We start from the raw sequence: 72,089 nt of genomic DNA, 5'->3' as shown, positions 1-72,089 counted from the left end.
TACAGTCCCCAACAACAGTGCCAAAAACTTATTGTGAGAATTATGTACTACGCAAGTTCACGTAATCATAACAAGTAATAAAGTGATAAGTCAAGTATCGTTCCCACGAAGACTGTTGTTAACTACCAAAAATTAATCTTTAATTCTAATTGATTCGACAAATAATGAATTCAGAATTTATAAAGTTAAAGGAATAAAATTGTAACATCTTGGATAGCCAAGATCATTACACTGTGTATTTTAAATAGTGCAAGACTTGCTAATCAAGTCATTTGGACATAAACGTGTCACTAAAGTCAACTAACGTGTTAGGCTTAAAAGATTTTGATCATAAAATAGTTGACTTTCATTAAAAATAAGACTTGGTACATGGGAACCCAAAAAAATAATGTTTATAAGGCAATCACAACCTTTAAAAGTAAATACAACTGAAGCCAGCCTAAGTGGCAAATACAATTTTGGCTCTAGTTCCTGTCAATCTATCGGCCATGGTGGTCGAGCAACTGCCAATGTACACACCGCCCCCAAAGCTCTTCAACTCATGGCTGGTCCAACTTTCCTTTTCCCTTACCTGCACCACATAGCATCTGTGAGCCAAGGCTCGGCATGAAAACTTAATTCACATACACAAACACTAAACATTATACATATAGTAAATTTAGGTCGATCAAGTCAATAATAACAGAACATAAGCAACAAGCTAGGAAATAATAAACAGATAGTTAAGTGTCATTGCCCTTAGGCCGAGCTCTCTTGTTATTTAGCAGACCCCTGCTCGCTTAGGCAGAGCTGCATTCCACACGCTTAACATCAGCCTTGGCTCCCTTAGGTCAGACTCTCAAATCAAATATAACAGATAGATAGATTGCGAAACACGCAATCGAAAGCAGCATGAACAAACATGCCTATCCACATATCCTCAGACACAGATAAATTCACAATCTCACATATATTGATTTACAGGGGGGTCTCAACCCCATTCACAACCCGGGTGTAGTTTTCTTACCTAGAGTTCCGAGCTGAAGATGTAGAACAGTCCCAAGCATGATCCTCAATCTCGAGCCTTAACGGTAACCCTAGTCACAAAGCAATGATGGGTAACTATTAAAACCTAAACCAATTAAAATCTTTAGCATACTAGCCTTCAGGACCTCGGATTCCACTAAACCGGATAGTAGAATCCTTCCCGAGCACTTAGGGTTGGGTTCACGAGTTTAAAAACCCTATTTGGCTGATATTTTTTATTTAAGCCATGACCCTCCTCAAGTTGGAGAGCAATCTTTGGCAAAACTCTGGACACGCGCCGCGCCGCGGCCTATCCAACGACGTGGCGCTAAGGCGATTCAGCGAATCCCCTTAGGCCTCAAGGTTCATGCGGGCCGCAGCGCCCAAGAACTACGCCGTGGTGCGACCTCGCGAACCCAGAAACTCAACGCTTTCCCTATGATTTCCACGAGCCAATACCCCTAAAATCAATTCCCAAAGTTCAACCAAGCTAAGAATTAAGTCCCAATCTCATAACAACACAACATAACCAACATATAACCATTAATAACTAAGCTAAAACCTCAGCATAACTTAAAATCCCAATCCTTGACTACAAAACTCTAGAACACATTAAAACCAAATAAAACCCAATTAAAACTAGATTCAAAGCTTACCTCAATTGATAATCACAACCTCTGAGCTGGACCTCAACCAAACCCAGCCACAAGCTTCAATTCAATGCAAGCTCCTCCAAAATTCAGTGATTTTGCACAAGGCAAGGGAGAGAAAAGAAAGAAAATGTGAGGGAGAGGAGTGTGAGCTGCTGAGTGTTTCCTTAGTTCCTTCTGTAAGCTTCTAGTCTAACTTACTCCAACGGCCAGGAAAAGATCCCAATGCCCCTAACCCAAGTGAATACTATTTAGTGCCTCCAAGGGCATCACAATCATTTTCCCTGTTTCCCGCTAATTCCTCGAGTAGTCTTACAAACTCCCAATCAAGCCCAACATACCCAACTAATCACCAAATAATTTCTCGTTAACCAATAAATCCCAAATACGCACTAAGTCCCTGAAATACCCCTAGGCTCACCCCGAGCTGGGTATTGGACCATGTTGTGACTATTCCGCTAATCTGCTCACCAAGATCTCCTCGAGCCAATACTACATATATATCCACGTAATAATGTGGTCTCAATCGTTTAACACATATAATCACATTTATGCCCTCATCATGCCAAAATTACAAATGTTGACCCTCGATTTGGCCACCGACACGGAGTCAGAAATACGATAAAGAAATAAGAAGGCAATCAAGAATGGAATCAAATGGTAAAGAAATGACACAAATGATTTATAGTGGTTCAGCCCCAACTATGTGGTAACAACCTACATCCACTTAGTGTTATTATTGATGTTGAATCCTAATGTCGTGATCAACGAACTAGGGTTCTTGAGTCTCACAAGTCTGAGGAGAATTACAACTTTTCGGTGGATAATCACACTTATGCTCTTTCTATGAGTATATACATTCAAGGTTCAAAAAGTCCCTTCCTTGAGCCCTCTCATGCATATTTATAGGCTCAAGGGGGTTACATGGGCCAATGGGCCTTAATTCTCCTTAATATCAGCGTATTAAGGAAATAAAAGGAATATAATAAATATAGTTATTACAAGATTAAATATCTTTAAAGGAAATAAACCGAAGCATGCGAATAGACTGGTCGCATCTAATCACGAGATCTGATGATGCAAGGAACACCTGGTCGATTGTCGAACAACATTCCTTCATTTTGACGCTGCCACGTGCCAATCACGTGTAATAAATTCTTGTCACGTCATCATGAGCCATTTTTTTGGTAAACATTTGCCCCCCAAGTTTATTTTACTGCGACCAGCATAAAGTAAACTTAGGAATCTGACCTTTTGCGTACCCCACCAAATCTGTCAGAACCGCCCATGCCTTTTCGAAAAAGGTGACCAATCATGTCTTTTCAGTTTCCAAAAAATTGTCTGGCGGCTATTGCGTTTCCCCATGCGTTGAAAAAAGTAATTCCATGATTACCTCTTTTACAGTGCTACGATCAATATAAATAATCCCTCAGGATCATTTTTCACTTTTTACTTTTCACTTTCTCTTCAAGAACACTGAAGAACAAGGCGTAGAAAACTTAGAAACCTCAGACGAACTCGACGATCCACGGAGTTTCTGCCTAGCCAACCAACTTAGTGTCTCAGAAACTTGCTTCAATCTTTATCCAAGTAAGTTTATCGACCTTTTTAGTCGTTGAAATGCCATACAATATCTATTTTATATCTTGAGTTCTTGAATGTTCTTGAAAGAAACTGTTTTGGGGTAAATGGGCATACTGATTTGCACTAAGCTTGGTAGGAAAATAACATTTTCCTGGGATGAAGAAATAGTTTGGTAGTTAGGATTATAACTTTAGGGCATGAAATCGAAGTAAAAATTCGATTTCTAAGCTTGTAGAAAAAATTGGGTTTTTCCCGGCCTTTCTGATTCGAAAAGTTTTTCCTGAAAAACTTTTCACTTCTGCTTTTTAATCCATTTTCCAAACTATTCGCTTGAAATATAGTGTTTTTTGTCAGAATGTTGCTGGTCGTATAAAAGCTTAACTTTTATACACAAGCAACGTTATTCCAACTTTTAAACATATTGATCCTTCTGGCCATTAGATTCTCATCTCTCCTTTTCTGTTCGCAGATTTTCATGAAAGATCCATGGGGAGGTGAGAGGCCAATTGACGACGATCTGCTGGCCCAACTGCTCAAGGATGAAGAACAACCATCACGGCTAATTCTGGAGATCCCTTTTTCTCGAAACACCCTAAATAATCCTTCAAACCCACCTCAAAACATGGGTCGAGTAAAGTCTACAGCCCAGAAAAAGAAATCATCCAACCCTCCTTCAAATCAGCCTGCTCCTCGGGTTGAAATTCCTTCGACCAGTGGTCGAGATGAGAATACTCCTGATCCAGAAATCCAAAATCAAGCCCAACTTTGAAACGTCATTCGACCAGCCGTTGAATGGTACGTTGCTCCTCCTAGCCGAATCACGGTTAGGATGATAGCCAATTATATCAGGAAGTACGGACTTCTTGGGGTAACCTTAGTCCAACCCACCAGAGACCAACGAGAAAACTTGCCTGGAGGCACCTTCAGCGCCTGGTCGAGGTATCATATTGAGGCAGGAGCAATCCTGCCTCTTCATCCTTTCTTCCAAGAAGTGGCCAATTATTTTGGGGTCGCTCCTTTCCAAATAACCTTAAATGGGTATAGAATGCTCTCCGCACTCTATATCCTTTACAGTCATAAAAAGTGGCATGTTCCCACGCCACACGAGGTTAACTACCTGCTCGACCTCAAATCCAACCCCAATAAAGAAAATACGGGGTTTTTTCATTTTTGCCACCAGGAAACGACCCGCATCTTTCTGAGTGAGACCACCTTCATCTCCAATGTGGGGAAGTACCACCTGGAGTACTTTTTGACTACCGACATGGTCGCCAATAACCTAGCCTTCACCCGAGGAGGTAATATCTTCGTTCTCCCGGATGTTTATTTTCCTTGTATTTTATTCGCATTCCCCTTAAAGAATTAGCATATTTCAGGTCCATGGCTGCGACCGACTCCTACTCCAGAAATGGAGGTCCGAGCAGCACTCTTGGCTAGCATGGCTGACGTAGAAAAGAACGTCAAACAACTGGTCACTGAAGCCAACCTAAAACTGGTCGGGCTTCTGGCACCTCACCAGGACGTTAGGGAGTCAACGGCGGGGAGTGCCACCGGCGAGGAAATTCCCAAGCAGCACCCAAATGTGTTGCAACCTCAAAGGAGGAGACCAACTGGAGTGACAATCAGGGAACCCTCCAGCACCCCGCGAGCGGCTGCTCCCCCTGCCCCTTCGGGAAAGGGAAAAAAGAAAGCTTATGAATCCCTGACCTATCAACGAGTCCTCGAATGAGAACGGTACTGATCTTTTGCTCTTAGATAGTTTGCCAATTCCATGTCACTTATTTGACGGGGACGACAACTTTAAGTATACTCCAAACTTAGATTCAGATTTCTTCCAAGCAGTAAGCGAGGGTAGCAGTAGTTCAGTAAGTAATGTAGCAACCAATAATTATAGCTCGGGTATTTTACTTACAATTGCCTTTGTTTCCTTCTTTGACATAGCACACTCACTTTATTTACACTTTCTAACTGTTCGTGTATTTTCCTTCATGCAGACATGCCATCCGAAGAGATGTTCGATCACTACAGTGCGCCTGATGCTCCTGTGAGCAAGAAGAAGGCGAGCAGGCGGCATCGCGGGGAGTGCAGCAAAGAGCCTCTGGCCAAGAAAACCCGTACTAAGGACCCCCCCAGCAGTTGGTCCTTCAAAAAATACAACACCACCTCCATCTCCTCTCGAGCAGCAAACTCCATCTGCACCAGTCAAGTCGACCCCTTCTACAGCGGCTCTTGTCGATCAGACACAACCAGCAGCCCTTGTTCAAATAGGGGATGACATATTGAGTCATGCTCTAAGATCGGCCAAGGACAGGATGACAAGGATCCTGAGGCACGAGCGCAACCGAGAAGCTATGGCTGGGACAGAGTCGATGGATATCGACCAGATCTTGAACCACTCTCTAAACAAGCTTGCCAGTGTAAGTTGTCTCTTCCTATTGAGGCGATCTTTTTATATATTATAGTCATTTTAACTTTTGTTCTGATCGCAGGCAATGCTGACCGTGATTGCCAGCTGACTCCGCTCGGGGGTCATCACTGAGCAATCCAAGTCGTCAGAGCAATGGCACACTGAGGAGCTTAAGGCTGCTGAAGCAAAATATGTAGAGCAGCTTGAGGTGGCTCAGAAAGCAAATGCGACATTACTCAAGGATAAAAATCAACTGGCTGAGGAGATGAAGGAAAAGCAGGCTGCTCTGGGCAAAGCTCTCGAGGTGAAGGAGAAGTACAAAGAGTCTCATCTTATCAACTTTCGTGAAGCCAAAAAGCTCAAGGCAGACCTGATCGAGAGCAGACAAGAGGCTAAAAAGTTGGAGGTTTGGATCAATGATCTCGAAAAAGCCAACGCCAGCAATCTGGAGAGGTACAAGGGTGCTACGCCCAAGTGTTTCTATGATTTCTAGAAACACAACCAAGGGGCCGATTTCAGCTATCTTCCTGAGCGCATGAAGCAAACTGAAATAGCCCAGTGCGTTGCTCGCTTGGGGGAGGAAGAAAGAGCGAAGATCCCAACCTCGCCCGAAATCTCTTTGGCCACTGGCATCGAAGGCGTGGACAATGAAGCTGAAGTTGCAGCCGACCAGGAAAATCCACAAGACCCTCCTGCCTCCTGATTATAATGTTTTCACTTATTTTGTTTTTTATTATTTCTCTGTACTTTAAAACAATTATTTTTATCGCTGCATGGGCAGCTTTTACTTTTAATCAAACAATTACATTCGAGCATTAACTGCTCGCGGTGTAAAAGGTTTCCTTTTTGATATTATAATACTTGCATTTTATTATAACATCTGTTCGCATGACCAAACTTAGCATAGTACTTTGGTTAGATTTAACAAAATACAAAATTTTGAAAAATACTCTATGTACCGTAGCATGCTTTCACTTATTTTTCTCATGTGTTTACATACCTTTCGATATGCTTTGTCTACTAGATGCCTTATATGCCCCCCAAGTGATTGAGGAGCTTTAGGTCCTCGGTCACTTGCCTTGACCGAAACCTGTTCCAACATTTCTGCTCGAAATAAAGACTTGTAAAAATGACAATACAGCAAAATAACACACCTAATGAGCAAATACTTGTAATAGATACAATAGTTGGCAAGAATGACTGGCTGCGCACAGTCCCTTTTATTTCTCGTAATAAATGGACAAAACATGTATGTACGAGTAATCAACAAAATGATCTTACACTTATAAGCGATCAGTCACATAAAATGACCAACCCTTTTTCATAACTTGTAAAAAGTAAAATTAATACAAACCAATTCTTTAAGAAGAATTGTTTATTGATAGTACTTTCGCAGGTGTTCTCCATTCTAATAGCGAGGAATGAGATCTCCATTTAAGCGAGCAAGTTTGTAAGTGCCTGGATGGAGGACTTCTTCAATTTGGTACAGTCCTTCCCAATTAGGTCCAAGTACTCCAACAGCCTGGTTGCGGGTATTGAGGAAAACCCTTCGAAGTACCAGATCTCCGACATTGAATTTCCTTTCGTGTACTATAGACTTAAAATACCGGGCGACCTTTTGCTGATAAGCAGCTACTCGGAGTTGGGCTTGCTCTCTCTTTTCATCGACTAAATCAAGAGATTCCATCAATAGCTGGCTATTAGAGCCTTGATCGTACGTTATTCTTCGATGCGACGGCGGATCTAACTCAACAGGCAGCATAGCCTCATATCCATAAGCTAAGGAAAACAGGGTATGGCCTGTTGTTGTTCGATGGAAAGTTCTGTACGACCAAAGGACTTCAGGCAATTGCTCTGACCATGCCTCCTTTGCTTCCTCAAGTATTTTCTTCAGAGTATCCTTTAGCATTTTATTAGCTGCTTCGACTTGTCTGTTTGCTTGAGGATGAGCAACTGAAGAAAAGCTCTTGATAATTCCATGCTGCCCGCAAAAATCTGTGAACAGATCACTATCAAAATGGGTGCCGTTTTCTAAGACAACTTTTCTTGGCAATCCATAGCAACACACGATGTTTTTTACTACGAAATCCAGCATTTTCTTGGTCGTTATGGTTGCAAGTGGCTCAGCTTCGACCCATTTAGTGAAGTAATCGACGGCTACTACGGCGTACTTGATGCCGCCCTTTCCTGTGGGCAGAGATCCGATTAGATCTATACCCCAGACTGCGAACGGCCATGGACTTTGCATCTGTTTTAGCTCATTAGGGGCTGCTCGTGGAATTTTGGAGAACCTTTGGCATTTGTCACACCTCCGCACAAATTCCATCGAGCCATCATTCATTGTTGGCCAGAAGTATCCTTGCCTTATGATCTTTTTTGATAAACTCTGCCCCCCAACATGGTCCCAACAAAAGCCTTCATGGACCTCTCTCATCAATTCTTTAGCTTTCTCTTTCAAAATACACCTAAGGAGTGGCATTGAGTATCCCCTTCGGTACAAGATTCCATCAACCAGGATATACCTAGCATCCTGCTGCTGAAGGGTCCTGGCTTTGTTTTTGCCCATCGACAACAGGCCTTGCGTCAGGTGCCATCCATGTGTCCGCCGCTTGAATCACCAAAGAGGCCCCTTCTTCTTGGATGCTCGGCGTAGATAGTCGTTCAACTAGCACTATGTTTAGGGTGTCAGCATCCTTAGCACTTGCCAGCTTGGCCAAAGCATCAGCGTTTGAATTTTGGTCGCGAGGTACTTGCTAGAGAGTGTACTTATCAAACTGTGCCAACAGATCCTTCGCTTTATTACACTAAGCGACCATTTTTAAACCTCAGTCCTGGTACTCTCCAATGATTTGGTTGACCACCAACTGAGAGTCACTGTAGATTTTAAGTGACTTTATGTGCATGCTTCTGGCTAACCGTAATCTTGCGAGCAGTGCTTCATACTCAGCTTCGTTGTTAGAAGCAGTGAAGTCAAATCTGATTGCGCAGTGAAATAGATGCCCCTCGAGCGTTATCAAAATCACTCCAGCTCCAGCGTGATGCTCATTAGAAAAGCCTTCTGTGAACAACTTCCATGAGGGAGTTTGGTTTTGAGGCTCAGGCGCTTCTGGCTGCTCGCTATCTAGAAGCCCAGTGAGTTCCGCGACTAAGTCTGCCAAGGCTTGTCCTTTTATCGCTGCTCATGGCGAGTAAGAGATATTAAACTGCCCAAGTTCGACCGCCCATTTCAACAATCTGCCTGGGCCTTCTGGCTTCTGTAGAACTTGCCGTAGAGGTTGGTCGGTCAAAAATGTGATTGGGTGAGCTTGGAAGTAGGTCCGCAGCTTCCTGGAGGCTAAGATCAAGCAATAGGCTAATTTTTCAATAGGTGGATACTGTAGCTCCACTCCTATTAGCCTCTTGCTTACATAATAAATAGCCTTCTACACGCCTTCTTCTTCTCTTACTAGGACAGCACTAGCAGCATATTCTGTGATCGCCGAGTAAATGAACAAAGTTTCTTTATCAACTGGGTTTGATAGAATCGGTGGCTGCGACATGTGAGTCTTTAAGGCTTAAAAAGCTTGTTCGTACTCCTCCGCCCATTCGAATTTCTTGTTGCCTCTGAGTAGATTAAAAATGGGACACACTTGTCCGTAGATTTGGAAATAAATCTATTGAGAGCAGCGATTCTTCCTATCAAGCTTTGAACATCTTTGATTTTTGCTGGCGATTTCATATTGACCAGGGCTTTGATCTTCTCAATATTGGCCTTAATTCCTCGCGAGTTTACTATAAATCCCAAGAACTTCCCTGATCCAACTCTGAAAGAGCACTTGAGGGGATTCAACTTCATCTGATATTTGTTCAAGACGTTGAAGCATTCTTGCAAGTCCCCTATATGCCCTTCTGCCTTTTTTGACTTAACCAGCATGTCATCGACATATACTTCCATGTTTGTGCCGATCAACTCCTTAAACATGTGGTTGACCAGTAGCTGGTAAGTCGCACTAGTGTTTTTCAAACTGAAGGGCATTACTTTGTAATAGTAAAGCCCTGTATCGGTCCGAAAGCTAGTGTGATCCTCATCAGGTGGATGCATACTGATCTGATTGTACCCGTAGTATGCATCCATGAATGAGAGAATCCCGTGCCCCGCAGTGGCATCGACCAGCTGGTCGATTCTAGGGAGTGGGAAACAATCTTTAGGGCAGGCTTTATTAAGGTCTGTGAAATCCACGCATGTTCGCCACTTGCCATTCGGCTTGGGAATGAGCACGGGATTAGAGACCCATGATGGATAAAATGCTACCCTGATGAATCCATTCTCCTTCAGCTTCTCGACTTCTTCCTTTAGAGCCTTTGATCTATCTTTGTCGAGCAGCCTCCTTTTCTATTGTACTCGTGGAAAAATCTTGTCTACATTCAGGACATGGCTAATAACCGCAGGGTTTATTCCAACCATGTCTTTATGCGACCAGGGAAAGACTTCCTAGTTTTTTCTCAAAAATTCCACCAGTTCTTGCTTCGTTGTTGTCTCTAAGTTTTTACCGACTTTCACAACCCTGGTCGGATCTTCCTCATCGAGTTGGACCTCCTCGAGGTCCTCGATGGGTCCTATCTCTTCATCAAAATCCCCAAAGCGAGGATCTAAATCTCTGTCCTCACTTTGGGCAACGCCCTATTTGGTGACATCATCTTATTGGGCTTGTACATCAATAGTCATTTGCAACTCTTTTCCGGCAACTTCCCTCGATACACCTTTCTTCGCCTTAGATATCGAGTCATTGTAGCACTCCCTTGCTTCCCACTGATTTCCCAACACGCATCATATCCCTACGTCGGTTGGGAATTTCATGGAAAGGTGCCATATCGAGGTAACGGCTCACAGGTCGACCAAAATTGGCCTCCCAATTACAGCATTATATGCTGAAGGACAATAAACTATTATGAAAGTAGTGAGTAATGTCCTGTTTGCAGGTGCAGTTCCTACTATAACTGGGAGCCTAATCGACCCAGTTGGGGCGAGCCCTTCGCCAGAAAAACCATAAATGGTTTGGTTGCATGGCTCCAGGTCCTTGATGGACAACTTCATTCTTTCCAGTGAAGACTTGTACAAGATGTTGACTGAACTTCCTGTGTCAACCAACACCCTCTTAACCATCATGTTGGTGATTTGAACGTCAACGACCAGTGGATCGGAGTGTGGGAATCGTGCGTGATGGGCATCGTCTTCAAAGAAGGTTATCAATTCCTCCTCTATTCAAGCCTTTTTTGGTGCTCGATCCTCCACACTCATCATCTCGATGTCCTGTTCGTGGCGTAAGGTCCAAGCGTATCGTTCCCTTGCCTTCCCATTGTCCCCTGCAAGATGTGGGCCGCTACAGATGATGAGTAATGTACCTGCCACAGGAGTTGGTTGTAAAGGTGGCGAATGTTGGCGTGTAGGCGCCTGCTCATTGCCACCTTGAGCCTCTCGCTGAGACCCTCCTGCGGCTCGCACATATCTCCTTAGATGTCCCTGCCTAATCAGGAACTCAATTTTGTCCTTCAACTGGTTGCACTCATTGGTGTCATGTTCGTAGTCGTTGTGAAAACGACGGAATTTTGCTGTATCTCTCTTGGAGATATCCTTCCTTATAGGTGCAGGTCGCTTATAAGGAACATTAGAGTTGGTCGCCTCGTAGACCTCTGCTCGAATTTCGACAAGGGTCGTATAGTTGGTGAATCTTGGCTCATATATGTTGCCTTTGGGGTGTTTATTCTCACATGCTGACGGCTCATTGCCAGCCTTTTTTCCACCATTTCTGCCATTTTTGTTCCCGTTGCCCTTGTCGTTTCAATTGGATTAATCTGACCCGTTGGCAGCCTTGGCGGGTTCTTCCTTTGGTCCCTTATCTTTCGTAGGTGATTTCCCCTCATTGGAAATCGCATCCTCGAGCTTGATGTATCGATCAGCTCGATCCAAAAACTCCTGGGTACTCTTTACCCCGTTCTTTCTTAGGCTGTTCCAGAGGGGAGAATGGTGTCTAACCCCGGCAGTTAGGGCCATCATCTTTCCCTCGTCGCCCACTGTTTTGGCTCCAGGTGCTGCCCACATAAAACGCTGGACATACTCCTTTAAGGGCTCTCCCTCCTTTTGGCGTATCTCGACCAGCTGGTTGGCCTTAGTGGGGTGTACGCGACCCGCATAAAATTGTCCATAAAATTCCTTCACGAACATCTCCCAGGATACTATAATAGTAGAAGGGAATTTAAAGAACCACTCCTGGGCGGTGTTAGATAGTGTAACGGGGAAGATCCTACAACGAGCATCGTCCGACACCTTCTGAATATCCATTTGTATCTCAAAGTTTTTGACGTGAGATACTGGGTATCCGTACCCATCAAAGTTTGGCAGTACTGGCATTTTGAACTTGATGGGAGTTTCTGCCACAGCAATTCTCTGCACAAACGGAGTGCCTCTCCTCCGGTCGTACTCTATGTGGGATGTTCGACTCCCGACCAGCTGCTGTACTGCCTGGTTCAAAGCATCAATTTGTGCCTGAACCGCGTCTCGGATCGCTGAGGCGACCGGTGATGGAGGAGCGTATTCATCATGCCTCTCACGACGGTCGTTGATCACATCCCTCAAATCATCATCCCCATGCCTCTGCTCGCTAACCCCTAACCGATCAAAGACGTTATTTTGTCGGGGTTGCCCCCCAGCGTTATGGCTCGCCGGCCTATTTTCTGTAGGTGGGGGGTTTCCACCTCTTTCTTCATTCCCCCAACCAGCATTCCCCCTGCCAGAATCGGCCTCATTATACTCATGGTCATCTCTAAACTGTGGTTGACTATGGCGCGATCGGCTGTTCACATTGTTTCTTCCTTGGGCTGGCATCTCTCGAGCGTCAGGAGGAGGCCTGCGCTGGTCGTTGGGTCCCTGTGCATTATTATGTTGTGGGGGGACCTTGACCGCAGAGCCTGACTCATTGTGCCTTCTGTTGGAAGAAGGATGCTGCCCCCTGCTCGATGGATTTGGCTCTTCGTCCCCTGGGCGTCTAGGGCTGCGGGGCGGCTGCCCGGCCTTATTCTGCCTCTGGCGCTAGGGATTTCCACGACCAGCCTGAGAGGGTGGCTATTGATCAGGATCCTGAATTGGGACATCCTCCTGAGCCACATGTGGCTGCTCTAGCCTTTGAGGGCTTGCTGGCTGGAGTGGAGGACTTGGATTGGGAGCCTGCTGTGGTGGCGCACTCGGTGGCTGATCCAGTTGAGAGGCTGGTGCAGCCTGTCCTTGAGCTAATTGAATGGCTACTTCAAGAGCGGTCGTGGCATCCCTCTGCCGACGGTCCATGTCCGCCTACCGCTCATTCAGCTCCTAGCACTGACGCTCAATCTCCCTTTGCTGTAGCGCCAAGGTCTCTACTGCATTCTCTTGATTGGCCCTCAGATTGGCCAACTCATCCTACAACACCCCCAGTGTTGCCCTCAGCGTTTCCAAATCCAACTCCTCCTCCTCTTCAAACTCTAAATGTGGTTCATTCTCAGCCACATTTGGAGGAGGAGGTTGAGATGATGCAGCGCCAGCGGCCTTTCTGGCTCTCTTGGATGTCTTTGCCATTTGATTTTCTTAAAGGTTTTTTATCAAACTCTCAATGAAAGCACCAGAATGTTGACCCTCGATTTGGCCAATGACACAGAGTCAGAAATACGACAAAGAAATAAGAAGGAAATCAAGAATGGAATCAAATGGTAAAGAAATGACACAAATGATTTATAATGGTTCGGCCCCAACTATGTGGTAACAACCTATGTCCACTTAGTGTTATTATTGATGTTGAATCCTAATGTCGTGATCAAAGAACTAGGGTTCTTGAGTCTCACAAGCCTTAGGAGAATTACAACTTTTTGGTGGATAATCACACTTACGCTCTTTCTATGAGTATATACATTCAAGGTTCAAAAAGTCCCTTCCTTGAGCCCTCTCATGCATATTTATAGGCTCAAGGGGGTTACATGGGCCAATGGGACTTAATTCTCCTTAATATCAGCGTATTAAGGCAATAAAATGAATATAATAAGTATAGTTATTACAAGATTAAATATCTTTAAAGGAAATAAACTGAAGCATGCGACCAGACTGGTCGCATCTAATCACGAGATCTGATGATGCAAGGAACACCTGGTCGATTGCCAAACAGCATTCCTTCATTTTGACGCTGCCACGTGCCAATCACGTGTAATAAATTCTTGTCACATCATCAGGAGCCATTTTTGGGTAAACAACAAATATGCCCTATTCAACAAGAATGGGCCCACATGCATATTTAATACTCATAAACATGCATATATATATTCATATTATCATATAAATCATGTATGTCACGCAGTCACACATTTAATCAATTAATTTCACACATATCCAATTAGGCCCTCCAGGCACACTAATCAAGGTACTAAGTTTTATTAGCATTTTTTGGACGTTACAAAAATAATAAAATAGAACAGTAGAGAACTCATTACTAAATATTAATTCAATGGAAAAAGAATTAGGGTTATTAACTTCATCAACTATCCACCTATGATTCTCTAATATGAATTTAAGAATTCCTAACACTATTGTGATAGCGGATTATAATGGTAAATTATATTCTTACTAGAACATATAACTCTCTACAATAAGCAAATTTCCAACATCTCTATGGTAAATTAACATATCGCGGGCATTATGCACGTAATCCTTAAACTACACAAATCATACAGGTACTCTCGTCCAATATAAATCTATGATTATTTGACTATAACATATTTATTTTGCACTTCTCAGATCTCAGGTTAAAATCATTTAAATCATGTAAATGGTGATTAAGCATTCACAAGCATTAAACACAAGACAAATAATTCACAATATCATAGGGAATTCATAAAAACTTCATTAGATAATCATAAGGTTTCAAGAATAATCCATTAACACCCTAAATAAGGAATTAGTTCATGAAAAATAATACAAATAGAAGAAAGAGAGAGGAGAGAGATCTAAAATAGTCTAAAGTAGTCTTTTTACGGTGATATGGTTGTGAAAATAATTTTCTAGATGTTTCCCTTGTTATTTGATAATGCTCCAAAATATCTTTATTTGAATTTCAAAACTCGTAACTCTAGCTTGCGTAATCTTGTAGCTCAAATATCACTGAGTAAACTTCCGAATTTGACTTTTTTTACGAAAAAAGATTTTGTGAGGCTTTGAATAAGCTTTCCAACGCCACAAAGAACATATAAATCGAATAAGTGAGGTAGGAGATATGGTCAAAATACTGAAACTGTCTCAAATTCAAAATATCTCAAAAAATTTCCAACAATTTAAGTTTGAATTCTCCTTTATCTTCTCCAATCAATTCAAATAAATATCTTCTATTGTTTTTCTCTTTATTTAAGATAATATTTCAAATAAATTTTGATATATTTCTCAAATATCTATTTAACAAATGACAACCTGAAAAATACCACAACCATACATAAAAAGAACTAACAATTTAAAAAATAATAAAAAACTAAGACTAAAAAGTAACATAATTCTATCCTATCAGACATCTTGGTTCTTGCGAAGAAACCTTACCAGAGCTTCTTCCTAATCTTTGTTTTTCTTTCTGGGTTGGCTTCATTGAGGATGGTTTCTTCAATTTCCTCCATGGGCTCAATTTCCCTATCGTCTCCAACCATGGGATCAGTTAGTTGGACTCCTGCTCCTCGAGGATAGCCTGGACCTCCATCTCCGTTGGAGAAGGCTTCTCGAGAGTTGCTACATCAATCACCATCATTGGGTGTTTGAGCGACACATTGTAGCATTGGCGGGCCTCTTTCTGGTCCCAGCGGACTGTGCCAATTCCCGACTCCATGGGGAACTTCATGCACAAGTGTCTAATGGAGGTGGCTGCCCCAAACTCCACCAAGGTCAAACGACCCAAAATGGCGTTATAGGCGGAGGAGCAATCCACCACCATGAAAGTGCAATATTTTAAGGCCTGTCGAGGCACTTCTCCAAGTGTCATTTGTAGCTTGATCTGTCTCATCGGGATCAAACCTTCACCCGAGAACCTATAAAGTGTTGAGGTGCACGGGGATAGATCACTTGTCGTCAGCCTAATATTCTCGAAGGTTGCCTTCAACAAGATGTTCACTGAACTCCTGTTATCCACCAGGATCCTTGCCACCATCTTGTTGGAAATCTTGCTTGTAACGCTCTACTTCCTTAGAGCCATTACTATGTGAGTTTAAAACGTGCAACTAACTCGCTAATCGAGGTTTTAGGTTAAAAGTGTGGCTAAACTGTAATAAAAGTCATATAATTTGAAAATGTAGCCATTCATTGAAATTACAAAGCGTTATACATTTGGGATCCCCAAAATACTGTGTAGAAATATTTACAACCCAAAAATAAGATTTAGGTCGACTAACGACAAAATTTAGATTAATACATAACATCTCCCAAAAATACCCCTGGTCGTGGCAGCCAGGCAGGCCAAACATGTACACGTTGCTCCACGCTCTCCGTACTCATGGTTGATCGACCTTTCCCTTGCCCTTACCTGCACCATAGAGCACTCGTGAGCCAAAGCCCAGCAAGAAAACTCAACACAGACAATCAACATATGCATAACTATCAATCAGCATACAACAAGGCAGCAACAGGCTAAACACATAGCGACCATGTCGTCCCAGGCGCTTTACCAGGCCCTGGGTTCGCGGTCTACACCATGAGGATGACTTAGGCATCCGAGAATGGTCTCACCCTAGCGGCTTGCACTCCGCATGATCACCGCCACTCCTGACCCTTTGCCATACTCGACCTTGCACTCCACGTGCTTAACGTTGTTCCCGGCCCCTTGTCGTACTCAGTTTCCTGCTGTTCTCGGCCTTCGCCGTTCTTGGCCTTCGCTGTTCCCGGCCTTCGCTGTTCATTCACAAATATGCAATACATAGCATATAATCAACAAATAATAACATAAACAATTAGACTAGGCCCTACAATACAATCACATAGGGTCGTGCCCTGTAATACAAACTATAGGGCCACGCCCTGCTCTACGGGTACAACAATTTTCTTACTTGTGTCCCAAGTTCCCGAGCACTGATATCCTGAGCATAGTCCCCTAGTCCGAGTCTCGCTGAAAACCTAGTCACAACGTATCAACAACATCCCCCCATCAAGCTCTAATCCATTAAATGACTTTGGGATATAATTCTAGTCTTCGAGACTTTGAATTCTATCAATTCGGGTGATAAAATCCATCCTGAGCCTTAACTTTTGGGTTCCCGAGCCAAAACCTTCTCGGGGTCCAAAAACCCCCTAAGAGCTGCAGCCCCATGGCCTTGTGCCGTCGCCCGCCTCAACCAGAGGCTCAGCCTCCCCAAATCTTAGATACACGCCGCGGCCCAACCATAGGGGCGCCGCAACCCGCCCTTCATCTTAGCCCCCCATCTGTTCTAGAGGGTCGCAGCTCACCAAGAACAGAGCTGCGGCCCGACCCCTTCGAACCCAGAAAAATCTCTCATTTCAGCAACTAAAACCCAGCCAGTTTAACTCAAAACCATCCTAAGAACACAATTTAACTATCACAATAGTTCTAGAATGGTCCCAGCAACAAAACCCAACAAAAAGCTAGCTTAAAACCTCATCAAATCCCCAATTCAATCTTTAACTTCAAAGACCCAAAAACACTAAAACACAGCCAAGAACTACAGAATTTAATGGCTAAAATCATAATTCAAAACTTACCTCAATCTCTGTTTGAGTTCACAAGCTGATACTGAGCTAATCTTCAAGTCTACAGCCCCAATTCCTTGTTTTAGCTTCAAAGCTTTTCCTTGGAAAGGTCTAGAGAGAATAAGAGTGAGAGAGAAAGGAAAGGGTCGGTTTAGGCAAAGTTTTCTAAGTGTTTCTATATTTTGTCTTACCTAACTTAAGTGACAAAGTTAGTCCCAAGGCTCGGGGTACCAAAAACGTCCCCGAGAGCCAAATGGTAAATTTTCCCAACATTCCCTCCTAGACTCTCTTTCTTCAAATATATCTCCAATTATTTATTTTCATAACCCGATAACTCAATTAAATTTCCATCACTCAAAATACCCCTTGACTCGCCCCGAGTCGGGTATCGGGTCCCGTTGTGACTTCCTAGCTAAACCGCTCCCTAGGACTATCTCGAATCGTGCATCACAAATATATCACCACTCACACGTGGTGTCAATCACAATATACACAAATATTGCATTTATGCCCTCAACGGGCTAAAATTACAAGCATGCCCCTAATAACCAAATGGGGCCCACATGCATATTTAATTCACCTAAACATGCATTTCTAATCACATACTCATCAAATTCACATATTAACATAATAAATCACTTATTGCTCTCCAGGCACGCTAATCAAGGCCCTAAGCCTTATTAGCAAATTTAGGACGCTACAACTATCCCCTCCTTACAGAAATTTCGTCCTCAAAATTACCTGAATAACTCGGGATTCCGCTCCTAAATATCTGACTCAAGTTCCCACGTCACCTCCTCAACCTTTTTTTTTCATCCACAGTACTTTCACCAAGGCGATGGTCTTGCTCTACAAGACTTTACCCTTCCGGTCAAGAATCTGAACCTGCTTCTCCTCATAAGAAAAATCCTAGTCCAGCTCCAAGTTCTCATAACTCAGTATATGTGTAGAATTTGATATGTACTTCTAGAGCATGGACACGTGAAAAACATCATGAACCCCTGATAGAGCTGGAGGCATCGCCAATCTGTAAGCTACCTCTCCAACCCATTCCAGAATCTCAAAGGGGCCAACAAATCTAGGGCTTAGCTTGCCCTGAACACCAAACTGTTTCACTCCTCCCAAGGGAGAAACCTTGAGAAACACGTGGTCACAGACTTGAAACTCTACGCTCCTGCGTTTCAAATCCGAGTAACTCTTCTGGCGACTCTGGGAGGCAAGCATTCGAGCTCTAATCATTTTAATCGCCTCATTGGTCCTCTGAACCATCTCAGGACCCAAGTATCTCCTCTCACCCATCTCATCCCATTGGATAGGTGATCTGCACTTCGTCCCATATACCATCTCATACGGAGCCACTCTGATAGTCGCCTGATAACTGTTGTTGTACAAAAACTCAATCAAAGGGAGATACTTACTCCAAGATCCCCCAAAATCCAGCACACAGGCTCGTAACATATCTTCCAGTATCTGAATTGTCCTCTCAGACTATCCATCCATCTGAGGATGATAAGCGGTACTAAATCGCAACTGTGTGCCCATATCCCCCTGCAGGCTCTCCCAAAACTTGGAGGTGAAGGTGGGGTCCCTATCAGATACTATCGACCTTAGAACCCCATGGAGTCGAACAATTTCCTTCACATAAAATTCAGCATACTACTCCACAGTATAAGTCATCCTAATATGCAAAAAGTGGGTGGACTTGGTATACCTATCCACAATCACCCATACTGAATCATGTTGTCCCACGGTCTTCGGCAAACCAACCACGAAGTCCATGGTGATATCCCCCCACTTTCACTTTGGAATCTCTAAAGGCTGCAATAACCCTACTGGCCTCTGATGTTCAGCCTTTACCTGTTGACAAGTTAAGCACTTGGCCACATAGTCCACCACGTCCCTCTTCATTCCTGGCTACCAATACAAGATTCTCAAATCTTGGTACATCTTTGTCGTACCCAGATGTGAAGAATAGGGAGGGGTATGAGATTCATCCAAGACCTCTTGCTGGATATCAGAATCCATTGGAACACAAATCCGACCCTTGTACTTCAGTAGCCCCATCTCCGAAATAGAGAAGTCCCTAGCCGCTCTGACTAAGACACTCTCTCTGTGCCCTCTCAATTGGGGATCCTCCCCCTGTGCTTCCTTGATCCTCTCAAGGAGTGTAGATTGAAGAGTGACGTTGGCTAATTGACCAACCACCAACTCTATACCCGCTTTAGTCATCTCCTCAGCTAACTTATCAGATATCTGCCTCGAACTGAACAATTGTCCTGGGCCCTTCCGAATTAATGCATCGGCCACTACATTAGCCTTCCCAGGATGGTATAGGATATCACAATCATAATCCTTTACCAATTCCAGCCACCATCTCTGGCGCATATTCATATCCCTTTGGGTAAAGAAGTACTTCAAACTCTTATGATCAGTGTATATTTCGCACTTCTAACCATATAGATAATGTCTCCAAACCTTAAGTGAAAACACCACTGCTGCCAACTCCAGATCATGCGTGGGATATCTCTACTTGGACTCCTTTAGCTATCTCGATGCATAGGCTATCACCTTTCCGGCTTGCATCAGAACACACCCTAAACCATGTCTGGAAGCATCACAATAAACCACAAACTTCTCATTGTCTGACGGCAGACTCAATACTAGAGCGGTGATCAGTCACCACTTCAATTCCTTGAAAGTGTTCTCACACTTGTCCGTCCACACATACCTAGTCTTCTTTCTCATCAATTCAGTCAACAGTGTGGCTATCTTGGAGAACCCTTCAACGAACCGCTGATAATACTCTACCAATCCCAGAAAGCTCCTAACTTCCGGTACACTGCTCGGCCTAGGCCAATCTCTCACTGCCTCAATCTTACTTGGGTCAACCAAAATCCCCTCCTTACTAACAATATGACCCAGAAAAGTGACTTGCGACCAAAACTCACACTTGCTAAACTTAGCATATAACCTATGCTCTCTCAACCGCTGTAATACTAAACGCAAATGTTGCTCATGCTCTATCTCTAACTGAGAGTACACCAATATTTCGTCAATAAACACAATCACAAACTTGTCCAAATAGTCCTTGAAGACCTTATTCATCAAATCCATAAAGGCTGCTGGGGCATTGGTTAATTCAAATGGGGCATTGGTTAATCCAAAGGACATAACCAGAAATTCATAGTGTCCATATCTCGTGCGGAAAGTGGTCTTTGGTATGTCCTCCTCTTTAATCCTTAACTGGTGGTAACCTTACCGGAGATCAATCTTAAAGAACACTATCTTCCCCTGTAGCTGGTCAAACAAGTCATCGATCCTAGGTAGTGGGTACTTGTTCTTAATGATCAACCTGTTCAGCTCCCTGTAGTCAATACACATCCTTAAATATCCATCCTTCCTCTTAACGAACAACACTAGAGCACCCCATGGCAAGAAACTCGGTCTGATGAACCCCAAATCTAGTAACTCCTGCAACTGAATCTTCAATTCCTTCAACTTTGTTGGAGGCATTCTATAAGGTGTCCTAGATACTGGCTCCGCCCCTGGCGCCAACTCTATAAAAAACTCGATCTTCCGCTGTGGCGGCAATCCCTGGGAAGTCTGCTGGAAATAAATCCAGAAACTCACATACCAATCTGGTCTCACTCAGTCCAACCAACACAACTCTAGAGGTATCCACAATGTTTGCTAGGAATCCTATGCAACCTTCCTGCATCAGGTCTATAGCCTTCAGTGCCAAAATCATAGGTAATTCACAGTCCACTAACTGTCCCCACAAATACAAAGGGTACTTCCCCTTCTAGTTCAAAAGTCACCATCCTGCGCTTGCATTCAATCATCGCCCCGTACTTCGATAACCAATCCATCCCTAGAATCATATCGAAGCCATCCATTGCTAACTCAATCAGATCAACAGACAACTCTCTACCATCTATCTCTACTGGCAATGCTCTAATCCATCTCCTAGAGACTATCAATTCTCCAGTCGGCAACAAAGTCTGAAATCTCCTAGCGTACAAATCACTAGTTCTACACAATTGATATATCACTCTAGCATACACGAATGAATGAGTAGCCCCCGAATCAATCAATGTAGTAAAAGAAGAACCAGCACTAGAAATCTGACCTGTCACGATCGAGGAGCTAGCCTCAGCCTGGGTCAAGGTGAATACTCTGGCAGGAGCGAGGCTGTCACTCTGCTTCGGCTCCTTTTTCCTGGCTTGTGGGCAATCCTTCTTCAATTGGTTGACACTCCCTCAAATAAAGCAGGCCCTGATCCTGCACTCTCTCTGATGTCGCTGTCTACATCGAGGACACACTGGGAAACTCTTCCAGTTGTCACCCCTACCCTGACGGCAACTAAAAGCACCCCGTGCCCTCCTATCCGAGCTAGGAGGAACAAAAGAATCTGGGGGCCTTTCTCTTCTACTCACTGGGGCCACTACCCTGACTAGCTCCGATAAAAGGAGGCACCGTCCTCCTAGCATCGCACCTAGCAGCACCCTCTCTCCATATCTGATCCTAAGCCCCTTCAGCAGTAAGGGCCTTGTCCACTACCTAAGCATACGTAGTAGTCCTCGTATCCAAGGTAATCTTAACATCATGGGCGATCATAACATTCAATACCCGCACAAACCTATCCCTTCTTGCCGCATCAGTCGGCACCAAATATGGCGCAACCTTCGCCAACTGGTCAAATCTCAAGGCATACTCGATAACTGTCATCCGGTTTTGAGTCAGGTTGGTAAACTCGTCAACCTTCGCAACTCGGACTGCAACACTGTAATACTTCTCGTTGAAAATGTTTCTAAACTTTTCCCAGGTCATAACTGCAACATTTCTTCTCTGAGTTACCACATCCCACCAAATGCAGGCATCCTCTCTGAACATGTAGTTGGCACAAGCTACCCTCTCATTCCCTTCCACCCTCATGAAATCTAGGATGGAAGAAATCATATTCATTCACTGCTCTGCCCGCAGTGGGTCTGGTCCACCCTCAAAGGTGGGAGGATGCTGCTTCCTGAACCTCTCATACAAAGGTGCCCACCTATTCTCCATAACAGGCTGAGATGGCACTGGCGCCACAGCCTGCTGAACCGGCAACCCAATGCCCTAAGGAGGGGCATGTTGCCTCAGCTGTCGAAGCACTTCTTCTGTTTGGTGCAATCTGGCTTCCATTTTGGCAAACAACTATTGTCAATTCTATGGGGCAGGTGGAGGGTCCTGACCCTGGTTTTCATCCTCGGCCCTATTGTCACGGAGTCTAGTTGATCGTCGAGGCATCTCAACAATATGCCTGCAATCAACGACACCACTCATCAGACATGATAACGACATCCAAAACCACCTCCCAATTCACGTCAACCAACCATAAACAACAATCCATAATACACAAATAACATACATCGCTCAAGGGGGCCATGCTCTAACATCATGCATATGTTAACATATTTATCATGCTCTATATAAAATAATCAGGAAAACAGGGCACTTAAACACATAATCAAGCATATAATTCAATCATTACCAACCAACCCTGAGTCGAGCTTGTCACTGACAGCGAGCATACATGTTTGGTCAATCTCCAGGAACCATAAACCTTGGCTCGCTTTGATACCAAGTAGTAATGCCCTACTTCCTTAGAGCTGTTACTATGTGACTTTAAAACGTGTAACTAACTCGCTAATCGAGGTTTTAGGTTAAAAGTGTGGCTAAACTGTAATAAAAGTCACATAATTTGAAAATATAGTCATTCATTGAAATTACAAAGTGTTATACATTTGGGATCCCCAAAATACTGTTTAGAAATATTTACAACTCAAAAATAAGATTTAGGTCGACTAACAACAAAATTTAGATTAATACATAACATCTCCCAAAAATACCCCTGGCCGTGGCAGCCAGACAGGCCAAACATGTACACGTCGCTCCACGCTCTCTGTACTCGTGGTTGGTCGACCTTTCCCTTGCCCTTATCTGCACCATAGAGCACTCGTGAGTCGAAGCCCAGTAAGAAAACTCAACACAGACAATCAACATATGCATAACTATCAATCAGCATACAACAAGGCAGCCAACAGGCTAAACACATAGCGGCCATGTCGTCCCAGGCGCTTTACCAGGCCCTGGGTTCGCGGTCTACATCGTGAGGATAACTCAAGCATCCGAGAAGGGTCTCACCCTAGCGCTTGCACTTCGCATGCTCAACGTCACTCCCGACCCTTTGCCATACTCGGCCTTGCACTCCACGTGCTTAACACCGTTCCCATCCCCTTACCGTACTCGTCTTCCTGCCGTTCTCGGCCTTCGCCGTTCATTTACAAATATACAATACATAGCATATAATCAACAAATACTAACATAAACAATAGGGCTAGGCCCTGTAATACAATCACATAGGGTCGTGCCCTACAATACAAACTATAGGGCCATGCCCTGCTCTATGGGTACAACAGGTTTCTTACCTGTGTCCCAAGCTTCCCCAGCACCGATATCCTGAGCACAGTCCCCTAGTCTGAGCCTCGCTGAAAAGCTAGTCACAACATATCAACAACATCCATCCATCAAGCTCTAATCCATTAATTAACTTTAGGATATAATTCTAGTCTCCGAGATTTTGAATTCTATCAATCTGGTTGATAAAATCCATCCCGAGCTTTTACTTTTGGGTTCCCGAGCTGAAAACCCTCTCGGGGTCCAAAAACCCCCTAAGAGCTGCAGCCCCATGGCCTTATGTCACGGCCTGCCTCAACCAGAGGCTCAGCCTCCCCAAATCTCAGACACACGCCGCGGCCCAACCATAGGGGCGCCGCAGCCCGGCCTTCATCTTAGCCCCCCATTTGTTCTAGAGGGTCGTAGCTCACCAAGAACAAATTTGCTACCCGACCCCTTCGAACCCAGAAAAATCTTTCATTTCAGCAACCAAAACCCAATCAATTTAACTCAAAACCATCCCAACAACACAATTTAACTATCATAGTAGTTCTAGAATGGTCCCAGCAACAAAACCCAACAAAAAGCTAGCTTAAAACCTCATCAAATCCCCAATTCAATCTTTAACTTCAAAGACCCAAAAACACTAAAACACAGCCAAGAACTACAGAATTTAATGGCTAAAATCATAATTCAAAACTTACCTCAATCTCTGTTTGAGTTCACAAGCTGATACTGAGCTAATCTTCAAGTCTACAGCCCCAATTCCTTGTTTTAGCTTCAAAGCTTTTCCTTGGAAAGGTCTAGAGAGAATAAGAGTGAGGGAGAAAGGAAAGGGTCGGTTTAGGCAAAGTTTTCTAAGTGTTTCTATATTTTGTCTTACCTAACTTAAGTGACAAAGTTAGTCCCAAGGCTCGCGGGTACCAAAAACGTCCCCGAGGGCCAAATGGTAAATTTTCCCAACATTCCCTCCTAGACTCTCTTTCTTCAAATATATCTCCAATTATTTATTTTCATAACCTGATAACTCAATTAAATTTCCATCACTCAAAATACCCCTTGACTCGCCCCGAGTCGGGTATCGGGTCCCGTTGTGACTTCCTAGCTAAACCGCTCCCTAGGACTATCTCGGATCGTGCATCACAAATATATCACCACTCACACGTGGTGTCAATCACAATATACACAAATATTGCATTTATGCCCTCAACGGGCTAAAATTACAAACATGCCCCTAATAACCAAATGGGGCCCACATGCACATTTAATTCACCTAAACATGCATTTCTAATCACATACTCATCAAATTCACATATTAACATAATAAATCACGTATTGCCCTCCAGGCATGCTAATCAAGGCCCTAAGCATTATTAGCAAATTTGGGATGCTACATTGCTCTTGATCACCAACGGATCGTGGTGGGGGAAGTGCACTTTCTGAGCATCGTCCTCAAAGAAAGTTATTATCTGGTCTGTCATCCGGGGCATCTTTGTCGGGAGCTGGGTTAGTGCAAGCACTTCATCATCATGATTGAGGGCTCGCACATACTTGTTCTGTGAGCCTTTTAACGTACCCCCATGTGGGTTCTTCTAGAAATGGTCCCTACTTGTCCGTTGACAGGAGGAGGTACTTGGGCCATTGGTTGTTTAGCCATAGGCACTTGGCCTTGAGGTTATGGAGGTGCCACCTGTTGTTGTGGGAGTTTAGCTCCAGCTAGAGCTTGAGCTGGGTGTGCACCAACCCTGGCATACTGGTGAAGATGCCCTAATTTGATGAGATTCATCGTTGTGAAACTTGAAGAACCTCATCGCTTCTCTTCGTTCCTTTTCTATCAGGATGGGCTGGGGCCTCCAGTAGTGAACCTACTACTCTGTGGCTATGATATTCTCACGAGTATCAACCAGGTTGGTATACACGAAAAAATTGAGGAGTGTATTTCTCCTCGGGAGCACCATTTCTTTTAGGCTTCTTACTCTTTTTTCCCTTTTCCCCGCATTTACTTTCACTTGAGCCCTCGCTGGGCATGACTGACTGGGCAGGAGCAGCTATTGCAGCACTGAAAGTAGGCTGAAAAGAACTAATCTAGTGGGAGCTCCTCCGTACCCGGCAGGCATAGCCCTGTAGATGGGTTGAGGAACAACTGGACTATACTGCGGGGTGCTCATTACACTCATTTAAACAGAAGTGTAAGGCGAGAATCGGGGACCTGGAGCTATGGCAATAGGGATGGTAGGAGTTGCAATGGAGATTGGTCCTCCAAAAGCTTCAATTTGGGCATCTTCCCAATGTATGTACTCTTGGGGCCGAAAAATGAAATCATCAAGCCTGTGGCATCCGTGTCTTTGCAGGTCATTCCATAGTGGAGAACCTGGTCGGATACAAGCTTGTAAGGCCATGAGCAACTGACCATCATCGACCCTCTTGGTCCTCACAACTTCTTCTTTAAAGCGCTTTATGTACGCTTTAAAGATCTCGAATGGCCCTTGCTTAATGTTAGCCAGGGCATTGACCTCAAAGTTAACCTTCCGAGCAGTTATGAACTGTCTTCCGAGCTCAGTGGACAGTTGGTGCCAAGAGTGGATAGAGCCTAGTCTATGCTTCTTAAATTACTCATCAGTTGGTACCATTAAGGTTAATGGGAAGCAATGGCATCTTGCGTCCTCGAAGATGTGGTGAACGGACATCTGTTAGGATTTATGCCCTAAAGGTATGTAAAGATATTTTATTGATTTAAATAAAAGTACAAATTTATTATATTTGAATGTTATAATTATTATTTGAATAATGAATATCAAGAAAATTCCATATTCATTTATGATGATATGATCTTGTATTAGTATGAAAGAATTAAGATCATTTACAATGAATAAAATAGTAAGTAACATATTAAAGTAATGAATCTTTGATGAATGGTTACTAGTACGATTTACTAAGCATACAAGATGCATGTAGTCTAGATTCAGATTACTAATGTGGATAGACATCTTGGTAAAGGTACTGTATATAATAGAGATTATATATGACAGGACCGATATGAATTAACTATCTTTATAAACTTACCGTTTGCCATAAAGATTTCATTCTTATCATAATAGATGATCATTTGTAGATCAGTCTAAATCCTAAGTAGTCATGAACTCTTGTTTGTGCTTATTGGATATTTTGATTCACTCGTTAAGGTTTCTTAGTATAATGAGGCTAGTGACTTTTGTTTTTGAGATTCAATATCATAAATGGCTAGGAACACAATTTACAATAATGGAATCTATACTTTCCTAACGGGTTGAATATTGGTTTCCTTAAGGATTAATTCTGCAATTGAATAGTTATTGAGCTCAAATCTATAATTTTATTATAGATTAATTATTCGATAGTGAATTAATGGTACTTAAGGAACAAGAGGTAATTAGAAGGGTAAATGTAACAACCCAAATTTGCTAATAAGGCTTAGGGCCTTGATTAGCGAGCCTAGAGGGAAATATGTGAATTATTGTTATAACATGTGAATTTGTGTGAATATGTGTTTAGTAATGCATGTTTAGGTGAGTTAAATAAGCATGTGGGTCCCGTCTGGTTATTAGGGGCATGATTGTAATTTTAGCCCATTGAGGGTATAAACATGATGATTGTGATATATCTGTGTTGCATGATCCGAGACAGTCCTAGGGAGCGGTTAGCTAGAATGTCACAGCAGGGTCGAAAAATCCGACTTGGGGCGAGTCGAGGGGTAGTTCGAGTGTTAGTTATTTTACGGGGTTATTGGGTTATGGAAATAAATATTTGGAGATATATTCGAGGTTAGAACGCCTAGGAGGGAATATTGGGGAAAATTTACCATTTTTCCCTCGGGGATGTTTTTGGTACCCCAAGCCTTGAGGTACCCTTATAGACTTAAGCTGAATAAAACAAAGCCTAGAACTATTTGGAACTCTCTAAACCGACCCACTCTCTTCCCTCACTCTGTTATCTCATTTACAGTTGGAGGCTTAGTGATATTTTGGGAGGAAAACCAGTCAAAGCTGAGAAATTGGAGCTGAGTTAGGGAGACTCCAATCAGAAACAAAGGCTTGGAGCTTGAAGGGGGTGAGCTTTGAAAGTTGAGGAGCAAGTGAAAGCTAGAAATCATCAGCTGAGGTAAGGAGTCTAACTTTAAAATCCCTTGAGTTTCAGTTGAGCTATAGCTAGAACTATAAGCTGCATGTGAACTAGAAGCTTGAATTAAATCTTGTTGTGGGTTGAGTTTATAAGACTATGTTGGATTTATTGTGGAGCTTAGATGATGTGGTAGGGAGGCTCAAGCTTAATTCTGGGTTTGGGTATTGAGTTGGGATGATTTTAGAAGGATTGGCTCGAAGGAAATGTAGAGAAAAATGGTGTTTTTCTGGGTTTGGAGGCGAGGGCCGCGACCCTAGGAGGGGTATGCCACGGCCCGTGTGCACGTTAGGCCTGGGGAGGCCACTAATCATGGGGCGCGCCGCGGCGCTTGGCCAAGCATGCCGTGGCCCGTGTGTGTTTCCAGGGAGGTGTTTAGCCTCTGTCTCGAGGCTAGCCGCGGCCCTTGAGGGGTTGGGTCGCAACCCTAGTTCAGGATGCAGGGTATTTAATGGGATTTGACTCAAGAACCTAATGGTTAGGGCTCGGGATGGATTTTATCACCCGGATAGATAAAACCCAAGGTTTCAGAGACTATAATTGTTGACGGTGAAATCTCATCAACGAAATTAGGTCGGAAAACTCAAAGGTAAATGCGGCGATCTCTAGATAAGAACTTAGAATTAACTTATGAAAGGATAAACACAGATGAACAATGGAGTGAAAAAATGTATATTTCTTAATGGCCTCTGCATACAATGAATTTTCCAACCCCCTTTCAGGTGGTTTTAGAGTTCATTTTATAGTAGGCTCTAATGGCCTTAGGTACATAGTGGTCCAGGGGACCAAGTGGTACATACGTACTGTGTCAGGGGAGTGGCTCCAGAGGCTGTGGTCGTACACCCCGTACAGGAGCAGGTGTCAGGAGGATGTCTCCACTACTTGTCTGTATCCATGTATGATGCGTGGTGGCAGGCGTAGTGGCGCAGGAGGTAGTGGTGTCGGCTCTGACCTATGGCCGTAGACGTACGAACCATAACTCCTATCCTTGCATACCCACTCCTGGCATTCCCACTACTTGTCTGGTAGGGGTACTATATCCGTACTCTGACTTCTTTAGGTTCGTAGGTACATTCCATATTCATGCGTGTACCTTGCCCCTTGTGAGTATTCTCACCTCCAAGGCCATGGGCAAGGCCATGGAGGAGGCCATGGGCAAGGCCATGGAGGAGGCCATGGAGGAGGCCATGGGCGAGGCCATGGGGCCGAGGCCATGGAGGAGGCCATGGAGTAAGGCCATGGGGTCGAGGCCATGGGCGAGGCCATGGAGGAGGCCATGGGCGAGTGGAGGAGGCCATGGGCGAGGCCATGGAGGAGGCCATGGGCGAGGCCATGGAGGAGGCCATGGGCGAGGCCATGGAGGAGGCCATGGGGCCAAGGCCATGGAGGAGGCCATGGGCGAGGCCATGGAGGAGGCCATGGGCGAGGCCATGGAGGAGGCCATGGGCGAGGCCATGGAGGAGACCATGGGGCCGAGGCCATGGAGGAGGCCATGGAGTGAGGCCATGGGGCCGAGGCCATGGAGGAGGCCATGGGCGAGGCCATGGGGGAGGCCATGGAGGAGGCCATGGAGGAGGCCATGGAGGAGGCCATGGGCGAGGCCATGGAGGAGGCCATGGGCGAGGCCATGGAGGAGGCCATGGGGCCGAGGCCATGGAGGAGGCCATGGGGGAGGCCATGGGGCCGAGGCCATGGAGGAGGCCATGGATGAGGCCATGGAGTGAGGCCATGGGCGAGGCCATGGAGGAGGCCATGGGGCCAAGGCCATGGAGGAGGCCATGGGCGAGGCCATGGAGGAAGCCATGGGGCCGAGGCCATGGAGGAGGCCATGGGGCCGAGGCCATGGAGGAGGCCATGGGGCCGAGGCCATGGAGGAGGCCATGGAGTGAGGCCATGGGCGAGGCCATGGAGGAGGCCATGGGCGAGGCCATGGAGGAGGCCATGGGGCCGAGGCCATGGAGGAGGCCATGGAGTGAGGCCATGGGCGAGGCCATGGAGGAGGCCATGGGGCCGAGGCCATGGAGGAGGCCATGGGCGAGGCCATGGGGCCGAGGCCATGGGAGGAGGCCATGGAGGAGGCCATGGGTGAGGCCATGGGGCGAGGCCGTGGGGCCGAGTGCATGGGCGAGAGGGGCCTCGCGAGTCTACTGAGCCTTGGCACCTATGCCTTGCCAACGTGGGCCACTTGGCATCGACTCCACGAGAAACGAACCCAGACTCGTGTTGTGATGGCGCGATGGCTTCCCGAGACGACGGTGGCCTTAGGGCCTTGCCTCGGCCTCATACTTTCTCTTGATGGGATTATGAGCATCAACATTTCTCATGAGATGATCTCCTGTATTCAACAAGGCCTACAGGCTCGAGCCCAATAGCATGAATAAGCGACCCTTATCCCTATGTTCCGACCAGGGACTAAAGAGTTTCTTTTTGGTGGATTTTTGGCATCCACACTTGCCCCCCAGTCTATAGGGAGGCCTTTAGGCGTTCTTGTAGACTCTTCTCTTTCTTTTGATTTTCTATTCTATGAATATTTTTTTTTTTTTTTTTTTATGCTCGAGGTCCTTTGGAACCCACGCGAAAGGGGGTTCGATAGGTCTCTCTTTGGTGCACCTTGGTTGCACCTATAAGGATATATTGACCCCTTGGGTTCTAGTTATCATTTTATATATTTTTGCGCGCGCTTATTATATCTTGCGAGAAGCGTCCTTCTCGTCATTAGGCATAGTACTATTTTTGCAAGCGTCTTCTTTGAGACCCTTTTTGCAAGCGTCTTCTTTGAGACCCTTTTCGGAAGCGTCTACTTCGAAGACCCTTTTTGCAGGCGTCTACTTTGGAGGCCCTTTTTGCAGGCGCCTACTTTGGAGGCCCTTTTTGCAGGCGCCTACTTTGGAGGCCCTTTTTGTAGGCGTCTACTTTGGAGGCCCTTTTTGCAGGCGTCTACTTTGGAGGCCCTTTTTGCAGGCGTCTACTTTGGAGGCCCTTTTTGCAGGCGCCTACTTTGGAGGCCCTTTTTGCAACTTTTGAGTTGGTCTCCCCTCGGGTCGGGGCTTTCATGGCTAGATGGTCTTCGTTCAATCTCGAGCTTGGTCAGCGACCCCTCTAGCACGACGCCCCATTCTATATGGAATCTTCATACGTATTGGTAGTAGGGCAACTGAAGGAAGGTTCGATTTCTTCCACGTAGAAGTTCTTATGGCCCTCTTCCACACGTATGTACTTCTGTGCTCTCTCTCGAAGTCGTCCAAATTCGAAATTTCTCTTTTGAGCATGCTCCCCCACAACTTGCTTCCTGGACGAACTCCGGCTGTAATAGCCATCTTGTGCTCCGCTTTGGTTAAACCTTTCACCTTTGTTGCTTCTATACTGAACCTATGGATGTAGTCCTTCAGACTTTCATTCTCGCCTTGTTTTATGTTAGCGAGGCTGGTGGTTGGCATGACGTAATCACAGGCTGTATGGTGTTGCTGAAGAAATTCATCAGAGAATTGTTGCCATGACTTAATTGTCCCTGGCCTCAACCTCTTGAACCACTTGTACGCCACTCCTTTAAGTGTAATGACGAAGCAATGACACTTTGCCCTATTGTTGACCCCTCTTAACCTCATCAAGTTATTGAAGGTGTCTAAATGATATTTTGGGTCACTAGTACCCTCGTACGAAGTCATGCGAGGCTCTCTGAAGCCAGAGGGCATCCGCTCAGCCTGAATCTCCCTTGCGAAGGGTGAATCACGGTCAAATTCTTCGTCATCCATGTGCCCCCCAAGTGCAGTGGTGATCTTGCCTCGAGGGCTTCGTATTTTGGTGTCTCGTCCCCTCCTCTTTTTGCATAAGGAGTTTTGCAGGTTCTCGGGCTGATCCCTTGCCTTGGTTGTGTCCCTCGGGGGAACCGCAGGGGGTACGTCTCTTACTTCTGACCTCTCTCCATGGGGCTCTTTTCTTAGGCCAGGGGGTGCTTCTTTTGAGGGGACTTTGGCCTCGTTCTTACGACCATCACCTTCCTTCCGCCTTTGCTTTTGGGGACATTTCGTTGGCCTAGGTCCCCCCTGACACCTTGTCTGGGGGGTTTTACTGGCGGAAAGTTGGGTTCCCCCATCATCTACGGGGACAGTGCTTTCCCATTTTTCATGCTCCTTCCCTTTACGCGCAGGAGGGGGTGCGCTTGACTTTCCTCGCAATAGGTCATTTAAAACCTCTTGCATGTTCTCTATTTGGGTTTCCAGCTTTCGAGTCTTTTTATGTAACTCTTGAATCTCATCCCTATAGAGGCGAGTCCTTGAGCCTGAACTTACCGAGCGTACCCTGGGACTCTTGCTTGGCCCGTGCGTTGATGGACCTGGGTCTTGGTGGCCTCAACGTGGTGCTACCGGAGGCTGGTGAAGTGAATGCACTGGCGGCTCCAAATGACCTCCGTCGGGCCAGATGGTCGAAGATGAGGCTTCCTTCTCCTCCCTTGGGGGAAGAGACTCCTCCGGTCTGCCTCCATGTTTAGGCGGAGGGGGGTCTTTCTGGGTAGCCCTCCGCTCTACTTCATCCCGGAGAACCTCATCATCTTGTATTTGCCATAGGCGTTTTGAACGTCTTAGCATCATTCTTTGCTGGGAATGATGGAAGAACACTGGCTTGATGCTTGTTCTTCCCACAGACGGCGCCAAACTGTTGACGGTGAAATCTCATGAACGAAATTAGGTCAGAAAACTCAAAGGTAAATGCGGCGATCTCTAGATAAGAACTTAGAATTAACTTATGAAAGGATAAACACAGATGAACAATGGAGTGAAAAATGTATATTTCTTAATGGCCTCTGCATACAATGAATTTTCCAACCCCCTTTCAGGTGGTTTTAGAGTTCATTTTATAGTAGGCTCTAATGGCCTTAGGTACATAGTGGTCCAGGGGACCAAGTGGTACATACGTACTGTGTCAGGGGAGTGGCTCCAGAGGCTGTGGTCGTACACCCCGTACAGGAGCAGGTGTCAGGAGGATGTCTCCACTACTTGTCTGTATCCATGTCTGATGCGTGGTGGCAGGCGTAGTGGCGCAGGAGGTAGTGGTGTCGGCTCTGACCTATGGCCGTAGACGTACGGACCATAACTCCTATCCTTGGATACCCACTCCTGGCATTCCCACTACTTGTCTGGTAAGGGTACTATATCCGTACTCTGACTTCTTTAGGTTCGTAGGTACATTCCATATTCATGCGTGTACCTTGCCCCTTGTGAGTATTCTCACCTCCAAGGCCATGGGCGAGGCCATGGAGGAGGCCATGGGCAAGGCCATGGAGGAGGCCATGGGGCCGAGGCCATGGAGGAGGCCATGGAGGAGGCCATGGAGGAGGCCATGGGGCCGAGGCCATGGAGGAGGCCATGGAGTAAGGCCATGGGGCCGAGGCCATGGGCGAGGCCATGGAGGAGGCCATGGGCGAGGCCATGGACGAGGCCATGGAGTGAGGCCATGGGACCGAGGCCATGGAGGAGGCCATGGGCGAGGCCATGGAGGAGGCCATGGGCGAGGCCATGGAGGAGACCATGGGGCCGAGGCCATGGAGGAGGCCATGGGGCCGAGGCCATGGAGGAGGCCATGGGCGAGGCCATGGGGCCGAGGCCATGGAGGAGGCCATGGAGGAGGCCATGGGCGAGGCCATGGAGGAGGCCATGGGGCCGAGGCCATGGAGGAGGCCATGGGGGAGGCCATGGAGGAGGCCATGGAGTGAGGCCATGGGCGAGGCCATGGAGGAGGCCATGGGGCCGAGGCCATGGAGGAGGCCATGGGGCGAGGCCATGGAGGAGGCCATGGGGCCGAGGCCATGGAGGAGGCCATGGGCGAGGCCATGGGGGAGGCCATGGAGGAGGCCATGGGGCCGAAGCCATGGGGCCGAGGCCATGGAGGAGGCCATGGGCGAGGCCATGGGGCCGAGGCCATGGAGTGAGGCCATGGGCGAGGCCATGGAGGAGGCCATGGGCGAGGCCATGGAGGAGGCCATGGAGGAGGCCATGGGCGAGGCCATGGGGCCGAGGCCATGGAGGAGGCCATGGAGTGAATCCATGGGCGAGGCCATGGAGGAGGCCATGGGCGAGGCCATGGAGGAGGCCATGGGGCCGAGGCCATGGAGGAGGCCATGGGCGAGGCCATGGGGGAGGCCATGGGGCCGAGGCCATGGGAGGAGGCCATGGGCGAGGCCATGGAGGAGGTCATGGGGCCGAGGCCATGGGTGAGGCCATGGGGCGAGGCCGTGGGGCCGAGTGAATGGGCGAGAGGGGCCTCGCGAGGCTACTGAGCCTTGGCACCTATGCCTTGCCAACGTGGGCCACTTGGCATCGACTCCACGAGAAACGAACCCAGACTCGTGTTGTGATGGCGCGATGGCTTCCCGAGACGACGGTGGCCTTAGGGCCTTGCCTCGGCCTCATACTTTCTCTTGATGGGATTATGAGCATCAACATTTCTCATGAGATGATCTCCTGTATTCAACAAGGCCTACAGGCTCGAGCCCAATAGCATGAATAAGCGACCCTTATCCCTATGTTCCAACCAGGGACTAAAGAGTTTCTTTTTGGTGGATTTTTGGCATCCACAATAAATATGACCCAAAGTTATTTAATGGTAAGAGCTTGATGGGTGGAAATTGTTAATGCATTGTGACTAGGGTTTCGGCGAGGCTCGGACTAGGGAACTGTGCTCGGGACATCGGTACTTAGAAAGCTCGGGTCACAGTAAGAAAACTACTATTCCCATAGAGCTTGTGTTGCAGGGCTCGGCCCTATATGATTGAGTTGCAGGGCTCGGCTCTATATGACTGTGTTGCGGGGCATGGCCCTTTGATTGAATTTATATGTGTTTAGATTTCTGCTTAGCTATATCATATGTGTATGTAAATGATGGAACGGTGAAGGTCGAGGATGGCGAAGGCTGGGAACGGCGAAGGCCGAGAACGGCAAGGGGCTGGGTCCAGCATTTAGCACGCGGAGTGCGAGTTGCCAGGGTGAGACCCCAAGGGATACCTGGGATATCCTTACGGTTTAGACCACGAACCCAGGGCCTAGTAAAGCGCCTGGGACGGCATGGTCGTACATGTATGACCTGGTGTTTGCTTGATTTTATATTAAGTGTTTGATATGCGTTTATTATCTGCTTGTGAGGGTTTTCTTGCTGGGCTTCGGCTCATGGGTGCTCTATGGTGCAGGTAAAGGCAAAGGGACAGTCGATCAACCTTGAGTATGGCGATCGGGACGAGCGGCGGGTACATGTCCGGTCTGTCTGGCTGCCACGGCCAAGGGTGTTTTTGGGAGATGTTTGTACAATACCTGAATTTTGTCGTTTAATCGGCTCTAATTATATTTTGAGTTGTAAATATTTCTAAACAAGCTTTTTGGGATCCCAAATGTTAAATGTTTTATAAATTTTCAATGAAAGGTTTATTCTCAAGTTTATGACTCTGATTATGATTTAATTACACTTTTGTCTTAAACCTCGATTAGCGAGTAATTTCACATCTTAAACTCACTTAGTAACGGCTCTAAGGCAGTAGGGCGTTATAGTAAAACAGTAATTTTGACCAACTCTAATTAACGAACTAATAAATGGAGGACAGAAATACATTTATTGAATTAACTGATATTTATTTTGGTATAAATATATTATCTTAAATATTAATTAAATAAACAAATGAGAAAAATCAAGGAGAGCCACTAAGTGGCTCACGCCACTCACTATAGTATACAATGAGTGGTGCAACCCAGAAATATTTTCTATCTCTGGGATTTGAATTTTGAACTTTAAATTAATTTGTTTATTTAATTATATTTAATTATTTCTTTTTAAATATGATTTAAATAAAATAATTACAATAAATATAATTGATCAATTTTATTTTAAATAAAATAAAGATTAGTTAAATTAGTTGGTTATCTTTATAAACCTAGAAAGAATCGATACTTTCAAAATAATTTAATAAGTTATTTTTTACTATTAGACTCTCAAGAAATAAACGATAGAATTTCCTAAACCTGAAATTCTAGAAATTTCTTTTCTATAGCCTGTCTCTTCTCATTCCTCTCTAGATCTCATGTGTAGAGTACATCTAGAGAGTCTAAATTAACATTTGAATCATATGTGTCCACACATGTCCTTGTGTGTTTGAGGATTGGTTTAAAAGGCTAAGGTGTGAGCTTTCAGAAAGGATAGGAAGATCGTTAATTTATACGAAAAGATTCAAGGACATTTGATAGGCTACGAGAGGTCATCTTTATTCTTTTTATGAGTTATTTAATATATCTATATATGTATGATCCTGGCTGGCCTTAATAAATTTTTAAAAGATCTTATTCCGCTACGTATTCTTATTTTTCTCATTTAATACCAACAACATCAACTTGTTGCACTTGGATAGGTGGGCGGAAGGATCTGAAACTCCATTGTAAGGAGTGACGTCTGGCATCTTGAAGCCTTAAGGTAACGGGGCTTCTACAATGTGTGGAGCACATGACTCCCTATCTTTGTCCTCAGAATCGGAGTCTTGGCCCTGTATCCGGGCCATCTTCAACATTATAATTTTTAGACTCTCAAACTCTACGTGGAGAGGATCATGGTTGGCACTTTATGCCCGGTATGCCCCCTGGTCAGGCATTTCTTCTTTCCTTCGAGCATTGAGATTATCTCGGAGGTCCAGTTGTGGGTATTGTCTAGGGAGGTCCTTGGGAGCTGCCCTACTTTTGTGTGTGTTTAGATTGACTCGCAAGTCAGGTTGAGTGTTCTTATGGCAGTCTTGTTATATTATTTTATAATATAATGTAATATTATATTATTTTATAATATAATGTTTTAGATTAAATAAATGTGACATAGAGTGTCACATATTGTAACATATAATAGAGAGTTACATTATTTGGATATATGTGAAAAATCCAAACATGTAACATATTTGGTGTTACAAATTCATCACAAATTTGTAACTCCCAAATATTACCCAATAATGTGTATATTATATGTTACACATTTGAGATTGGATTTCATAAAGCCATATGAGAAATGGCTGATAGAGATGTGATTTTAACTCCCATATTGTGTATGGAAGTTACAAAATCAAGTGGGAATAAATTGGAACGTTTTGGAAAAAACTCAAAAAATTGGTTGCTGAAACTGACCAAGGGCCGCGGCGCTTGAAACTAGCGCCGCGGCGCTAGTGGCTGACAGATTCATACTAAGTCGGTTTTTATCCAATTTTGAACGTTTCCAACAGCCAAGTAACTCCCAAATCTCTATTTTAATTCCATAAAACACCCAATTTATCATTGGTAACAGCCATGGGGGTTGGTGGAATTTGAAATTCAAAGGGTGTCTCTAAACTCTATAAATAGGAGCCTAATGCTCACTTGTAAGACACACCATTTCTATCCACTAGAGCACTTGGCTAGAAACACCTTGAGGCTTGATTATTCCAGAAAGCATTTCCAAAATCTGTGAGAGATCCCTTAGTGCTTGAGTTAGGGGGAAATAAGCTTTTGGACAAAGGTTTCAAACCTTGTTCAAGTTGGTGATCCCCAATACTCTTCACTTTGGTTGTGTGAGTGAGAGTTCTTTGTTCATTGTTCTTATTCTTGTTCTTTTATTCTATTGCTTTTATTTTCTTCTATTATTCACTCTTTTACATGTATCTTTTGTTTTAGAGTTGTAATCTCATCTATAACTTTTCATTATACTACTTCTAGTTTATTTGTATATTTTGTCTTAGAGTTGTATTTTCTATTTCTATTATCTTCTACCTCTTTCTTTATATTTACATGTATCTTTTGTCATAGAGTTGTAACACCTTTTAATCAATCTTGTCCATTGTAATATTTTGCATAGAGTTGTAACATTATCTTACCATTTCCATTGAGGCAATATTATTTTCCTAACATTCAAAAGCTTAATCCCATTGTTTGTTTCAATGGAAGGTGAGACTATCAAAATCATGAACCAATACCTAGTAGGGTGGAATAGGTTTCATGGATTCAATTGAACTTGGTGGTAAGACAAGGTAAGTGTAAATTTTATATAATAGTGATGAAATTTTATTTCATGTATTAGCATATTTTCCAAATGTTGATATATGAATAAATTGTGTAAATGTTAACATGTTAATATAATATGAGATACTTTGTAACATAGGTTACACATCTATTTGTGAAAGTTAAATCCTTAGAAGTGAACTTTTGAGAAGCTTTACATAATCTAGTGATTGTTAATCTTATGTGTATGCTATAAGTGAGATAGTAGTACATACATTTGACATGAAAATTATGTTTTGAGAATTTATAAAGCATGATAATTAGGTTGTTTTTGACATGCCTATATATTGATTTTGTGAATCAATAGAAATGTGAATTATTGTATGATATTTGTGATATACTTACAATATAATTATGAGATTCAAAATGCATGCTAATATGATTGATATATGTTGACAAATTATGTGAAATTTCTTTGAGACATAATTATGTTAATATATAAAAGTATATTGATATATACATGAGAATTATCATGATTATTATGGTGTGCCATATAATATGATTATTAAGGTGATAATAATATAAATATGTTTTATCCTATATTATTGCAATGTGATGAGTTACCATTTATTTGGTAAATAAAGAGAATTATTTGAGAAATTAAACTTTCTCATTTAAGTGTTGACCATCTCAACTTATGAGATAAGGAAAGATGAACCTTAAAAGGTTACATCTTTTGATAAGTATCTTGCTATTGCAAGAAAAATTGATCTAGGTGGATCCAAATTATGGGATGACAAATTGACCTATAGGCTTGGAGTCTAAAGTGTGGTCAAAAGAGAAAATTTGATAATTATTTAGTGACAATAATTCTCAACTATTCAATGTCTCAATGAGGTGACATTACAAAATTGGAGAAGCAATTTTGAATCTTTATACCAATAATGAATGAGGCTGAAGATAACTTTATTCATTCTTGTTAAAGATGGTGATATGTTTTAAATTAATCTCAATGAGGAGATAATGTTAAACCAAAGCATTAGAAATCAAAGTGTTTAAATAAGTCATTGAGGGTTCATTTTCTTTGATTTAAGTGTTTAAAATTGACATCTTCAAATTGATTTTGACGAGAAAATCAATGGATGTCAAAATGATGTTTTCAAAAGAATCTCAAAGAGACTCTTAGAAAACGCACAAAAGTTGGTTAAGTGACTTTGAGATTATTTAGTCAACTAAATAAAAGATTAAGGTGCTAAGAAGTGATAGAGGAGGAGAGTACTTCTCTAATGAATTCAATACATTTTGTGAAGAAAATGGTATAATTCATGAGTGCACTGCACCTTATACACCACAACACAATGGTGTTGCCGAAAGGAAAAATAGGACTTATCTAGAGATGATAAATTCTATGTTGGTGTTTTCTAAGTTGAACTTCAACTTAAGGGGTGAAGCGCTTTTAACCGCTTGTCACATTCTTAATCGAATACCGATGAAGAAAAATGAGATATCTCCATATGAGTTATGGAAAGGAAGAAAACCCAACATAGGGTACTTCAAAGTGTGGGGGTGTCTTGCATATTGCAAGAAAACCGAACCTAATAGAACAAAGTTAGGTTCAAGAGCCATAAAGTGTGCTTTTGTTGGTTATGCCAACAATAGTAAAGCTTATAGGCTACTAGACTTAGAGTCTAATATTGTGATTGAATCTAGAGAAGTTGAATTCTTTGAGAATATGTTATGTGACAACAATTCTCAAGCTTCAACATCTCTAAAGGAGAATTTGTTATATGAGAACAATTCTCAAGTTTCTACATCCAAAGTTGATTCTCAAGAGGAGAATTCTCAAAAGGATGTAAAGCAACCCTTTGAACCTAGAAGAAGTCAAAGGCTTAAAAATCATAAAAGTCTAGTAGTGGATGAGATAGATTCTCAACGAATTTCATTCTACATGGTAGAAGGAAATAGAGAGGAAGTCATTAGGAAAATTCCTATTGTACTTCTCGTTGAGGATGATCCTAAGACTTATAGAGAAGCTATGCAATCAAGAGATAGTGCATTTTGGAAAGAAGCCATCAATGATGAGATGGATTCCATTCTTTCCAATAACACTTGGGAATTGGTAGACCTCCCACCGGGGTCTAAGCCAATTGGGTGTAAGTGGGTATTTAGGAGAAAATACCACACTGATGGCACTATCCAAACCTTTAAAGCTAGATTAGTAGCTAAAGGGTTTAGGCAAAAAGAGGGTATCGATTATTTCGATACCTATGCGCTTGTTGCAAGAACAACTTCTATAAGAATTTTGTTCGCTTTAGCTTCTATACACAACTTGTATGTTCATCAAATGGATGTCAAAACGGCATTCCTTAATGGTGACCTCAATGAGGAGGTCTATATGGAACAACCTAAAGGGTTTGTCCTACCAAAATATGAACATAAAGTTTGTAGACTTGTAAAATCCTTATATGGATTGAAACAAGCTCCTAAGCAATGGCATGAGAAATTTGATCAAGCCATCATGTCTAATGGGTTTAGACATAACAATGGAGACAAGTGTTTGTATTCCAAAACTTGTAAGGGATATGTGATCATTGTTTGCTTATATGTGGATGACATGCTTATTCTAAGTAATAGCATGAAAGGGATAGAAGAAACGAAGAGGTTTCTATCATCAACCTTCATGATGAAAGATCTTGGAGAAGTTGATACCATACTCGGTATCAAAGTAAAGAAACATAGTGGAGGTTTTGCGCTAGGGCAAGCCCACTACGTTGAGAAAGTATTGAACAAATTTAACCATCTCAAGGTTAAAGATGCCAATACTCCATTCGATCATAGTGTAAAACTAGAGAAGAATGAAGGAAGAGCGGTGGCTCAATTGGAGTACACTAGTGCTATAGGGAGTCTAATGTACGCTGCCCAGTGTACTAGACCTGATATAGCATTTGCGGTAAGTAAACTTAGTAGGTTTACAAGTAATCCAAGTGTGGATCACTGGAAGGCAATTGGAAGAGTCCTTGGTTATCTCAAGAAAACCAAAGGACTAAGCCTTCACTACTCCAAATTTCCTTCGATATTAGAAGGATATACAGATGCAAGTTGGATATCCAATATTGGGGACAACTTGTCCACAACTGGTTGGGTATTTACACTTGGTGGAGGTGCAATTTCTTGGGGTTCCAAGAAACAAACCTGTATATCTCATTCCACTATGGAAGCGGAGTTCATAGCTCTAGCTGCTACTGGAAAAGAGGCCGAATGGTTAAGGGATCTGTTGATAGAGATTCCCCTAATCAAAGATAATGTATCTACTATATCGATACATTGTGATAGCCAAGCAACATTGGCTAGAGCATACAGTGGAGTGTATAATGGGAAGTCTAGACATATTAGTCTAAGACATGGATATGTAAGAGAATTGATTCAAAGAGGAGTCATCTCAATATCCTATGTGAGAACAAGTGAAAATCTGGCGGATCCTTTCACTAAGCCACTAACGAGGGATTTAGTGGCTGCATCATCTCGAGGGATGGGACTTAAACTCCCTAAAGAGATTCACGATTGATGGCAACCTATCTTAACACTAGTTACTCAACTAGTGTTAGGTTCAATAGGTAAGAACAAGTCAATCAAGTGAATATTAGTTGTACTCAAAACAAGTCCCATCTGAGATATTGAGTACTTGTGTGTTACCAAATGGAGGGTTAAAACCGAAAGGTTTTTTAATAGAATTCAGTCTTGTAAAGACAAGTATTTTGGCAACAAAATACTGTAAGAATTCTACCTATATGGACCTAGGGATGGTGCCGCCTCTCATGAGAATTGGGAGTATTCTCAAGAACGTCCATGAATGGAAAGTGCACATGGCCATTAACGGTGCAAAGCGAGACATAGAGGTCTCAAGTGAACATCACAAAGGTGTGTGTATTATCACCGATTTGTCATCATGAAAAGATGGTTCAATGCCTAGTGCAACCAAATTTTCGACAAATTTTGTGATAATTACACTATAGTAAAGTTCAAGTTGAAAAACACTTTACTTTATGCATCAATGCAATGACTCCTATAAGAGAGAGTTCTTATTTAATCAAGTGGGGGATATGTTATATTTTAAATATAATGATTGATTAAATAAGTGTTACAATAGATGACTATTTAATCTAGTGGGGGAATGTTATATTATTTTATAATATAATGTAATATTATATTATTTTATAATATAATGTTTTAGATTAAATAAATGTGACATAGAGTGTCACATATTGTAACATATAATAGAGAGTTACATTATTTGGATATATGTGAAAAATCCAAACATGTAACATATTTGGTGTTACAAATTCATCACAAATTTGTAACTCCCAAATATTACCCAATAATGTGTATATTATATGTTACACATTTGAGATTGGATTTCATAAAGCCATATGAGAAATGGCTGATAGAGATGTGATTTTAACTCCCATATTGTGTATGGAAGTTACAAAATCAAGTGGGAATAAATTGGAACGTTTTGGAAAAAACTCAAAAAATTGGTTGCTGAAACTGACCAAGGGCCGCGGCGCTTGAAACTAGCGCCGCGGCGCTAGTGGCTGACAGATTCATACTAAGTCGGTTTTTATCCAATTTTGAACGTTTCCAACAGCCAAGTAACTCCCAAATCTCTATTTTAATTCCATAAAACACCCAATTTATCATTGGTAACAGCCATGGGGGTTGGTGGAATTTGAAATTCAAAGGGTGTCTCTAAACTCTATAAATAGGAGCCTAATGCTCACTTGTAAGACACACCATTTCTATCCACTAGAGCACTTGGCTAGAAACACCTTGAGGCTTGATTATTCCAGAAAGCATTTCCAAAATCTGTGAGAGATCCCTTAGTGCTTGAGTTAGGGGGAAATAAGCTTTTGGACAAAGGTTTCAAACCTTGTTCAAGTTGGTGATCCCCAATACTCTTCACTTTGGTTGTGTGAGTGAGAATTCTTTGTTCATTGTTCTTATTCTTGTTCTTTTATTCTATTGCTTTTATTTTCTTCTATTATTCACTCTTTTACATGTATCTTTTGTTTTAGAGTTGTAATCTCATCTATAACTTTTCATTATACTACTTCTAGTTTATTTGTATATTTTGTCTTAGAGTTGTATTTTCTATTTCTATTATCTTCTACCTCTTTCTTTATATTTACATGTATCTTTTGTCATAGAGTTGTAACACCTTTTAATCAATCTTGTCCATTGTAATATTTTGCATAGAGTTGTAACATTATCTTACCATTTCCATTGAGGCAATATTATTTTCCTAACAAGTCTTACTCCAGGAATCCTACTTCTGTTTCCTCGTTCAACTCTACATAGTCATTGTTAACCGTGACATTAATTCGTTGTCCTCGATTTATGGAGACTTCTCTCTTTTTGGTTCCTCATCTGGGGTTCCCCCGAGGCTAGTGAGGCATAAAAGGAATTCCTCCTCCATACCTCACACGGTTGGTCGCTACGCGCCTAGGTGGAAGGCCTTTAGCTCTGCGAGCATTGTTGGCCTGGCGGTTTCCTAAGACCCCATGAGCTTCTTTGGGGTCATAAGCCCTTCTCGGAACATCGAAGGGCTCAAAAGCCCGACGAGTCCTCTTTTGCTTCTAGTAAGCCTTAGCCTTATTTTCCCTGTGGGTTGGAGGCATGGGTGGTACTCCAGCTGGGTGCACAGGTGGCACGCCAGCCAGCTATTCTTGTGTCATGTTAGCGGGGTACGCAGGTGGCACGCCTGTTGATTGCACAAGTGGCACTCTAGCTCAGTGCGCAGGTGGCACGCCAGCTGGTTGCCCAGGTGGTACTTTTCCCTGAGAGTCCACTTGAAGCCCTTAAGCTTCCAAAGCGTCCTTCATGGCGTTAACCACCTCATGTAAGGCAACGATGTTACCCTTCTGAGAATCCATTTCCCGTTGCTGGGAGGGAACTTGGCCTCTAAAGCAACCACTTATGGTGGCTCCTCCGTATGATATGATTGCGAGTATTCGCTCTCGTAGTGGTCGTCTCTGTCTTCGTGATTATCGGCCACCTTCGGATTAGCTGACGGAGGTGATCGACTGGGTTCTCATCCCACTACAGTGATGGGGGGAACTTCTTTAGGGAGGTTGTTGGAAAAACATTCAGAGCACGCAGCGAAATTGGTGTGGTGGACCCATTGAGGAACAACAACAATCAAAATATTTCATCACTCATATAAACAGTTTATATGAACAAGAAAACAATCCAAAAACATTAACATATAATATTATTAATCATGCAACAAATATATAAATATACAATATATTTATATATAACATATAAACATACAAGAACATGAACTTTTACCTCTTGAAGCCTATCAAGTATCCTTGAGTCTTTTCGTATATTTATCGATCTTCCTATCCAAAGCTTTAAGCATTCAAACCATGATCTTCCGGAGTGTTCTCTACACCTCAAGATGTGTGTGGGCACATAGAGAACACGGGTTTGCAATTTTAGGAATCACAAGTATTTCTCAACACATGAGAACTTGGATTATGGTCTGAGAATGGCTAGAATAAAGAAGAAAAAGAAAGAGTTTTGTCTGACAAAAACTCTGAGAACTATTCTAAATTGTGTATTGTGTTGTATTGTGTGTGTTTTTGTTTTTTTTTCTTCTTCAATATCATATATATAGAAGTTTATATTATCTTATTATTCCTAATAATAATATCATAATGATGATAGGATTTGAATTAAGTAAATATCTAACTTACTAAATTTGAAAAAATTATTAAATAATTAAATAAATAAAATAAAAACAACACTGATACAATTTCAGTGTAGTCATACATGCAAGGCACAATCCTTGGCTGTGTCATGCGTGGACTACAATATTCTTTTCAGGGATATTGCATTTTTCTTTTATTTAATTAAAACCAATCTTCCACAAAATAAGGTGTTAATCTTTTTATGGAAAATATGACAACCATATTTCAAAATTAAAAATTCAAATTGATGATCATCATTATCATCATCTTTTACAATTCAATAAATCAAAAACTATTTTTGACTTACCAATTTTATTTTCTCCCACTCAATATAAAATAATTAGTTTAAGAAAGTAATTAATTTATTTATATATATGAAATTCAAAAATTTATATATTTAAATTAATAATTATATTTTTGAAAATTAATAATTAATTATTCAACCTCAATTATCATATAATTATATACTTGACCCAAAGAATAAAATTATTCTCAAATTTCCAAATTACAGTTATACCCTTGTATCAACTTTTACCTTGATATGATATTGATAAAGCCATCCTGGGGACCTAAGGACCTGTGATATCAAGCTCCAATAAATATTACATTATTAATCAAAGCTCTTTGATTAAATAATCATATTTATTATTCTCATGATTACTCCACTATAAATATGAGATTGAACTCTTGATAATTACAAATATATATATATTGAGTACTTTATTAAAGAATAAAGTGTCCATTGATATAATCATTACATACAGCGTTAATCCTCTATTAATGGTTCATAATTAAAAGGGAATAAAATTATTGTTTTACCCTTTTAGCAATATCTTGTTCCTAGAGTACCATTGACTTTACTAGTGAATGTTGTGTCACAACAAGTTTGCGACGTGAGTGCTCATAACCTTTTCAGTTCCAAAAGTCAACCCAATAGGGAACTATTATTCACTCTATAAGAATGTATAGATTTCATATCTGTTAAACTACGTCCCCGGCCATATACATCATTGAGTCCCCAAAATAATTGTTCTTAGCCTGATCATTCTGACAAACCTTAACGCATGAATCAAAAGATTATATGATATATAGAGGAGTTCACAGCAACTTCAGGATTAAGATCATCGTGTATATGATCATCATTTTATGTGTTTGATTAATACTATGAAACAGTATTTAAACACGTATTAACATAACATGCAAAGTACCTCCACTAAAGTGTCCTACTACACTAGTAACCCAAATCTAGGTCACATGTATTCATAATACTAGTGGACTGTACTAGCAGTAATTAATCTAAATATTCCAAACTTAATTTTACTGCAAATTGTTTTAAGTTTTTATCTTAATCTCGATCCTCTCATACCAATATGAGATTAAGACCACATAGATAAACTTTGGAATTTTATGATATTTACTTAATATTATCAATATAATATCGGACATGGTCTATATATATAATAATTCAATTAAATTATTTATTTCATTTAAAACATTTGTCAACTACAATTGCTTTAAGGACATTATTCTCAACAGAGGTTTCTTCTGGTGTTTACTATTGCTGCAACTCAAAGTTTTCCTCAAGCTCTCAATGAAAGCACCAAAATGTTGACTAGCTATTTTGCTAACAACTTATTAAAACAAAGCTTAAAGAAATGAAAGTTGAGACACATAATTTTACGTGGTTCAGGTTATGAATTAACCCTAGTCCATTAGTCATTTGTATTTAGGATGATGAAAGCTTGCAAATTTCAAGCTTCAATGGAGGTTTTTTCAGGCAGTGTTTTGGCAATGCTCTGATTACAAGAAGATAAAATATCAGATCATTTACAAAGTGTACCCTAGCCCTATCTATATATGGTTGAGGGCAATTAGTTCCCTAATGAGGGCTAAATACAAGTATCATCCCTTAATGGGGACTTAAATGTACAATAAATTGTAAATTCCTTCAATTAATGTGTCGATGATCCCCGTGTATCTTAGTGGACTATATATGAGGTACCAGCCTACTACTTTATTGGGAAACACGCTCCTAACAGTGTCAGGAGGGTAGCATCACGTTTTCCCATGTCAAGCGGTGTTGTGAAACATCCTGCTTATCATTTGTACGGGATCAACACCACGACCAGGGTAATAGTAAGTATCAAATGGTTGCTTGTAGTCCAGGGTCACTGTTCTTGACACCTGGTAGCTTTGTTCCACGTCTGGAGGATGGATCTCGCAGACCTAGAGGACTTGACTATAAGATTGTCATGCACTAAGGCTTAAACAATATCCGGGACATAATCCTCGGGAATGAGCATTTGTACGAGGACATACTTCTCGAGTGGTGGTGAATTGTGATTAGAGGCAATGCTTACCTTTCGTGGAGCTCAAAGCAAGCTCCAGGGAACTTAATTACCTTCCGTGAAGACTTAATTACTCTTTAATGTGTGCCATGTGTCACTAGGTGAAAACATGGACAACAAGTTCCATTTTGCTACTCCCTCTTAATTATGTGCACTAACTACACTTATAATTAAGGATTGCATTGAGGGTCTGGTTCACCCTTCCTATAGCCTTATTAAGGGCTAGTTTGGTAGAGTTGTGACTTAATCAATAACATTAGTTGTGTTGTGGGAAAAATTAGTTGAAGTATGAAGTTGTTGCATGTTTGGTAAATTATAATTTGAGAGTATTGTGTAATGTAACAAATAATATTATAATGTTTGATAAACTCTATAATTATAGTAGTTTGTTGATATAAAATTATTAAAATGACGAGTATTTCAAAATATATAATATATATAAAAACAAAACAAATTAAATAAAATATTTAAGATTTAAATATTTTTATAATTGGATTTTCAATTATTTTTATTATTATATTTATTTAATGCCAATATTTTATTTTAACTTAAATTGATAATAAATAAGTAAATATAAAAAAATAATTATTGATTCTTTTATAAGTTAAAATATAAATTAGGGTTGTACTAGCTTTAGATTTTACCTTTAACTTTTGCATAAATTCTTTAATAAGTTACTTTTTTTTTTTTACCAAATAACTTTATTGCATAACATTTTAAAAAATAGATTTTAGCTTTTTTATAAACTTTATCGAATTGGCCATAAGTCGAGCCTTAATCACTGGCATACCATTTGAGGCTTTAGTTGCACTACTAGTTGTATGAGGAGCAATTTGGTTGGATACAGAACAACTAATGGTAATGCGGTGTCATGGTGAGCTCACTTATGTGGTTGTTTTTGTGTTCTTGAGAATAAGAACGAGTTTCATGTTCAATTGTGGTTGTATTCTTGAAAATAAGAATAAATCTTCCTTCTAGCACCAATTATTGATGTCCAAATTTATTACTCAAAGGTGTGCAAACTTCTGTGTCAAAACTTATGTTTGAAAATATAAGTAAAATGAAAATTAAAGAAAACTTTGAGCAGAGAAGTAAAAAGACAAGAGTTTTCACTATTGATTGAGGATGATTACAATGAGAAGATTCTCTAAATGATTCAAAATCAAGGGAATTTCTTTTATATTTTTAGGGAAGTTTAGAGGTAGCCTAGTAATTTAAGAGATACTATATTTTCTTGTTACAATTGTTATACTACTGCATTTTGGCCTCATTAATTATTTTAGTGCTACATCGATAAATGTATATAATATGGGGCATTATATTTGTGCCACAAAATTATATATACGTACTCCAATGATAAAAAGAATTGAATCATTTTTAACACTTTTTCTCAATTTTTTTTTTTTTTGACATTGTTTAATATCTTTTTTTCTTAATTTGAATAATTTTATGGGGTATTATATTTGCACCCCCAAAAATATATATAGGCATCTCATTAATTAAAAAAAATTATTTTTTAAATTATTTTTAACACTTTTTCTAAATATTTTTTTTATACTCTTTAATTTGTTTTTGTTAATTTCAATAATTTTATTTTATCTTGTTTTCATATTTTTTTAGATAATATATAATTTTTTAGAAAAAAAACTCTTACTTTAATGAGTTTTTATATATTTTTTGTTTAAATTTTTATTTTATTTAAAATATAGATGTAATTTTTAGAATATGAAAAAGAAAAAAAAAATAGAAAAGCGTAATCATATGTTGATAAAAATATACATTCTATATTAATTCTTAATAAAAATATGGTGTTTTAATCAAATTTTGGGGTGCAAATATAATCACTCTAATTTTATTTTATCTTGTTTTCTGAATTTTTTAATAAAAAACTCTTATTTTGTTAAGTTTTTATATTTTATATTTTTATATTTATTTTTTTATTTAAATATTTAAAATATATATTATCTATATGCATTTTTTAGAATATGAAAAAGAAAAAAATTAGAAAAATGTAAGCATAAGTTAAAAAATATATATTATATATTAATTTTTAATAAAAATAGAATGTCTTAATCAAATTTTGTTGTAAAAATACAATGACCCATATAATATATGAAATTTCGATTTTTATGATTACCAACTTAATTATTCAATTTAAATAATTAATTGCTGAACTGTTACAGAAATGTTTAAGCAGACACAGAGACTGTTTGAACAGAAACCAGATATGTTTAAACAGTTTATCACCAGAAGATAAAAACGAACATAAGGTAAAGAACACACGAAATTATACGTGGTATCAGCAATCTTTGCAGATTGCTACTAGCCCACGAGGCCACGCCCAGAGAATGAAATTTATTAGAAGAATATCTAAACGATTACAAAACCAAATTGACTTATACAAATAAAGAATCCCTCTTGAATTTTTCGCAACTGTTGTAATCTAAACTCCTAATCAAATTTCTGAAGTGCTAAGATCTTGAACTCCCTTCAAATCATAACACTTGCACTTTTCCTCCCGAAAAGTGACTCACGAACAAGACTTATCTCGAAGCTTGATATGAACAATGTCCAAGTGTGTTCAACCTGCACTATTAACACAAAGAAAACAATACAGAAGTACACTGTAATAAACCACTAAGAACTTGCTGGACTCCAGTTCTTCACATAATAAAAAGTCTCTCTAAAACTTCAAAATATTGGAAAATAATGCACCAAGAGAGATGATTAAAAACCAACGACCTAAGGATGATTATATACCCTTTAGAATCCCTTTAGGTCATGGAAAACAAATCAGAAACCAATAAGCTAATAAATGGAAAATCTTCCCAAACAGGAAAGTCAGAATCTGTTCAAACAGACTAGCAATCCGTTCAAACAGATTCATTGAACCTGGACAGTTTTTAAACTCAGTTTCCTTAAATAAATAAGGAAACAATATATACATTATCTCTGCAAGCTGTACACGATTTCTGGACAAACAAATCAGATCAAAAAATAAAAATAAATACCAATAATTTCCATTTCAAGAAAAGATATTCTTTTATAGGAAATTATATATTTATTTTATTAACATATATATAATAATCTGATTATAGAAAACATATCACAAATAAAACAGGAAACTACCCATTTCGAAAAATCGTCTTTAATTAATTTTGTCAATATTGTCAAATATGCCAATAAAGGATTTTACAATCTCCCCCTTTGGCAATTTGATAGACAAAATTAATTCAAAAAACCTGCAACACAAATGTTAGTGACAAGTAAAGAGAAAAAACTCCCCGTGCAAATATGCATTAACTTATAACAAACATTTAAAGAAACTAGATTTAACTCCCCCTCAAAATAAGAAGGTCAAGAGTTAAACAAAAACAACAAACAAAGCAGGTTTTGAGAAGTATCTACTCTCCCCCTTTGTGTCTTTCAAAGAAGCCAAAGAACCATAAAACAAAAACAAAAGAGAGTATCAATGTTCTTAGGACACTAGACATAAAAATACGAAAAATTAGACGACTGGATCCTTGGACAGAGTTTGAACAGCATCCAACACAGAACGTTGCAGTCCTTCAATCGACATCACTCGAGCAGCCAAAGAATCAACAGAGGCTCGAACAGTAGCTATTTCTGTAGCAACAAGTCTTGAATCTATGACAACAGAGGAGGATGCATGAGAAATGTCATCCGAGGCAAACTTCGGAGATTAGGGCTTGACTTTCTTGGTTGATGGAGCATTAGTGGCTTCAGTAGGAGGAGCAGAGGCCTTGTAGGAAGCAGCAGTAGTGGGAGCCACCAAGTCCTCTTGATCACGTTGGAGATCTTTTTTCTGCATACTCAACACTTTATAAATAACTTGAGGAAAAAGAAGATTCAATTTTTTCCTATTACCTTTTCGAAATCCAATGATTTGATCATGGATAACCATAGCCAAGTTTATACAAATACCGGTCCCCACCTTGTACAAAAACGAGGCCATGTCAAATGAGATAGTTGCAGTAATGACCCGAATTTGCTAATCAGGCTTAGGGGCCTTGATTAGTGTGCCTGGAGGGCAATAAGTGGGTTAATGTGCTTATATGTGAATTTATGTGTATATATGATTATGATGCATGTTTAATTGAGTTAAATGTGCATGTGGGCCCCGTCTGGATATTAGGGGCATAAGTGTGATAAATGTTGTATATATGTGATATGTCTGTACAGCACGATCTGAGACAGTCCTGGGGAGCGGTTAGCCGGAGTGTCACAACGAGGTTGAGATTCGGACTCGGGGCGAGTCGAGGGGTAACTTGGGAATTAGATGAGTTATGGGGTTATCGGGACATGAAAATAAATATTTGGAGATATATTTGAGGATAGAATGTCTAGGCGGGAATATTAGGTAAATTTACCATTTTGCCCTCGGGGACGTCTTGGTACCCCGAGCCTTGAGGTAACTCTTTAGACTTAAGTCAAATAAAACAAAAAAGGGAAGTGTTTAGAAACTTGAGAAACCGACCCATATCTCCTTCTTACTGAAGATAGCTCTTGTTTCTCTCTCTCCCTCACTCTCTAAGACAAAACTCAAGAAGAAACTCAAAGGAATTGCCTAGGAATCAAAGGGATTTCAGCTGGGATACTCTAGGAACTTGAAACTTGGGGATTGAGGATCAAATTCAGGGACAAGCTCTACAAGGTAAGCTCTAATTACTAAGGTTTAGTCTTAAATTTCTGCTGGTTTTAGGGGATTGCATGTTAGCTAAGCTTGATTTATCTTTGGGTGTTCTAGCTGAGTTTTGGAGCATATTTTAATGAGGTTCTGATGTTGATTCTGTGCTAGAATAATTGTGCTGGATATCTGGGAATGTTAGCCAATTTTTAGGATGAATTTGCTTGAGGAAAGGTTTAGAAAATGGTGTGAAAATCTGGGTTCGGTCTAGAGCGTCACGGCCCGCGTGCGCGCGCGGCCATGGGAGGCCGAGAAGCTCATGCGCGCCACGGCCCGTGTGGGGGTCAGTGAAGTGCTAGCCTCTGTTTCGAGGCTAGCCGCGCCTCTTGTGGGTGGGGCCGCGGCCCTTAGTGTCAGTTTGATTTTTTAGGGTATTTTAGGCTTGGGAACTCAAGGGGTAAGGCTCGGGATGGATTTTGTCACCCGGATTGATAGAATTCAAGGACACGGAGGTTAGGGTTATGGCTCAAAGTTATTTATTGGATTATAATTTAATGGATGGACATTGTTAATGTGTTGTGACTAGGGTTTCGGCGAGGCTCACGTTAGAGGACTGTGCTCAGGGCATCGGTGCTCAGAAAGCTCGGAACTCAGGTAAGAAAACCCCTGTTCCCATAGAGCTTGTGTGCAGGGCTGAGCCCAGTGTGTTTTAATGGAATTGATATGCAGGGCCGAGCCCAACATGTTAGAATTGCAGGGCATAGCCCTTTATCTGTTTATGCTAGAATTCTGTACTTGTTGCTATATCATGTATGATATTATGTGAGTGATCGGCAAGAGCCGGGAACGGTGTAGACCGAGAACGGCGAGGGGCCGGGAACGGCGTCAGGCACGTTGAGTGCAAGGCCGAGAACGGCAAGGGGCCGGGAGCAGCGTTGAGCACATGGAGTGCGAGTTGCCAGGGCGAGTCCCTAGAAGGATACTTGGGATATCCTTACGGCATGGTCCGCGAACCCAGGGCTTGGTAAACGCCTGGGACGGCTAGGCCGTATGTGTTTAGCCATTGGTGGCCTGTTTTTATGCCTGACTTATGTGTTGCATATGTTATATGTTTGTGGGTTTTCTTGCTGGGCTTCGGCTCACAAATGCTCTGTGGTGCAGGTAAGGGTAAGGAGAAGATCAACCAACCATGAGTACAGCAGGCGTGAGGCGGCGTGTACATGTTTGGCCAGCTTGGCTGCCACAGCCAGAGATTTTTGGGAGATGCTTGTAAATGAACTTGAATTTTGTCGTTTAGCTGACTTAGTACAGTTTTTATGTTGTAAATATTTCTAAACTGTATTTTGGGATCCCAGGTGTCAAACTTTTATGATTTACTATGAAAGATTACTTTCTCTAATGTTTTTCCTTTGTTTACGGCTTAATTACACTGTTTGGCCTAAAACCTCGATTAGCGAGTTAAAAGCACGTTTTTAAACTCACTTAGTAACGACTCTAAGGAAGTAGGGCGTTACAGTTGCGGTGTGAGAAGTTGGTTTCCAATTCGTTGTGGCAAACTTATGGAGGAAAACATAAGTGTAGGTGAGATTAGAGACCGAGATGACTGTATTAGATGGCCATACCATTTTTTTCCCTACTAATTCAGTGATAACCGTATCCTTGTCAAGAGTGGCAAGATCATCATCATCCTCGACATCAAGAGGAAGATGCAAAGCATGGGCAATGTCTTGAGGAGAAAAAGAGAACCAATGGCCCCTAACAAACACTTTACAATACAGAGGAGATTTAGGTTCAATAATTTCTTTAGTAAGATTGGCATAGAATTCCTTGACTATTCTATCCACAAAACCAGTAAATTTAACCAAAGAACCTGTCCATTTTCGATCTTGAAGCATTGTTAGCACACCATAAGGTCGATGATCACTCAAGACATAATTTCTCTCAATGATAAATTTCCTTTGAGCATAGAGAACCATATCATGAGCATTATCATTATAACAAAAAGTTGAAGAATAGGGTTTGAAATTTACACCTGAACATTTTGGAGATGGTGTATAATCAGAAATAGGTCTCTTGCCTTTAGCCTTGGATGACAAAGGAGATGCAACTGGCTCTGTGTCAGATTCGGCTTCTTGTTCAGAGGGGACAATGTCTTCTTGTTCTGGTTCATCAGACTTAGCCTCTGATTCTGCATTGTCAGGAACAGTTTCATCAGATAAGGTGGTATCACAGGTTGCTTTAGATTCAGATTTTCCTTCCTCAAGGTCAGAGTCGGAGGATGAGCCTTCAATCTTTTCTTGGCAACAGACAAGGGGGAAGAAGACGAGTCCAGCCCCAATTTTTTTTTTTTTGAGCCACAGAATTTTTCTTGGACTGGCTCGGCTTCAATGGCAGTTTGAGTAACCCAGCAGCAGTAGCTTTGGAAGAAGATGAAACAGATTTTGATTTTGCCCTAGCCGTCAGAGACGATTCAATTGGAAGAGGAGATAGGTTCTTGGCTCAAGAGGGCACCACCACTTCAAATGGTGGTGCAACATCAACAATATCAGCTGTGATATCTGGAAACACCATGGGGTATTCATTAGAGAGGGAGAACACCTTCTTACACGCCTTGGATTTGCAAGTTTTCCCAACAGATGTGGCAGGTGCTGGAACAGATGGAGGCGTCGTTGACACAGATAGAGGAGGCGATGGAGAGGGTACCTTTCTGGATTGAGAAGCAGGGGTCTTCTTAGAGGAAGCTCCACGAGTTTTCACCATTGTTCCTTCTCTGAAAAACAGCAAACACTTACAAAAAATGAGAGAAAAAAAAATTAGAAGAAGAAGAGGTGACTTAGAGAGATCGTGGGTGAAAAGAAAAAGGATAGTGTCAAGCTTTTTAAGGACAAAACATACCCAATTTGGACACCCACGGCAAGAAGAGGTTTCCTTTTTTTTTTTAAATTTGTTTTATTTAAAAAATAAAGGAAACAAACCTTAAGACACACGATCTACATAAAAAAAACTTACCCTTTTTTTTAATTTTATAAAAGGAAATAGAATAGATATAGAATGCCAATAAAATAATAACCAGAAAAAAAAAATTCTAAACAAGGTACAAGACAATAAAGATACAAATCATGGTATTCCAAATTGAGAAAGAGGACAAAATAAAATCCTTGGAAATAAAGAATATATTAAATCACACAAAATAAATGCATAATTTCACATAATTACCACAAAGATTCGGTCCACCATGAATTTCCTTGTCAATCAAATATTTTTTATTATTACATATAACAAGACACACAAAATAAAACCCAACGATATAAGAAAAAACAATGCTTTGATCAATGAGTGACATCCTTGAAGAAATAATCAAGCAACTGAAAATAAGTGTTAGTGTATAACAAAGATAATAACACTTGTGAAAATGAAAAATTAGACAGAGTATTCGAGAAAAATAAAGCACAATTCAAGTCACAAGCACATATTCTTAAGTGAATCAATCAATACGTATGAGTCTTACACACACATTTTTTTTTTATAAATTGTGTACTATTTTTCTTGCAAAGTTTCAAGCATAAGTGTGTGACAGTGTATGCAAGGGAACATTGCCCAATGACAAATAAGTTTTTTTCGAAATTGTAAATAATTGTAACCCATGAAGACGCTGTCACACTACACCAGTGGTAGCCCTTTTCTATGGTAGCGTATCCTCTTCATAACTCTGAATTACAAAGTTCCAACTTACTCAAAAGACGGCTTTCACACATTGATGTAGGTAGCTCTATTCTTTCACCGGAGCTTGAAGCAATGCTACACATAAGGAAGCTCAAACATTAAACATTGATTGATTTACTCGAATATGCCTAGGAGGAATTGATTAAATTTCTCTCAAGAATATACAACCAAAGGCTCATAAACACAAGTCAGATTATCTAGCTTGACACACAACAAAATTTTCAAATTAATTGACAATTTTCTTAAACTTAAACAACACACATTTGATCAAGAGTGTCAACAAAATCACAAGAAAATTTAAAGAGAACAAATCCCCAAAGATTTTTGGAGGAAATCAAAGCGAACCGAATCAAGAGCTTTAGTGAAAATATCAGCAATTTGTTTATGTATTTCAATATATTCCAAGACAAGAACTTTATTTTCAATTAATTCTCTTATGAAATGATGACGAATATCAATATGTTTAGTACGAGAATGTTGCACGGGATTTTTTGAAATATTAATTGCACTTTTATTATCACAAAAAATAGTTAAAATGTCAAGATCAAACCCATAATCCATCATCATTTGCTTCATCCACAAAAGTTGTGCACAACAACTTCCTGCTGCAATGTATTCGACTTCAGCTGTTGAGAGAGAAATAGAATTCTGTTTCTTGTTGTGCCAAGAAACTAGATTATTTCCCAAGAAGAAACATCCTCCACTAGTGCTTTTTCTATCATCAGTGTTACCTGCCCAATCAACATCACTAAAACACACTAGATTAGGGTTAGTTTCTTTTGAATACCAAATACCATAATCAACAGTCCCATGAACATATCGAATGATTCTTTTGACAGCTTCAACATGAGACTCCATGGGATTTCCTTGGTACCTGGCACACACACCAACACTATAGCTCAAATCAGGTCGACTAGCAGTGAGATAAAGAAGACTACCAATCATGCTCCTATACAGTGTAGGATCAACTTTGACACCATTTTCATCTTTGGATAGCTTCACAGTCGTTCCCATTGGTGTTTTGGCAATCTTTGAACTTTCAAGTCCAAACTTTTTCACCAAGTTCTTAGCATATTTGCTTTGAGAAACAAATGTGCCTTCTTCTAACTGCTTGACTTGCAAACCTAAGAAATAGGTCAATTCTCCCACCATGCTTATTTCAAATTCCTCTTTCATTTGTTTCACAAATACCTGCACCTCATTGTCAGAAGTAGAACCAAACACAATATCATCAACATAAATCTGAGCAATAATTATTTTTGATGAATAAAGTTTTATCTACTCCACCCCTTTTGTATCCATGAGAAACAAGAAATTGAGTGAGTCTCTCATACCAAACCCGAGGGGCTTGCTTCAAACCATAAAGAGCTTTCTCCAATTTGTAAACATGATTAGGTGCATGGGGATCTTCGAACCCTTTAGGTTGTTCAACATATACCTCTTCATTCAAGATCCCATTGAGAAATGCGAATTTGACATCCATTTGGAACAACCTGAAACCAATCAAGCAAGCAATAGACAATAATAATCTAATTGATTCAAGTCTTGCAACAAGTGCAAATGTTTCATCAAAGTCTATTCCTTCCACTTGTGTGTACCCTTGTGCCACTAATCTTGCTTTATTTCGCACAATTGTACCAAATTCATCAGATTTATTCTTGAAAATTCATTTTGTGCCAATAATATTGGTATGCAACGGTCTTGGCACATGGATCCACACTTTGTTTCTAAAAAATTGTTCCAATTCTTCCTACATAGCTTTAATCCAATTTTCATCAGTTAAAGCTTCTTTCACACTTTTAGGCTCAATTGAAGATAAGAAACAAACAAATTGAACAACATTACTAAACCTTCTTCTTGTTACCATACTGTCTTTTGGATTTCCAAGTATTAAATCTGTTGGATGATTTAATTTAACTCTGGCTGGTGGATCCCTTTGGACTTCATCCGAAATAATATCTGGAAATTTCTTTTCTGTCTGTCCAGAATTGGTTTCATCGGATTCGTGATCTGTTGGAACAGATGGACCAGACGTTGCAACAGTAGTATCACTGACACAAGCTTCTTCGTGTTTTTCAGTAGGTTCATCAATGAACCTATAAATTTCTTCCTCAATAGAAAACTCAGAAAAATCCCTGGCATCATCAATAACAACGTTAGCCGACTCCATTACAGTTTGGGTTCTCATGTTATACACACGATAAGCCCTACTATTAGTGGAGTATCCAATAAAAACACCTTCATCACTCTTAGCATCAAATTTGCCAAGATTTTCTCTATCTCTCAAAATGTAACAAACACATCCAAAAACATGAAAGTAAGCCACACTTGGTTTCTTATCTTTCCAAATTTCATAAGATGTTTTTGATGTACCTGGACGGAGAAAAACACGATTTATGATATAGCAAGCAGTGTTAATTGCTTCTGCCCATAACCATTTGGTCAATTTTTTTCTATTTAGCATCACTCTAGTCATTTCTTGAAGCGTGCGGTTTTTCCTTTCTACAACTCCATTCTGTTGAGGATTTTTGGGAGCTGAAAACTCATGAGAGATACCTGCAGACTTACAAAAATCATCATAGACAAAATTATCAAATTATTTACCATGATCACTTCTTATACGAACAATTTTTCCAATGTTGCAATCTTTTTCAACTTTTAATTTCAAGCACAGAGTTTTAAAGGCATCAAAAGTGTCAGATTTTTCTTTCAAGAAATCCACCCAAGTATATCTAGAAAAATCATCCACACAAACAAAAATATACCTTTTCCCATTTAAACTCTCAATTTGAATTGGACCCATAAGATTCATGTGAAGCAATTCCAAAACTTTCGAAGTGTTTATGTCAGAAACACTTTTATGTGTAATTTTTAATTACTTACCAAGTTGACAACTCTTGCACTTACCATCAGATTCTTTACCTAGCTTAGGTAAACCACAAACAATCCCTGCATGTGACAATTTTTTCAAGGTTTCGAAATTTATGTGACCAAGTTTAGCATGCCACACATCAATGTTATTACTCACAACAGATTGACACATAATAGATGGCAGAAGAGTGTAGCAATTGTCATTGGATCTAAAACCTTCAAGAACATTCTCACCATTCTTGTTTAAAACAAAACAATTCTCTTTATCAAAGTTAACAGTATAACCTTGATCACAAATTTGACTTATGCTTAGAAGATTAGCTTTAAGTCCTTCCACAAGTAACACTCTTTTGATTCTAGGCAACCCTTCAAAGTTAAGAGTACCCATTCCAAGAACATTACCCTCAATTCCATTGCCAAAAGTGACAGATCCACAATGCATAGGTTTTATGTCTGTAAGAATAGACTTGTCACCTGTCATATGTCTTGAACAACCACTGTCAAAATACCAAAAATATAAAGAAGCAGATCTATCATATTCACTGGTAAAACCAGCAAAACAATTATTCTTTTTTATCCATATTTTCTTTGATTGAACATTTTCCTTTTTTACTCTTTTGAAATTATCAAAATAATTTAATTTTTCAAAATATTCATTTTTGGCAAAATTCATAAGAGTAAAACACTTTGGACGAATATGGCCCTTCCTACAACAAAAATGACAGATTGGAATGAATTTTTCGAATTTTCCATTGGATTTTCCTGCTGACTGTGTCCATTCTGTTGGAACAATTTGAGAACTGGATGCAACAGATTTCAGTGAAGATTACACAGGAACATCAGACGATAGCATCCCAGCTGAGATAAAGACAGTTTTCTTTTATTTTTTAGAACTTGAAGCACCAAGTCCCACATGACTTCTTTGACCTGCATTTTGTATTTTCTCAAAAACAGTAGAACTGGGGTTAAGCATTCTAACATTTTTCTCAAGAGTATCCAAATCTTTAGACAACTTATTAATTTCAAAAATTTTTGAAATTATTTCTTTTTCAAAATTTTCATTTAAGTCAATAAGTTGTTTAATTTCAAAGGATAAATCTTTATTTTTGCTTACCAATGACCTATTCTCATAACACACTTTCACCCATGAACCATACATCTTTTTGTAAGATTCACTTAAAGACTCATCATTTAATTCAGATTCATCACTATCAGTATTTTCTTCATCTTTTGAAACATTATTCAAGCAAACAATTTTCTCATTTTCAGGTTTAGAAATAGGCAAAATAGAAGTGAGAGCGACATTACCTTCCTCATCTTCACTACTTTCAGAATCATTATCACTCCAAGTAGCAATCATACCTTTTTTGTTCTTTTTCAAGGTGTTTGCACATTCAGACTGGATGTGACCAAATCCCTCACATTCCCTGCACTGAATACCCTTTTTATTAGTTTGAAAAGGTTTAAGAGAAGAAGGATTACCTTTTGACATCTTGCCATTGAATTTCTTATTTCCTATCTTATTCATATATTTTCGAAAATTCTTTGCAAGCATTGCAATTTCATTATCATCATCTTCATCATTTGACACTTCTTTTTCAGTGCTTTTGAAAGCTATGGTTTTCTCTTTCTCTTTGGAAGTACTTGGCTTGTCTTTTGACGAATCTTTTGATTTAACTCAAAGGTACGAAGTGACCCCATCAATTCTTCTACCTTCATAGTACTGAAGTTTTTTGCCTCTTCTATAACCGTGAGCTTAACATTGAACCTGTCAGGAAGAACTCGAACGATTTTTCTAACAATAACAGAATTATCAAGTTTCTTACCAAGTGCAAAATACTGATTAGAAATATCAGATAATATCTCATAAAATTCAGATAGTGTTTCAGAATTAGACATCCGAAGGTCATCAAACCTAGTTTGTAACATAATAAATCTAGACCTTTTGACATCTACAGTTCCTTCAAACTGAGTTTGAAGAATTGTCCAAGCATCTTTAGCCGAGACACATGTGGAAACAAGTTTTATAAAACTTTCTCCAACACCATTAAATATGGCGTGAAGAGCTTTATTATTATAACTGGATAGTTTTTCTTCTTCTATATCCCAAATAAGTTCAGATTTTACAATTGTGCTTCCATCTTCACCTTTTTTTGTAGGAGGTGACCATCCAGACAAAATTTCTCTCCATGCTTTCTCATCTTGGGCTTTTATGAAAGCTCTCATCCTAACTTTCCAATAAGGATAGTTTGAGTCATTAAGCAATGGAGGTCGAGACACCGAACTACCTTCTGCAAAGAAAGACATTTCACACAAAACAAATCAAACGGAAAATAACCACAAGATCTCACTAAGAGTTTAGTGAACCGCTCTGATACCAATTGAAATTCCGATTTTTATGATTACCAACTTAATGATTCAATTTAAATAATTAATTGCTGAACTGTTACAGAAATGTTTAAACAGACACAAAGACTATTTGAACAGAAACCAGATATGTTTAAACAGTTTATCACCAGAAGATAAAAACGAACATAAGGTAAAGAACACACGAAATTATACATGGTATCAGCAATCTTTGCAGATTGCTACTAGTCCATGGGGCCACGCCCAGAGAATGAAATTTATTAGAAGAATATCTAAACGATTACAAAACCAAATTGACTTATACAAATAAAGAATCCCTCTTTAATTTTTCGCAACTGTTGTAATCTAAACTCCTAATCAAATTTCTGAAGTGCTAAGATCTTGAACTCCCTTCAAATCATAACACTTGCACTTTTCCTCCCGAAAAGTGACTCACGAACAAGACTTCTCCTGAAGCTTGATGAACAATGTCCAAGTGTGTTCAACCTGCACTATTAACACAAAGAAAACAATACAGAAAGTACACTGTAATAAACCACTAAGAACTTGCTGGACTCAAGTTCTTCACACAATAAAAAGTCTCTCTAAAACTTCAAAATATTGGAAAATAATACACCAAGAGAGATGATTAAAAACCAACGACCTAAGGATGATTATATACCCTTTAGAATCCCTTTAGGTCGTGGAAAACAAATCAGAAACCAATCAACCAATAAATGGAAAATCTTCCCAAACAGGAAAGTCAGAATTTGTTCAAACAGACTGGCAGTCCGTTCAAACATATTCATTGAACCTGGACATTTTTTTAACCCAATTTCCTTAAATAAATAAGGAAACAATATATACATTATCTCTGCAAGCTGTACACGATTTCTGGACAAACAAATCAGATCAAAAAATAAAAATAAATACCAATAATTTCCATTTCAATAAAATATATTCTTTTATAGGAAATTATATATTTATTTTATTAACATATATATAATAATCTGATTATAGAAAACATATCACAAACAAAACACGAAACTACCCATTTCGAAAAATCGTCTTTAATTAGTTTTGTCAAATATGCCAATAAAGGATTTTACAATATATATACTTTACATTCATAATATTTAAAAAAAAATAGATTGATTAAAACAAAAGTGTCGAGTGAAAGAAAAGAACCATAAAACCACTGTTAAGGAAAAGAAAGAAATATATTTTGGGTGCATCTATTGGTACTAATTTTTTTTTCTCTCCTCACTTTGTGATTACACCCCTCACAAAATTTAAAAATTGCAAAATTTCTGTTCACCTCCCTTACTAATTTTCTTCTAGTACAAAATTAACCTTTTATAAAGAAATTAAAAAAATGTAAAATCTTTCAACACCCATACTTTATTAAAATAATAAAGAAAAATTGGTACATCTTCATATTTTAAATGAAAAATCAAATATATTAATTTATTTGAACAAACCAACCTCATAAAAAATTACTAAATTATAATATGTTTGACTTTCATATTTATAAAAAATAATTGAATATATAAAAATAAATTTTAATGTTTATAATTTATTTTATACTCTTGTTATTTAGTTTGTGTTGAAAGTGTATGCAAAGAAATATAATTTTATTGTTAAATAACTAGTAAAAATATTTGTAAAATTTATATCAAAGATAATGAAGTATCGAATTTGTTTATTTTTAATTCATTATTCTTCTATTATTATGCACTAGATTATTTGTTTATATATATTTAATACGTTTATTTTATGTTTTTAGGACTTCCATAAAATTTAAGTGAAAATAATGAATTTTGGATGTTTTACAAGCAATGGTTAAGCTGAGAATTACAAGTTTGAAACTTCATACTTGATTTTGATAATTTTCCAATGCTCTTTTGAAAATCTTTTAAGAAATACAAGTTTTAGATCTTTTTCTTAGATTTCCATAGCTTTTTTAATTGTCCAATTCAAAGTTATATCGAGGAAGTTATGGTTAAAATATCATCAATGACTGCAGCTCAAGAAACACGAAAAAATGAAGAAAAATGCACGAGTGTTGAAAATGGTCACTGGCCGTGGCTTGGGGAACAAAACGTGGTGGCAGTGGCCAGAAATGTCCCAGGCCATGGCCAGAGCCCGATTTTCTGGAAAATACAAGTTCCAGTCCCCGCAGCCGCCAAGAAACACTGGTCGCGGCCGACGATCGATTTTTTTTCTTAATTTTTTAATTTTAAATGTATTTTTGAAAGGACTATTAAAGGGGTTAGGGTTAACTTTTGTAATAAGTTTGGATTGCGAATTTTAGAGGCTAGAACACCAAAGGAGGAGAAAAGGTATCATCATCTACATTCTTCAATCTAGTTTTTCTTTCTTCTCAAAACTCTTTTATTTTCATTGAATATTTGTGTTTGTGAATATAATGTGATTATGGAGTAGTTTTCTTTATAGTTAAGGGTTATTTCAAAACCTTAGACATGAGATCTTGAATGCATTGATAAATTTTATTCCTTCTATTCCCTTATATTAAATTCTTTCTATTTTTCTAATTTAATGCTATGAATATTGTGAGATCTTGTTAGATGGCCAACTAATTAGGGTTTGCATTATTCTACTATCATCTTAGGATTGCTATTCACCTAATAGTTTAGGATTTTAAGTAGAGTGATAAATTTCAATTAGGGTATTGTGACGGGTATCTTGATTGTGATAAAAAATAGAACCTAGGTTAAATGAATTGCATGCTTAATGAATTTGTTGCCTAGATTAACTTGTTTCCATAGAGTGTAATGCTCTTACTAGGTTAAATAGATCGCATGCTTAATGAGTTTATTGTTGGGTAAAAATGATTAATTAAGAGTGTTTAGCTTCAATTAATTATAATAGGAAAACTATGATAATTGATTGCTTATGTATTATCTGCATGGTTAATAGTTTAATTGGAAATATGGAATATTATTTGTCATTGTTGATAGATTGATTGTCGAAGGTGGAGAATAATTATTGACTATTTCTTTAATATCGTTTTATCCTTAGTTATTTAATATTTAATCATCATTTTATTTTATGTTTTTCAGATTTTAAAAATAAACCCCTATCTAATTTCTGTTTAGTTCTTATTTTGAATAATAATTTGATCATAGTCATCGTGGGTTCGACACTTATTTACCGCTATACTGAAGTAGCTGGTATAAGTGATTTATAAAATAAATATTTGAATTTGATACTAGATACGATACCCATGAGATTGAATTGAAAAAAATAATTAATTAAGAGAGAGTATTGAGAGAAAAAAAAAGGTGAGTGCCAGGAAAATCACTTATATTTTTTTTATTGAGGTTCATTAGTAGATGAGTTGAAAAATAAAAGAAAAGAAAATTTTATATTTAAATTTTAACTATTTTATCTATTTCAATAATTTATTTTAAATGATGGTTATTTTAGTAAGACCCACTTATATTTGTATATGGATTTCTCACCCTTATTATTATTATTATTATTATTATTATTATTATTATTATTATTATTATTATTATTATTAAAAGGTTCTTGTTGGGCTCAAAATATTCGGTCCAAATATTTTGTTATTTTTGGAACAAGTGAAACGAAGCATTTAAGTTTGAACAAAAGAGACGCGGTTAGAAACCATGGATCAGAGGCGAGCTTCACCTCTGTCCTCTGCAAATTGGGTGGGCCAATTGACATTCTGGTGGGAAATTCAGTTATTCTAGTAACCAATCAGGAAGTAGATTGAACAACTAACTCCTTAGTATTTTGTCCTATAAATATCAGTTCGTTAGAGAAAAAAAAAGATATATAGATACTGACTTAAGTATCGAAGTGTCTTTCTTGCAGGTACACCCAGATGATTCGACGATCACCTGAGCCATCTACACTGCTGGAAAGAGATCGGAGAATCCTCGTTTGAAATCAAGTATCTCCCAAAATAGAAAGAATGAAATTGTTGCACCAACAATTTGGCGTCGTCTGTGGGAAAGTCTTCGAATCAAGAAAGTTTCGCAAAATCAAGATTCATTCGAACGTGAAAGCCATGCCGCCAAAGACTAACGAAGCGTCGAGCACAGTTGTTCCTGCTACCCCCACAATAGATGTCGGAAAGCAACTCGACAAAATGTGTCGATTACTCGAAGCCCGCCAATAGAAGTCTGATGAGGCCATCAGAACGTTGACTGCTGCCCAAGCAATAATGGAGGCCGAAATTGTCGAGCTACGAAGAACAAATGAAGGCCTAGGCAAGACTCAGGAGAAGGAAAAATCCAACCATATTGGATCGGAGACTCTGGTAGTCCAGATTAACCCATCTAAAGATGACACTCCTCGTGTCAGAGAGGGATCTTAGGCTCTGATGCCGTCGTCTCTAGCACGACAACAACGGAAGGGTGTCGAGCGACGGGCCGAACTGTATGAAACACATGCAGACGCCGACACAGAGTCGTCGCAAACGAACCGAGCTGCCACTGACCGCAGTCGTCAGCAACCTCATACACGGGTCGTACATGAAGTGGCCATTGAAGCCCCTACCCCCCCTCCGCTCGATTCTTGGAGAGTTGGAAAGAGGAAATGTTCCGAGAAGTAATGCAAAAATTCTCCGAGGGTCGACCTGCGCACGGCTCTGACTTCGTTGAATTAGTATCAAGAACAACTGAAAGATCACCCTTCGCTGAATGGATCCAGAATGAGTCAAAGCCAAGAGACTTCGTGATCCCTCTTTACCAGCTTTCAACGGGAAGGGGGACCCACTTAGTCACTTGTTTCAGTTTCAGCGGAAAATGGCCTTGGAAGTAAATAACGAAGCTATACACTGCAAAGTGTTCTCCACAACCTTTTCTGGACCTGCTTTGTTGTGGTTTAGACAACTCAAGCCTGGCTCCATCAATAGCTTTTGCGACCTCTGCAGAGCCTTTCTACAACAATACAATGCTAACCGTGAGGCTCCAAGAACTATGGCAGACCTCTATCAAATTGAGCAAGGAGAAAATGAACACCCAAAACCATACCTGCAACGTTTTATCGATCTGGTACACCAAATTCACGATGTAGAGCCAGCGACCACAGCCAATCTCTTTGTTAAAAGTTTGCAAGTGAGATCTCTCTTACATGAAAATCTCACTATGACCCCACCTTATGACATGGCAGAAATGTAGGTACATGCCGAAGTCGTCTTCCGAGTTTTGGAGTATCGCGAGCGCGCCCAGAAGAAGACCGCTCTCATCTCCACACCACCCCCAAACAACCCTTCTCCCCCGACTAAAGGGGAGGATAAAAGAAAAAGACTTGAATCAAAACCTTCAAATGGGGGAAAGAGACCAAGAAACAATCGTGATCCACCAAGGTTCTCTTCTTTCAAATACACTGTCCCACAGGAAGTCATTTATGAAGAAAACAGAGACCGACCTATCTGACAAGAACCATACAAGATCACCACTCCTCCGGAGACGCGAGACAAGAACAGGTTCTGCATCTTCCACAAGGACCACGGACATACGATATCTGAATGTCATAACCATCACAACCAAATTCAGGCCCTTATGAGAAATGGAAGATTAACTCTGTACATCAAAGGATCTAACAGAGCAAGTATCTCGCAGCCCAGTGTCACTCCCACTCCAACGCCCACGATAACGCCAACCTCGATGAACGTGGCTTCTTCAAGTTCCCAAGAACCTCTAAAGCAAGTCACAATGATACATGACACTGTGGAACCGACCATGGAGCAAAAATGAAAGACCAAATATCAGAGGCGAATGGAGGAAAGAGTGAAGCGATATAGATCGTTGGGGCATGCCGCCAACTTTGTCACTATAGAGGAAAGATGTTATCCTACCACCTCAATAACCTTTACAGAAGAAGACATGCGGGAAGTACATTTACCCCGTGACCCATTAGTCATCAAGCTCCAAGTAGATCGTTGCCAATTAGGGAGAGTTTTAGTTGATGGGGGCACCGGCGTCGATGTCCTATTCTGGGAAGCCTTCCAGAAGATGGGCCTTGAGGAAATCCTGATCAGGCCTTGTGTCGCACCAATCTTGGGGTTCAATAGCCAAAGAGTCTACCCAAAGAGAGCTATCAGACTAAACGTTGTCGCTGCAGAACACAGTTTGGAAGTGGACTTCCTGATAATAGATTCCATCACAAGCTACAACGCAATCATGGGGCGAAATTGGAACCATAGAATGCAGGGTGTTGTCTCCATTTTGCATCGAGTTATGCGATGCCAATCTCCTGATGGGCGTTATACCATCGATATAAAAGGATGCCAAAGGCAGGCAAAGAAATGCTACTTGACCCTGAAAGAAATAAACAAGGTGGACGCACCAGCCTCTGATGACATTCACACCAAATAGCAATCAAAGGGCAAATTACCAGCATGTCTCAAAAGCGTAGAAGATAAGGAAGAACATGAAAAACCACAATCAACTCTCGATGATTTGGAAGAGATTTGCATAGACTCGAACAAGCCATCTAAAAAATTGCTGGTAAGTGCTCGGTTGCCAGACCCTGAGAAGCAAGATCTGTTCAAATTTCTCAAGACCAAAGTTGGGACTTTTGCTTGGTCCCCACATGACATGCCCGACATCAACCCAAAAGTCATGTGTCATAGCGTCAATATATCAAAAGACTTCCCAGCTATCAAGTAGAGGCAGAGAAGGTTCGCTCCCGAAGTCAATCAAGCAATACAAGATGAAGTGGAACGATTATTGAGTATAGGTGCAATCGAGGAGTGCCTGTGCCCCAGTTGACTAGCAAACCCTGTGGTGGTTCCAAAAAAGAATGAGAAAAATGAGTATGTATCGACTATACCAACTTAAATAAAGCATGCCCTAAAGATAGCTACCCACTCCCGAGATGCTACGACGGGTTATGAAAGAATGACCTTCCTTGATGCCTACTCAGGATATAATCAAATCCCAATGAAAATAGAGGATTTGATCCATACTGCATTCATGACAAGACGTGGCTTATATTGCTACAAATTCATGCCTTTTGGTCTAAAGAATGCAGGAGCAATGTATCAGAGGCTGATGCACAAGCTTTTCTCTACATTACTTGGCAAAAACATGAAAGTCTATAGTGATGACATGGTGGTTAAATCTCGGCAAGGTATCACACATGTGGAAGACTTGACAGAGTGCTTCGACATACTTGATACGTATCAGATGAAATTGAACCCAGCCAAATGCATTTTCGGAGTATCTTCAACGCAATTCTTAGGGTATGTAATCAGTAAGAGAGGCATCAAAGCCAATCCGACTCAGAACGCCTCACTGTCAGAAGCCAAATAACCAAGAACTATTCGTGACATCCAAACTATAACAGGCAGAGTGGTAACCTTGGGTAGGTTTATATACGCTTTCAACCTCGAAAAGCAAAGAAAGGACAAGTACTGGCTGATTTCCTAGTCAAAATTCAGCCATTTACACCCGAGACTGCCCCGGAACTACTAAATTTAGAAGAGGAATGGATATGGACAATGCATGCAGATGCAGCCTCAAACTCACAAGGGGCCAGAATTGGCATCATCCTAGAGGCACCCTCTGGATTAAAAATTAAGGCAGCCTTACGGTTAGAACAGCACACAAAAAATAACGAAGCTGAATACGAGGCTCTGATCTACGGATTGGAATTGGCACGGAGCATAAGAGTCAAACGAATATGAATCAGAGGAGATTCTAAACTGATGATGGAACAAGTGGTTGGCAACTTTGATACAAGGGCACCCCATCTAACCAACCTACTGGATAAAGTATCCACACTAAAGTCTCAATTCCAACAATTTGAGCTCGTACAGATCCCAATGGAGTTAAATCAGAAGGCAGATGCCTTTGCAAAGAAAGCCTTTGTGGGAGAATACATGCGACATTCATCAATTTCCACAATTCTCATGCGAGAGGCTCCACGAGTTTGTTTTGTTACAACAGAACCCGAATGTTGGATGGACCCGATTATCTGATATCTGACCACATCTGAACTTCCTGCCAATATAAAAGATGCCAAGCTTCTACGCCTTAGAGCTCAATGCTACTCCATGATCAATGGGCCCTACTTGTGGTGTTTACACCCAACATAAGCAAAAAAATTATTGGAAGAAATCCATGGAGCTTGTGGAAACCACATAGGTGAACGCAGCTTAGCACACAAGGCACTGATAACAGGATATTACTGGTCGTACATGATGACAGAAGCACATGACTATGCGGAAAAATGCGACAGATGCCAAAGATTTGCACCTACCATACACTAACTAGCACAAATTCTGCATCCTGTCGTTGCCCCGTGGCCATTCGCAAAGTGGGGAATGGATGTAGTTGGTGAACTCCCAAGGCCAGCCGGAGGGAAACGATACGCCTTGTTGGCCACTGATTACTTCACAAAATGGGTTGTGGCAGCGGCCTACACTACAGTAAGCAAGATGGACACCATGAGTTTTATATGGAAGAACATCGTTTGCCAATTCGGGATCCCATGGGAAACAGTCGTTGATAACGGAACACCATTCTAGAATGCTAAAGTACAAGAGTTGTGTGATACGTTGAAAATAAACCTAAGCTTCGCTTCTGTCACTTATCCCCAAGGCAACGGACAAGCAGAAGCTTCCAACAAAGTCATATTCGCCAACATCAAAAAGAACTTGGAAGACAAAAAGGGTGCATGGGTAGACAAATTATCGAAGGTACTCTGGGCGTACAGATCCACCAAACGAACCTCTATTGGCGAATCACCCTATGCAATGGTATATGGAACAGAAGTCGTTATTCCAACAGAAGTTGGCCTGCTGACCCTCCGTACAAAATTCACTTCTGATCAGAACACAAACAGTGCACATTTGTCCCACAACCTCAACCTCTTAGACGAATTTTGCATGATCGCACAAATCAGACATGAAAAATACCAGAAAGCAGCAAAACACTGTTACAACAAAAGGGTACACACACGCTCATTCAAAAAAGGGGATTGGGTTCTGCGCAAAGTTACTAGCAATCAGAAGAAGTTAGAGCCAAACTGGGAAGGTCCTTACGAGGTCACGGAGGCGTTAAGACGAGGGTCTTACACTCTGAAAAACATACAGAATGGCAGAAATGTTCCATGAACTTGGAATTCAATGTCTTTAAAGCATAACTATTGTTAACACCATGTGTACTCAAAATTCAAAAAGCAATAAAACAACATTCCTTTTTTAAACACTCTTCAATGTCTTATTTTATCAATATGTACTGATGCATATCTGCACAGAGGATCTCTCCTGACGTAACACAAACAGTACACCCATGTGAATACAAATCAAATCACTCAGTCTACACTAAGACTTATCACCAATGATCACATATATTTTAATTTTTTCATACCTATCTAAGCAAATTAAAACATTTTTCATGTGGAATGAACCTCACCTATCGCGACCAATATAAATACAGCCCTTATGATAACCGATCAACACACAAATTACACCAAAAGAATAATACCACCTCATTTCTACTTGTTCCCTTATAGGTGAAAGCGTACGACTTTGCCAAGCCTAAATCTCAACAATGAGTCATTCTCATTCAATTTTGACATATTCAAAATGCATTCCTACACTGGAACTGCTTTCCCCTTCCTCTAAACTACACAGCCAAGTGTGATTTAATCTGACCTGACTAAAACAACGGGGAGCTAGGGCCAGCCATTTTGCGGTCTAATATGACTTGACTACATGAATTTGGTTGTCCAATCAGGGTGATATTTGACATTTGCCCCATCCTCTTGCTTTTCCAAAAGGTTGTGTGTATAAACTTCCACAAAGTCTAACCACCAACCCCAGCAAATAGAGGATCCTACTAGCCTGTGCACCCCACGGAACCCCGCTTATGCGGTCTAACCCGCACTAACTAACACAACAGAACCATCAGACACCCTACTTCGACACTGCCTCGGTTCCAACATAATTGGTTTGGCAATCCAAGAGTGGAAGGAACTTTTCCAGCACTCCTAATCGCGCCCCATCCACTGGCAGCCTCTGTCGGGTTTAATGGCACACCCCCTCCTTCGGGGTGCCTACCCCAACAAGAGGCGCCAACAAACCAAGGTATGGTTGCAACGGAAAGATAGCCGATCCTGGGCTCTGCCAGTCCCGACTCTGCTCCTACGCTTAGCCTCATACGTTGTGCTCCGAGCCTGAGCCTGATCATGTCGCCTCCTCTCACAAATGGTAGAGCATCTCACCTGCTCTTTCACACACCCAAGGGGGCGACTTAGTTCTAAGGAGAGAACAATGAACTCAACTCTCCCAATGTTCGCAAGAAAAACCACCGCATATTTTGTACATAAGTAAATTATCAAAAGATTCATCATTGTCAATAAAATATGCCATGTTAATTATCACCTCATGGTTATTTACATAGTTCATTGCGCGAATATTTGTTATTTTTTGCTCAAACAAACATAATAGAACTGGTTATATACATATTTTAATAAAATGATCCTAATCCCATTCAATGTGACGCAAATATTCAGCCATCGCATTATCTAGCTTCGGGTGTCCTATCTCGTATCGCTCACACGATATATAGTATGGAATCCCACTTCTCATTAGCTCAGCTAACGCCCATGTCGAATACAACCACTGTGGCCTATCAAAGATACACCTCAGAAACGACACATTTACCCAATCACGGTGTTCGCCTGAAATACAAGCATTGTCAAAACCCATTGATTGCCATAACACCAAACTCCATACGCAAGTTTCACTTATAACTTAACTTGACATTCTCTCCCACCATCTGTACGGGCTCCCACTATACCTCTCGCGCAGAGGCCTAAAAGGCTTATGAAGCCTCTTGTCAAAACATGACCAACGTGCCTCACAAGCTGAAATTTTTCCATTTTTACGAAATGAACCACACTTATTCATCAATATATAGAGCCAAAAAAAATTCAAAATTTGTATACATTATGCCTTTCAGCACTCAACATCCATTGTCTCAATAATATGTACATAACTACCAGCAAACACTGTTCAAAAAAAAAAAAAACAATATATGTGTAACACAAATCCATTATACAATACTATGATGACGGTTCTACAACACCTATCTCATTTCCTGTTGCTGGTGTTGGCCATGTTTCCACCTCTTTCTCTTTACGTTCTGATGCAGTACATACAGACGCATCCCGCACAGCCTCTGTTGTGGCAATATTACTTGCAACAGAGGCCACCTCTTGTACAACATCACATTCCTCAATAGCTTCTCCACTCGACGAGTAAACCAAACCTAAGACGTCACCCTTCTATTTCAATTTCTACAAGTGATGCACCAGATAGTCGATCCTTAAGTCTCCGAGCTCACCAAGATATTGCTGCACATCGTACTCCCCCACCTTCACATCTATACTTTTACAGTACATTTCTATTTAGCCCATTTCTCCTCTAGGGTATGTTTCTTGTTG

The sequence above is a fragment of the Humulus lupulus genome, chromosome 2 (assembly GCF_963169125.1).
Source record: "Humulus lupulus chromosome 2, drHumLupu1.1, whole genome shotgun sequence".
In the NCBI taxonomy this organism is placed as follows: domain Eukaryota; kingdom Viridiplantae; phylum Streptophyta; class Magnoliopsida; order Rosales; family Cannabaceae; genus Humulus; species Humulus lupulus.
This window is presented reverse-complemented; position numbering follows the sequence as displayed.